The 72,089-nt window shown below is 39.9% G+C and overlaps 1 protein-coding gene and 1 long non-coding RNA gene across 10 annotated transcripts; one reads left to right on the forward strand and one right to left on the reverse strand.

The window, feature by feature from the left end:
- Positions 1 to 12,787: 12,787 nt before the first annotated feature.
- Positions 12,788 to 45,134, reverse strand: LOC149746970 (DPEP2 neighbor protein-like). 9 transcript variants are annotated; one of them, XM_089898564.1, is made up of 7 exons: positions 40,137 to 45,134; positions 39,015 to 39,202; positions 36,548 to 36,713; positions 31,840 to 32,026; positions 31,146 to 31,261; positions 17,195 to 17,439; positions 12,788 to 14,026 (listed from the first exon to the last, which is right to left on the reverse strand). In XM_089898564.1, exons 6-7 carry the CDS (start codon positions 17,265 to 17,267, stop codon positions 13,620 to 13,622), a joined length of 480 nt encoding a protein of 159 aa, XP_089754690.1. In that variant the 5' UTR covers positions 17,268 to 17,439; positions 31,146 to 31,261; positions 31,840 to 32,026; positions 36,548 to 36,713; positions 39,015 to 39,202; positions 40,137 to 45,134; the 3' UTR covers positions 12,788 to 13,619. The 9 variants fall into 9 exon arrangements, 1 of the variants encoding a protein (XP_089754690.1); XR_016388255.1 differs by lacking the exon at positions 17,195 to 17,439 and having other exon boundaries at positions 13,578 to 14,023; positions 40,137 to 40,183; positions 40,395 to 41,691; XR_016388254.1 differs by lacking the exon at positions 17,195 to 17,439 and having other exon boundaries at positions 13,582 to 14,023; positions 31,840 to 31,878; positions 31,961 to 32,026; positions 40,137 to 41,688.
- On the forward strand, positions 40,510 to 51,717 carry LOC149746971 (uncharacterized). The gene is made up of 3 exons (XR_016388259.1): positions 40,510 to 41,342; positions 43,107 to 43,188; positions 51,449 to 51,717. It is a non-coding gene; the product is annotated as an uncharacterized LOC149746971 (long non-coding RNA).
- Positions 51,718 to 72,089: the final 20,372 nt, after the last annotated feature.

Raw genomic sequence — 72,089 nt, forward strand, 5'->3', positions numbered from 1 at the left:
AGGACTTAAGAAAACCAAGAGGTTAAGGGGCCTACCCAGTGTTACACAGGTAGTGGAGAGGTGTTCTGCTCAATGGTTAGGTTCACGTCGGGGCTCCAGATTTACAGCTAATAGGAACGTGAGGACAAGCTCATGCCATTTCAAATATTTCCAAGTGATACTGAGAGAGATGTTAAAGGAGCAAAAGGAGGGTGCTGAATGACCTCACAAAGTGGAAATGGTGGGCCCATTTTAACATGAAATTGAAAACAAATTCATGACACAAGGACATAATAGAAAATGACAACATGATCATTACACTCCCCTCTCCCCTAGAAGTAAAACTCATTAGAATCCTCTTTCTCTCCACCATGAAAGGATGAGAGAAAGACTCAGCAGCAGCTCCCATGAAAAACATGGTCAACAGTGTGAAGAGGTGTTTCTAAGACGATTTGGTCCGACTCAGAGAAGGAAAGAGACAACTCTGCCCTTAGCCTGATCAAGCCTACGGGAAGGAACATTTGCGGCAGGCTTTGATAGTGTGGCAATGAGAGACAACCTTCTTTAGGAGGGGACTCCCTGTTGCCGACCTCGAAAAAGCAAAGATGGGACATTCGTTCACTGGGGCTGTTGCAGAGGCGATGTGCCCGGGAGGTAGAGACTGCTTCGACTACCATTTTAGAGGTTGGGCCACCCTGGTTGAAAACCACAGCACCTTCTATTCCTAAACTGCTTGAATCAGCGGGTGCACGTTAGGACACACGAAGTCAGGCCCCATTGGAGCAGACTGCCTTTGGGAGTGGTAGAATGTAAAATGTGAAGGGGAATGCTCTGGAGGAGCTTTGTCATGGCAGGTGGGCCAGCATGAGACCATTCAGATTCTCCAAGGCTCCAGAGATTACTTGGCTGGGAGCATCCCTCTGATGTGGTGGGGGAACTTCTACCTTAATAGGACCTGGCTGGGCATCTGGGGGAGGCAGAATAAATGGTTTATTAACTACGGGAGCGAGAGACTCACCTGGGGGGTTCCACAAAAGCACTTAAAAAGACTTGTACCTGGATTCTTGAGCCAACCCTAAGAAAACTTATCTAGATGTGGAGTAGGGCTCAGGAAGCTGCACTTTTAATAAGCTTCCTGGGCAGTCCCACCACAGTGGTCCATGGATAGAATGACCAAATTATTGTGTATTCTCGGTTGCTTTTGGGAGTCAAAGTGGGCAATATGAGAAACCGCAGCAGCCCTACGTATAAACAGGGAATATTCAAGGCAAACAGAGGTGTTTAGTTATTCTATGCATGAATCAGATTTGAGAAAAGCTAGCCTGCTGGTTAAAGAACACAACCCTTACGACAGACAGACCAGATTCTGTCCTACTTACTTGTGTGATTTTGACCCAGTTCTTTTATCCTTCTGACTGTTTCTTCATATGGAAAAGAGCTATGGCTGTACATTTAGCACAATATTCTCTTTTGGCAAAAGTTGCTCTGGGTCCATGTGTGCTCTCTGCAACGTAATCCTTTACAGTGCGCAAGCATTTTTAAGTCGTTTGGTGAAGTACTACACTTGACTTTTAACTGTTCATTACTTCGGGCAAAGCTTATGTAGTGCTGCAGAGACTAGAACCTATGCAGAGATAGTGAGAGGATGTTATAAGCTTATTCTGCCGGTTTATGAAAAACTTTAACCTTTTCTCCTCTTCCTCAACCTGCCACCAAGAGATGAGAAAGAAGGCAGAGCCTGGAAATGCACACCAAGCAATACTTCTGGGGAGTTAGTTGGAGCGGGAGGGCTGACGCCTGAGCCCAGCTCCGCTTAGCCGTGCGGGTCCGCGGCGTGTCCAGCGGCTGTGGCGGAACCCGAGGGTGGTGGGCGTGGGCCCGTGTCGCGGCTGCACTGGAGCGGTGAGTGAGGGCCATGGGCCGTTCTTGCGCGGCCGCCACATTCCCAGACCGCCCGCCAGCCCTCCTGGTTCCTTCGCCGCTCCCCGCCGCCGGGAGCCGGGAGCCCAGAGAAGCCCGCAAACGGGCACCTGCGCCCGCCGCCCGGAGATACACCAGAAATACATCTACACGAGGAACAACTCCTACATAACACCTACTGAACTCTGGCAGAAGACCTCAGACCTCCCAAAAGGGAAGAAAGTCCCCACGTACCTGGACGTGCGGATGAAAGGCTCTTGGTGCTGCAGCCAGGAGGCAGTGCTGTGCCTCTGAGGTGGGAGAGTCAACTGCAGGACACTGGTCCACAAGAGACCTCCCAGCTCCACATAATATCAAATGGCGAAAATCTCCCAGAGATCTCCATCTCAACCACAGCACGCAGAATCACTCAACGACCAGCAAGCTACAGTGCTGGACGCCCTATGGCAAACAACTAGCAAGACAGGAACACAACCCCACCCATTAGCAGAGAGGCTGCCGAAAATCATAATAAGTCCACAGACACCCCAAAACACACCAACAGACGTGGACCTGCCCACCAGAAAGACAAGATCCAGCCTCATCCGCCAGAACACAGGCACTACTGCCCTCCACCTGGAAGCCTACACAACCCACTGAAACAACTTTAGCCACTGGGGACAGACACCAAAAACAAAGGGAACTACGAACGTGCAGCCTGCAAAAAGGAGACCCAAAACACAGTAAGAGAAGCAAAATGAGAAGACAGAAAAACACACATCAGATGAAGGAGCAAGATAAAAACACACCAGACCTAACCAATGAAGAGGAAATAGGCAGTCTACCTGAAAGAGAATTCAGAATAATGATAGTAAAGAGGATCCAATATCTTGGAAATAGAATAGACAAAATGCAAGAAACATTTAACAAGGACCTAAAAGAACTAAAGATGAAACAAACAATGATGAACAATGCAAGAAATGAAAATAAAAATACTCTAGATGGGATTAATAGCAGAATAACAGGCAGAAGAACGGATAAGTGACCTGGAAGATAAAATAGTGGAAATAACTACTGCAGAGCAGAATAAAGAAAAAAGAATGAAAAGAACTGAGGACAGTCTCAGAGGCATCTGGGACAACATTAGACGCACCAACGTTCAAATTATAGGGGTTCCAGAAGAAGAAGAGAAAAACAAAGGGACTGAGAAAATATTTGAAGAGATGATAGTTGAAAACTTCCCTAATATGGGAAAGGAAATAGTTAATCAACTCCAGGAAGCACAGAGTCTCATACAGGATAAATCCAAGGAGAAATACGCCAAGACACATATTAATGAAACTGTCGAAAATTAAATTCAAAGAAAACGTATTAAAAGCAGCAAGGGAAAAACAACAAATAACACACAAGGGAATCCCCATAAGGTTAAAAGCTGATCTTTCAGCAGAAACTCTGCAAGCCAGAAGGGACTGGCAGGACATAATTCAAGTGATGAAGGAGAAGAACCTATAACCAAGATTACTCTACCCAGCAAGGATCTCATTCAGATTTGATGGAGCAATTAAAAGCTTTAGAGACAAGCCAAAGCTGAGAGAGCTCAGCACCACCAAACCAGCTTTACAACAAAGGCTAAAGGAACTTCTCTAGGCAAGAAACCCAACAGAAGGAAAAGACCTACAATAACGAACCCAAAACAATTAAGAAAATGGGAATAGGAACATACATATAGAAAATTACCTTAAATGTAAATACACTAAATGCTCCCACCAAAAGACACAGATTGGCTGAATGGATACAAAAACAAGACCCGTATAGATGCTGTCTACAAGAGACCCGCTTCAGACCTAGAGACACATACAGACTAAAAGTAAGGGGATGGAAAAAGATATTCCATGCAAATGGAAACCAAAAGAAAGCTGGAGTAGCAATTCTCATATCAGTCAAAATAGACTTTAAAATAAAGACTATTAGAAGAGACAAAGGACACTACATAATGATCAAGGGATCGATCCAAGAAGAAGATATAACAATTGTAAATATTTATGCACCCAACATAGGAGCACCTCAATACACGAGGCAAATACTAATAGCCATAAAAGGAGAAATCGACAGTAACACATTCATAGTAGGGGACTTTAACACCCCACTTTCACCAATGGACAGATCATCCAAAATGAAAATAAATAAGGAAACACAAGCTTTAAATGATACGTTAAACAAGATGGACTTAATTGATATTTATAGGACATTCAATCCGAAAACAACAGAATACACATTTTTCTCAAGTGCTCGTGGAACATTCTCCAGGATAGATCATATCTTGGGTCACAAATCAAGCCTTGGTAAATTTAAGGAAATTGAAATTGTATCAAGTACCTTTTCCGACCAAAACGCTATGAGACTAGACATCAATTACAGGAAAAGATCTGTAAAAACTACAATCACGTGGAGGCTAAACAATACACTACTGAATAACGAAGTGATCACTGAAGAAGTCAAAGAGGAAATCAAAAAATACCTAGAAGCAAATGACAATGGAGACACGACGACCCAAAACTTATGGGATGCAGCAAAAGCGCTTCTAAGAGGGAAGTTTATAGCAATACAATCCTACCTTAAGAAACAGGAAACATCTCGAATAAACGACCTAAACTTGCGTCTAAAGCAATTAGAGAAAGAAGAAGAAAAAAAGCCCAAAGTTAGCAGAAGGACAGAAATCATAAAGATCAGATCAGAAATAAATGAAAAAGAAATGAAGGAAACGATAGCAAAGATCAATAAAACTAAAAGCTGGTTCTCTGAGCAGATAAACAAAATTGATAAACCATTAGCCAGATTCATCAAGAAAAAAAGGGAGAAGAGTCAAATCAATAGAATCAGAAATGAAAAAGGAGAAGTAACAACTGACACTGCAGAAATACAAAAGATCATGAGAGATTACTACAAGCAACTCTATGCCAATAAAATGGACAACATGGAAGAAGTGGACAAATTCTTAGAAATGCACAAGGTGCCAAGACTGAATCAGGAAAAAACGGAAAATATGAACAGAACAATCACAAGCACTGAAATTGAAACTGTGATTAAAAATCTTCCAACAATCAAAAACCCAGGACCAGATGGCTTCACAGGCGAATTCTATCAAACGTTTAGAGAAGAGCTAACACCTATCCTTCTCAAACCCTTCCAAAATATAGCAGAGGGAGGAACACTCCCAAACTCATTCTACGAGGCCACCATCACCCTGATACCAAAACCAGACAAGGATGTCACAAAGAAAGGAAACTACAGGCCAATATAACTGATGAACATAGATGCAAAAATCCTGAACAAAATACTAGCAAACAGAATCCAAGAGCACATTCAAAGGATCATACACCATGATCAAGTGGGGTTTATTCCAGGAATGCAAGGATTCTTCAATATACGCAAATCAATCACTGTGATACACCATATTAACAGATTGAAGGAGAAAAACCATATGGTCATCTCAATAGATGCAGAGAAAGCTTTCGACAAAATTCAACACCCATTTATGATAAAAACCCTGCAGAAAATAGGCATAGAGGGAACTTTCCTCAACATAATAAAGGCCATATATGACAAACCCACAGCCAACACCATCCTCAATGGTGAAAAACTGAAAGAATTTCCACTAAGATCAGGAAAAAGACAAGGTTGCCCACTCCCACCACTCTTATTCAACAAAATTTTGGAAGTTTTAGCCACAGCAATCAGAGAAGAAAAGGAAATAAAGGGAATCCAAATCGGAAAAGAGGAAGTAAAGCTGTCACTGTTTGCAGATGACATGATACAATACATAGAGAATCCTAAAGATGCTACCAGAAAACTGCTAGAACTAATCAATGAATTCGGTAAAGTTGCAGGAAACAAAATTAATGCACAGAAATCTCTTGCATTCCTATACACTAACGATGAAAAATCTGAAAGTGAAATCAAGAAAACACTCCCATTTACCATTGCAACAAAAAGAACAAAATATCTACGAATAAACCTACCTAAGGAGGCAAAAGACCTATATGAAGAAAATTATAAGACACTGATGTAAGAAATTACAGATGATACAAATAGATGGAGAGATATACCATGTTCTTGGATTGGAAGAATCAACATTGTGAAAATGACTCTACTACCCAAAGCAATCTACAGATTCAATGCAATCCCTATCAAACTATCACTGGCATTTTTCACAGAGCTAGAAGTAAAAATTTCACAATTTGTATGGAAACACAAAAGACCCCAAATAGCCAAAGCTATCTTGAGAACGAAACACGGAGCTGGAGGAATCAGGCTACCTGAGTTCAGACTCTACTACAAAGCTACAGTAATCAAGACAGTATGGTACTGGCACAAAAACAGAGAGATAGATCAATGGAGCAGGATAGAAAGCCCAGAGATAAACCCACACACATATGGTCACCTTATCTTTGATAAAGGAGGCAGGAATGTACAGTGGAGAAAGGACAGCCTCTTCAATAAATTGTGCTGGGAAAACTGGACAGGTACATGTCAAAGTATGAGATTAGATCACTCCCTAACAGCATACACAAAAATAAGCTCAAAATGGATTAAAGACCTAAATGTAAGGCCAGACACTATCAAACTCTTAGAGGAAATCATAGGCAGGACACTCTATGACATAAATCACAGCAAGATCCTTTTTGACCCACCTCCTAGAGAAATGGAAATAAAAACAAAAATAAACAAATGGGACCTAATGAAACTTCAAAGCTTTCGCACAGCAAAGGAAACCATAAACAAGACCAAAAGACAACCCTCAGAATGGGAGAAAATATTTGCAACTGAAGCAACTGACAAAGGATTAATTTCCAAAATTTACAAGCAGCACATGCAGCTCAATAACAAAAAAAGAAAACAAGCCAATCCAAAAATGGGCAGAAGATCTAAATAGACATTTCTCCAAAGAAAATATACAGACTGCCAACAAACACATGAAAGAATGATCAACATCATTAATCATTAGAGAAATGCAAATCAAAACTACAATGAGATATCATCTCACACCAGTCAGAATGGCCATCATCAAAAATCTAGAAACAATAAATGCTGGAGAGGGTGTGGAGAAAAGGGAACACTCTTTCACTGCTGGTGGGAATGTGAATTGGTTCAGCCACTATGCAGAACACTATGGAGGTTCCTTAAAAATCTACAAATAGAACTACCATATGACCCAGCAATCCCACTCCTGGGCATACACCCTGAGAAAACCAAAATTCAAAAAGAGTCATGGACCAAAATGTTCATTGCAGCTCTATTTACAATAGCCCGGAGATGGAAACAACCTAAGTGCCCGTAATCTGATGAATGGATAAAGAAGATGTGGCACATGTATACAATGGAATATTACTCAGCCATAAAAAGAAATGAAATTCAGCTATTTGTAATGAGGTGGATAGACCTAGAGTCTGTCATACAGAGTGAAGTAAGTCAGAAAGAGAAAGACAAATACCGTATGCTAACACATATATATGGAATTTAAGAAAAAAAATGTCATGAAGAACCTGGGGGTAAGACAGGAATAAAGACAGAGACCTACTAGAGAACGAACTTGAGGATATGGGGAGGGGGAAGGGTAAGCTGTGACAAAGCGAGAGAGACGCATAGACATATATACACTAACAAACGTAAGGTAGATAACTAGTGGAAGCAGCCGCATAGCACAGAGATATCAGCTCGGTGCTTTGTGACCGCCTGGAGGGGTGGGATAGGGAGGGTGGGAGGGAGGGAGACGCAAGCGGGAAGAGATATGGGAACATATGTATGCGTGTAACTGATTCACTTTGTTATAAAGCGGAAACTAACACACCTTTGTAAAGCAATTATACCCCAATAAAGATGTTAAAAAAAAAAAAAAGAAAATATATAGGTGAAGTGTAAAAGGGTTGGAATAGATATACCATAACAGTAAAAACAAAACAAAACAACAACAACAAAACCGGAGTGGCTAAGAAAATATCAGAAAAAAATTACATTTTAAGACGAAAATTTTTACCAGAGACAAAGACATTTTAAAATGATAAAATGATTATTCCATCTAGAATGCATAATAATTATAAACTTATATGCACGTAACAACAGGACTTCAAAATACAATGAAGCAAAATTGACACAACAGAAAAGAGAAACAGACAGTTCTACAATAATAGTCGTATACTTTAAAACCCTTCTTTCAATAGCAGAACAGACAGAAAATCAACAAGAAAATAAAAACCTTGAACAGCATTATCAATCAAGTAGACCTAACAGCCATCTAAAAAACATTCCACCCAACAGCATCAGAATATACATTCTTTTCAAATGCACATGGATATACTATATGCTAGAGCATAAAACAAATTTCAGTACATTTTAAAGGATATAAACCATACGAAGAGTGCTCTCAGATGACAACAGAATGCAATAAGAAATCGTTAACAGAAAGAAATTTGTTGAAAATCACAAATGGAAATTAAAGAATATATTCCTAAATAATTCATGGGTCAAGTAAGAACTCGTAAGGGGAATTAGAAATAAGTTGAGATGAATTAAAATGAAAGTATAACATATTAATACTTGATTGGTCCCACATACTCTTCTGAAAAGCAGAGGGGTTAGACAAAGAGATCTAAATTAATTAAAAAATCATTTATTATTCTGGGAATAAAAAGAACTGGGCTTAGTCTCAGTTTTGCCTTTATCTTTGTGTCTGTTGATTATCTTGGCATAGTCATTACATAATCAACATACAGTTGCCAGCTCAGGAATCAAATACTGTCATCTCTAGGGCTACCATAACAAGATACCACAAACTTGTTAGCTTAAAAGAACAGAAATTTATTTTATCACAGCTCTAGAGGCCAGAAGTTCAAACTCAAAGTGTTGAGAGGACCATGTTCTTTCTGACGCCTCAAGGGGAGGGAGGATCCTTCTTTGTCTTAACCAGATTCTGGTGGTGGCCATCAATCACTGGTGTTGGCAGTTTTTTGATTTGCAGCTGCATCACTCTGGTCTCTTTCACTCTTGTCACATGGAATTGTCTCTGTGTGTTTCTGTCTCTGGAAACAATTTGAATAGAAATTTCTATTTTTAAAAAACACACTGTTGATTATTATGCTCTATTTAGATACTTCCTCTAACCCCCACCCACCTCCATTTCCCCATATGTATTTGAGAAGGAAAGAGGAACTCCTGTGAGCTATCATATTGGAAAGAATCAATAATACAATGTTTTACTAGAGATGCCTCTTATCTAAAATATTTGGATTAAACATAAAATCTGGGGAAATTATCGCCCAGTTTCCCTCTTGTAGAGGCATGTTCTAAATGATAGGCAGCAGAATATTTTATACCCATGAGGTTTGCTGACATTATTGATTTGGTCCAGGGTCTGTATTTTCTCTCTAAAGAAAACAGTATTCTCTCTTTACTTTCTTTAATATATAATGTTGGTGTCTTAAGTTTATTGTCAGAGAGGATGCTTATAGTTCAAATGATTTGGTTGTATTTCACCAGTATTATTACAAGATAGTCAAACAATGGCCGGGCTCCAGGATAGACCTCGGTCCCTTTGGTCCACTGGGATACTGATCTGAAAGCCACTGTTTTCTTATATTCCAAAGACCAAATAAATAAACAAACAAAAAAACAAGTAAATGAAACCATTTTAAAACCACCTCTCTTTTCTTCCTCATCCATGTTAATTCTCTTCTACCTAAAATTACTTCCTGGAAGTGATTTTTATGTTTCTTAGAGCTTCTTTACGTATATATCCACACTAATGCATATAAAACTGTGCCTTGTAGATCTTATACTTTTTCCATTTGAATAACTATTTTCTCATGTCATATAGAGTTTATCCACTGTCCTAGATATGCATTTTCCCTGTGTATTTGAGCATCATAGGAAGATAAATTCTACTCTTGAAAATGTTAACTGGTCACTGAGACACAGAAAGCCATTATTCTTACCAGTTTTCAATAGTGAGTAGATTCTGTAGGGGTGGAATTTTAAGATGTAAGTATACTGTTTTTCTACACTCAAATTCCGTTCCCCTTATCATAGAAATTGACCAGCGAAGTGTGCTGCTGACTTTTCAGAATCCATGTACATATAATCCATTAGGTTATTAGATATAACATTGGTCAGAAAAGCATACTGTGAAATGTTGCTTTTATTTAAACTCCCACTATTTTCACTACATGGTTTCAAGATTTTACTTCATTATTGTCCTCTGGTGGTGGGCTCTGTGAACTGCATATTTACGGGTCTGGAGCACATATCTTCCCGGAGGTATACAACTCCTCAGGTACCAGCTAAAGAGTAGATGATAAGAAGCATTCAGATTTATTAAAACTCATTAAGAATATCAGTAGCCTGACTGTTGTTTCTAAAAATATAAAATATTTATCCTTCTGTTGTCAAACAACCATACTTCATGAAAAGAAGTATAAATCCTTTTTTGCTTGCAATAGAAGAACAATAATTGAAGATATTCTTCATTTGGACCAAATACCTTCTCTGAAAATATAAGCTAAAATAGGAGTTGAAATTTCCAAAATATTCTTTAGGAAATAAAACTCCACATATAATTTCAAATTATAATTTAGTTTTACCTTAAATTTAAATATCTATATTGAATTTAATTTAAGGAAGGAAGGAAGGAAGAAAGAAAGAAGAAAAGAAGGAAAGAAGGAAAGAAAGAAAGGATGGAGGGAGGGAGGGACGGTGGGAGGAAGGAAGGAAGGGAGGAGGGAAGGAAGGAAAAAGGAAAGAAAGAAAGAAGATAAAGTAAAATAAAGTAAAATATAATAAAGCTATTAAATTAAAAATTACTTATTAAGAAAAAAAAACGAACGGATAGAACCTTTGGATAAATGGTGGAAGCAAAGCTATACAGACAAAATCTCATACAGAAGCATACACTTACAAACTCACAAAAAGAGGAATAGGGGGAAAAAATCATAAATCTTGCTCTCAAAGTCCACCTCCTCAATTTGGGATGATTCTTTGTCTAAATGAGGGAAGGAAAGAAGGAAGGAAGGAAGGAAGGAAGGAAGGAAGGAAGGAAGGAAGGAAGGAAGGAAGGAAGGAAAGAAAGAAAGAAAGAAAGAGAGAAAGAAAGTAAGAAAGAAAGAAAGAGAGAGAGAAAGAAAGAAAGAAAGAAGATAAAGTAATGTAAAATAAAGTTATTAAAATAAAAATAGTTATTAAGAAAAAAATTTTTTAAAAAACAGATAGAACCCTAGAACAAATGGTGGAAGCAGAGCTATACAGGCAAAATCTCACAGAGAAGCATACACATACACACTCACAAAAAGAGGTAAAGGGGAAAAAATGATAAATCTTGCTCTCAAAGTCCACCTGCTCAATTTGGGATGATTCGTTGTCTATTCATGTATTCCACAGATGCGGGGTACATCAAGTTGATTGTGGAGCTTTAATCCGCTGCTTCTGAGGCTGCTGGGAGAGATTTCCCTTTCTGTTCTTTGTTTGCACCGCTCCCAGGGGCTCAGCTTTGGATTTGGCCCCGCCTCTGCGTGTAGGTCGCTGGAGGGCGTCTGTTTTTCACTCAGACAAGACGGGGTTAAAGGAGCCGCTGATTCGGGGGCTCTGGCTCACTCAGGCCGGGGGGAGGGAGGGGCACGGAGTGCGGGGCGAGCCTGCGGCGCCACGGGCCGGCGTGACTTTGCACCAGCCTGAGGCTCACCATGCGTTCTCCCGGGGAAGTTGTCCCTGGATCCCGGGAACCTGGCAGTGGCGGGCTGCACAGGCTCCGCGGAAGCGGGGTGTGGATAGTGACCTGTGCTCGCACACAGCCTTCTTGGTGGCGGCAGCAGCAGCCTTAGCGTCTCACGCCCGTCTCTGGGGTCCGCGCTTTTAGCCACGACTCGCGCCCGTCTCTGGAGCTCCTTTAAGCAGCGCTCTTAATCCCCTCTCCTCGCGCAGTAGGAAACAAAGAGGGAAGAAAATGTCTCTTGCCTCTTCGGCAGCTCCAGATCTTTTCCCGGACTCCCTCCCGGCTAGCCGTGGTGCACTAACCCCTTCAGGCTATGTTCACGCCACCAACCCCAGTCCTCTCCCTGCGCTCCGACTAAAGCCCGATCCTCAGCTTGCAGCCCCGCCCACCCCCGCGGCTGAGCAGACAAACCTCTCGGGCTGGTGAGCGCCAGTTGGCACCTATCCTCTGTGCGGGAATCTCTCCGCTTTCCCTCCGCACCCCTGTGGCTGTGCTCTCCTCCGCGGCTCCTAAGCTTCCCCCCTCCGCCACGCGCACTCTCCTCCCGCGAAGGGGCTTCCTAGTGTGTGGAATCCTTTCCTCCTTCACAGCTCCCTCCCACTGGTGCAGGTCCCGTCCCTATTCTTTTGTCTCTGTTTTTTCGTTTTTTCTTTGGCCCTACCCAGGTATGTGGGGAGTTTCTTGCCTTTTGGGAGGTCTGAGGTCTTCTGCCAGCGTTCAGTAGCTGTTCTGTAGGAGTTGTTCCACGTGTAGATGTATTTCTGGTGTATCTGTGGGGAGGAAGGTGATCTCCGCGTCTTACTCTTCCGCCATCTTCCCCTCCCAGGTATCCGTTTTTTCTAGACTTTTCTTTCTTCAGCTCACAAAGGGGCCCCTGAGGATTAAGCAGAGGAACGTCAGGGTTTCTTCCAGGCCAGCTTCAGCCCTGGGATGTTCAGGGCAGACTCTCATTACAAACCTCAGTTTCTGAGGCTCCTGGCTTATGGCCATTTAGTATAGAAGGAGGCTCCTGGCTGGGGAAGGCTCAGACAAAACGATGCAGGTTCTAATCTGTGGCAGTGGGCAGTGGGGGGCGGGGGGTGTCAGTGCAGGAAGAGGCATTCGCTACCTTAGGCATTTAAACCATTGCCTTCTCTTCAGGATGACTCACCTGCAAGATTCTGTGGGGTCCGCCTCCTGCCACCATGCTACAATTGCCGGATTTTGGGTCTGGAGCAACCCAGGTCTTCGTCCGGCATTTCCAGAGAGTGCTTTCTCTTCGGAGCACGTCTGGGGACTGGCTTCTCTGCTTCCACCTTGGCTGGCGAGGCCAAAGGAGCATCTTCCATGGGGAAGAGAGGGAAGACATTCCAGTTTGGAAGAACAAAAGCAAAGACACACTCTTCTCTACCTTGTCCCGCCCCAAATATAAATTCATAGCACCTTCACATTTTTATAACTATGGACTTAAAAAGACCAAGAGGTTAAGGGGCCTACCCAGTGTTACACAGGTAGTGGAGAGGTGTTCTGCTCAATGGTTAGGTTCATGGTGGGGCTCCGGATTTACAGCTGATAGGAATGTGAGGACAAGCTCATGCCATTTCAAACATTTCCAAGTGATACTGAGAGAGATGTTGAAGGTGCAAAATGAGGGTGCTGAATGACCTCACTAAGTGGGGATGGTGGGCCCATTTTAACATGAAATTGAAAATAAATTCATGACAAAAGGACATAATAGAAAATGACAACATAATCATAACACTCCCCTCTCCCCTGGAAGTAAAATTCATTAGAATCCTCTCTCTCTCCACCATGAAAGGATGAGATAAAGTCTCAGCAGCAGCCCCCGTGAAAAACATGGTCAACAGGGTGAAGAGGTGTTACTAAGACCATATGGTGCGACTCAGAGAAGCAAAGAGACAGCTCTGCCCTTAGCCTGATGAGGCCCACAGGAAGGAACATGTGTGGCAACCTTGGATAGTGTGGCAATGAGAGAGAACCTTCTTTAGGAGGGGACTCCCTGCTGCCACCTTGAAAAAGCAAACATGGGACATTCGTTTACTGTGGCTCTTGCAGAGGCGATGTGCCCAGAGGTTGGGCCACCCTGCTTGACAATCAAAGCACCTTGTATTCCTGTGCTGCTTGAAAGCTCCAATCGCCGGATTTTGGGTCTGGGGCAACCCAGGTCTTCGTCCGACCATTCCAGAGAGTGCTTTCTCTTCGGAGCACGTCTGGGGACTGGCTTCTCTGCTTCTACCTTAGCTGGCGTGGCCAAAGGAACATCCCCGTAGAGCCGGTAGCCACCAACCAGGCAGTATGTCTCCCCATGCCAGCCCAACTGCGTTTCTCCACACCCGCGGTACAGGACATGGTAATGACCAGGTGTAGGATGAGAAGCGGGAGCCACTGCTGCTGCAAAGAAAATCAGAACTGATCAGTCACTTCTGCTGTGCACAGTCTCCTGCCAGAATTTCCCTCTCTCATGTCTCTCCCAGTTTCTGGCTGAAGACCTTTTAATCTACTTGACGTCCAAAACACAGCCTTGGCGCATCATCTCTATGAGTCCCTAGAGAAGGGACACTGGCTGCAAAAGCAATCCCTAGAGCCTAGGGCTGCAGCACATGAGGAAGTCTCTTCACCTTTCCCAGGGAAAACAGTAGAACCCGAAAGTAATTGCAATCATGATCCTCTCCATCTCTCCCTTCCACAGCAGAGAAAACATTTCTTGCAGTGTGTCACTTCTGGGGCTTTCATGGAAATGTCTTTCAAGTTTTGGAAAAAAATAATCTAATATAAATTGGTTAAGAACCCCGCCCACCTTGGCAACCCCTCTTGGGCCCCATTTATACTGCCTATTTCAACCACACTGAACTCTAGCTGTCTAATACTTTTATGTCGATTAGAACAAGGCCAAATACTGAGGCAGAGTGATCAGGAGACTCAGAACCGGGTTCTGGGTACCAAGTCTAGGCGCACATCAACCTAGCCTCCTGGGACACCATCTCCTCAGCCCTCCAGTCTCATTAGCACTTCATCACCGCCCCCCCCTTCGTTCTTACGGTCTTCCCATCAATATGGCAACACCCTCACCCCTAGTACTCAGCAACTCGGTAAGGGATGTGTCTGAGGGGACCGATATAGATGTCTACATGATAGCACAGTGGTGCCTGGGTTTGAAGGTGCGGTTCAAGAGTGGCCCTCTTCCTCAAACCGCTCCATTTGCAATTTGCCAACAAAAATGCGCTTGTCTTTTGTTAAGAGGCCAATCAGGAAAGGGTCTGAATGGAAGCATCCTGTAGCCCAAAGGGTAAGGCTATATTTATAAAGCTCAGAACCATCCCGCACACTTGTCCAGGGATGAGCTTTCACTTGTCCTCAGCAGTGAGAACTGTGCGTCCCTGAAGGCGTCCCAGGTCACTGGTATTACTTACATCTGGGGGGAAAGTGCTCAGCTGTACGTAGTTGGCAACCCCCACAGGAACATGTGCCAGCCGGGTGAGGTTGTGTGTATATCACACCGCCTGTAGAGTTGCCCTGTCTGGGTGTACCTGCTGCACTGCCCACCCAGGGAACAGAGCACAGGTTAGAGTACACAGACACTACCCGGTCACACATTCTCACACAGACAGCCAAAAAGATCGGTATCTGGTGGAGAACGGGTAGCGAAGTTTCTCTGAGTGCAGCCCGTTTGCACAGTTATGCTGCCATGGAAACCCTGAGAACGCCTGTGAGGGCATCACTACCCAGTGACGTCATATATGGAACCTTTGACTTGAGGGGCAGGCTTGAGGAGGAGGGGCAGTTTTGTGGAGGAGAACAGGGTAGAGGCAAAGGTACTCTGCCTCGCCCCTCACCCCTGGGCCTCCCCACCCATGCCCTAGTCTAGTAGACACCCCACGTGGGGCGTGCCGGTGGGCTGGCACAGCCGCAGGGGCCACGGGAGGGCAAGAGAGACCCATATTCTGAGTTTGGCTTGAGAGACAAGATTAACGTAAGAGACAGCTAGGTTGTATGGCACTGACCCTAAGAGGCAGAGATTTGTGTGGCCTGGGGAATCAGGGAAGGCTCCTTGGCAGTCGGCCTGAAGGACAAGTGAGATTTGGACCCATGCGGAAGAGAGGGAGGACATTCCAGTTTGGAAGAATAAAGGAAAAGACACACTCCTCTCGACCTTGTCGTGCCCCAAATATAAATCCATAGCACCCTCACATTTTTACAACTGAGGACTTAAGAAAACCAAGAGGTTAAGGGGCCTACCCAGTGTTACACAGGTAGTGGAGAGGTGTTCTGCTCAATGGTTAGGTTCACGTCGGGGCTCCAGATTTACAGCTAATAGGAACGTGAGGACAAGCTCATGCCATTTCAAATATTTCCAAGTGATACTGAGAGAGATGTTAAAGGAGCAAAAGGAGGGTGCTGAATGACCTCACAAAGTGGAAATGGTGGGCCCATTTTAACATGAAATTGAAAACAAATTCATGACACAAGGACATAATAGAAAATGACAACATGATCATTACACTCCCCTCTCCCCTAGAAGTAAAACTCATTAGAATCCTCTTTCTCTCCACCATGAAAGGATGAGAGAAAGACTCAGCAGCAGCTCCCATGAAAAACATGGTCAACAGTGTGAAGAGGTGTTTCTAAGACGATTTGGTCCGACTCAGAGAAGGAAAGAGACAACTCTGCCCTTAGCCTGATCAAGCCTACGGGAAGGAACATTTGCGGCAGGCTTTGATAGTGTGGCAATGAGAGACAACCTTCTTTAGGAGGGGACTCCCTGTTGCCGACCTCGAAAAAGCAAAGATGGGACATTCGTTCACTGGGGCTGTTGCAGAGGCGATGTGCCCGGGAGGTAGAGACTGCTTCGACTACCATTTTAGAGGTTGGGCCACCCTGGTTGAAAACCACAGCACCTTCTATTCCTAAACTGCTTGAATCAGCGGGTGCACGTTAGGACACACGAAGTCAGGCCCCATTGGAGCAGACTGCCTTTGGGAGTGGTAGAATGTAAAATGTGAAGGGGAATGCTCTGGAGGAGCTTTGTCATGGCAGGTGGGCCAGCATGAGACCATTCAGATTCTCCAAGGCTCCAGAGATTACTTGGCTGGGAGCATCCCTCTGATGTGGTGGGGGAACTTCTACCTTAATAGGACCTGGCTGGGCATCTGGGGGAGGCAGAATAAATGGTTTATTAACTACGGGAGCGAGAGACTCACCTGGGGGGTTCCACAAAAGCACTTAAAAAGACTTGTACCTGGATTCTTGAGCCAACCCTAAGAAAACTTATCTAGATGTGGAGTAGGGCTCAGGAAGCTGCACTTTTAATAAGCTTCCTGGGCAGTCCCACCACAGTGGTCCATGGATAGAATGACCAAATTATTGTGTATTCTCGGTTGCTTTTGGGAGTCAAAGTGGGCAATATGAGAAACCGCAGCAGCCCTACGTATAAACAGGGAATATTCAAGGCAAACAGAGGTGTTTAGTTATTCTATGCATGAATCAGATTTGAGAAAAGCTAGCCTGCTGGTTAAAGAACACAACCCTTACGACAGACAGACCAGATTCTGTCCTACTTACTTGTGTGATTTTGACCAAGTTCTTTTATCCTTCTGACTGTTTCTTCATATGGAAAAGAGCTATGGCTGTACATTTAGCACAATATTCTCTTTTGGCAAAAGTTGCTCTGGGTCCATGTGTGCTCTCTGCAACGTAATCCTTTACAGTGCGCAAGCATTTTTAAGTCGTTTGGTGAAGTACTACACTTGACTTTTAACTGTTCATTACTTCGGGCAAAGCTTATGTAGTGCTGCAGAGACTAGAACCTATGCAGAGATAGTGAGAGGATGTTATAAGCTTATTCTGCCGGTTTATGAAAAACTTTAACCTTTTCTCCTCTTCCTCAACCTGCCACCAAGAGATGAGAAAGAAGGCAGAGCCTGGAAATGCACACCAAGCAATACTTCTGGGGAGTTAGTTGGAGCGGGAGGGCTGACGCCTGAGCCCAGCTCCGCTTAGCCGTGCGGGTCCGCGGCGTGTCCAGCGGCTGTGGCGGAACCCGAGGGTGGTGGGCGTGGGCCCGTGTCGCGGCTGCACTGGAGCGGTGAGTGAGGGCCATGGGCCGTTCTTGCGCGGCCGCCACATTCCCAGACCGCCCGCCAGCCCTCCTGGTTCCTTCGCCGCTCCCCGCCGCCGGGAGCCGGGAGCCCAGAGAAGCCCGCAAACGGGCACCTGCGCCCGCCGCCCGGAGATACACCAGAAATACATCTACACGAGGAACAACTCCTACATAACACCTACTGAACTCTGGCAGAAGACCTCAGACCTCCCAAAAGGGAAGAAAGTCCCCACGTACCTGGACGTGCGGATGAAAGGCTCTTGGTGCTGCAGCCAGGAGGCAGTGCTGTGCCTCTGAGGTGGGAGAGTCAACTGCAGGACACTGGTCCACAAGAGACCTCCCAGCTCCACATAATATCAAATGGCGAAAATCTCCCAGAGATCTCCATCTCAACCACAGCACGCAGAATCACTCAACGACCAGCAAGCTACAGTGCTGGACGCCCTATGGCAAACAACTAGCAAGACAGGAACACAACCCCACCCATTAGCAGAGAGGCTGCCGAAAATCATAATAAGTCCACAGACACCCCAAAACACACCAACAGACGTGGACCTGCCCACCAGAAAGACAAGATCCAGCCTCATCCGCCAGAACACAGGCACTACTGCCCTCCACCTGGAAGCCTACACAACCCACTGAAACAACTTTAGCCACTGGGGACAGACACCAAAAACAAAGGGAACTACGAACGTGCAGCCTGCAAAAAGGAGACCCAAAACACAGTAAGAGAAGCAAAATGAGAAGACAGAAAAACACACATCAGATGAAGGAGCAAGATAAAAACACACCAGACCTAACCAATGAAGAGGAAATAGGCAGTCTACCTGAAAGAGAATTCAGAATAATGATAGTAAAGAGGATCCAATATCTTGGAAATAGAATAGACAAAATGCAAGAAACATTTAACAAGGACCTAAAAGAACTAAAGATGAAACAAACAATGATGAACAATGCAAGAAATGAAAATAAAAATACTCTAGATGGGATTAATAGCAGAATAACAGGCAGAAGAACGGATAAGTGACCTGGAAGATAAAATAGTGGAAATAACTACTGCAGAGCAGAATAAAGAAAAAAGAATGAAAAGAACTGAGGACAGTCTCAGAGGCATCTGGGACAACATTAGACGCACCAACGTTCAAATTATAGGGGTTCCAGAAGAAGAAGAGAAAAACAAAGGGACTGAGAAAATATTTGAAGAGATGATAGTTGAAAACTTCCCTAATATGGGAAAGGAAATAGTTAATCAACTCCAGGAAGCACAGAGTCTCATACAGGATAAATCCAAGGAGAAATACGCCAAGACACATATTAATGAAACTGTCGAAAATTAAATTCAAAGAAAACGTATTAAAAGCAGCAAGGGAAAAACAACAAATAACACACAAGGGAATCCCCATAAGGTTAAAAGCTGATCTTTCAGCAGAAACTCTGCAAGCCAGAAGGGACTGGCAGGACATAATTCAAGTGATGAAGGAGAAGAACCTATAACCAAGATTACTCTACCCAGCAAGGATCTCATTCAGATTTGATGGAGCAATTAAAAGCTTTAGAGACAAGCCAAAGCTGAGAGAGCTCAGCACCACCAAACCAGCTTTACAACAAAGGCTAAAGGAACTTCTCTAGGCAAGAAACCCAACAGAAGGAAAAGACCTACAATAACGAACCCAAAACAATTAAGAAAATGGGAATAGGAACATACATATAGAAAATTACCTTAAATGTAAATACACTAAATGCTCCCACCAAAAGACACAGATTGGCTGAATGGATACAAAAACAAGACCCGTATAGATGCTGTCTACAAGAGACCCGCTTCAGACCTAGAGACACATACAGACTAAAAGTAAGGGGATGGAAAAAGATATTCCATGCAAATGGAAACCAAAAGAAAGCTGGAGTAGCAATTCTCATATCAGTCAAAATAGACTTTAAAATAAAGACTATTAGAAGAGACAAAGGACACTACATAATGATCAAGGGATCGATCCAAGAAGAAGATATAACAATTGTAAATATTTATGCACCCAACATAGGAGCACCTCAATACACGAGGCAAATACTAATAGCCATAAAAGGAGAAATCGACAGTAACACATTCATAGTAGGGGACTTTAACACCCCACTTTCACCAATGGACAGATCATCCAAAATGAAAATAAATAAGGAAACACAAGCTTTAAATGATACGTTAAACAAGATGGACTTAATTGATATTTATAGGACATTCAATCCGAAAACAACAGAATACACATTTTTCTCAAGTGCTCGTGGAACATTCTCCAGGATAGATCATATCTTGGGTCACAAATCAAGCCTTGGTAAATTTAAGGAAATTGAAATTGTATCAAGTACCTTTTCCGACCAAAACGCTATGAGACTAGACATCAATTACAGGAAAAGATCTGTAAAAACTACAATCACGTGGAGGCTAAACAATACACTACTGAATAACGAAGTGATCACTGAAGAAGTCAAAGAGGAAATCAAAAAATACCTAGAAGCAAATGACAATGGAGACACGACGACCCAAAACTTATGGGATGCAGCAAAAGCGCTTCTAAGAGGGAAGTTTATAGCAATACAATCCTACCTTAAGAAACAGGAAACATCTCGAATAAACGACCTAAACTTGCGTCTAAAGCAATTAGAGAAAGAAGAAGAAAAAAAGCCCAAAGTTAGCAGAAGGACAGAAATCATAAAGATCAGATCAGAAATAAATGAAAAAGAAATGAAGGAAACGATAGCAAAGATCAATAAAACTAAAAGCTGGTTCTCTGAGCAGATAAACAAAATTGATAAACCATTAGCCAGATTCATCAAGAAAAAAAGGGAGAAGAGTCAAATCAATAGAATCAGAAATGAAAAAGGAGAAGTAACAACTGACACTGCAGAAATACAAAAGATCATGAGAGATTACTACAAGCAACTCTATGCCAATAAAATGGACAACATGGAAGAAGTGGACAAATTCTTAGAAATGCACAAGGTGCCAAGACTGAATCAGGAAAAAACGGAAAATATGAACAGAACAATCACAAGCACTGAAATTGAAACTGTGATTAAAAATCTTCCAACAATCAAAAACCCAGGACCAGATGGCTTCACAGGCGAATTCTATCAAACGTTTAGAGAAGAGCTAACACCTATCCTTCTCAAACCCTTCCAAAATATAGCAGAGGGAGGAACACTCCCAAACTCATTCTACGAGGCCACCATCACCCTGATACCAAAACCAGACAAGGATGTCACAAAGAAAGGAAACTACAGGCCAATATAACTGATGAACATAGAGGCAAAAATCCTGAACAAAATACTAGCAAACAGAATCCAAGAGCACATTCAAAGGATCATACACCATGATCAAGTGGGGTTTATTCCAGGAATGCAAGGATTCTTCAATATACGCAAATCAATCACTGTGATACACCATATTAACAGATTGAAGGAGAAAAACCATATGGTCATCTCAATAGATGCAGAGAAAGCTTTCGACAAAATTCAACACCCATTTATGATAAAAACCCTGCAGAAAATAGGCATAGAGGGAACTTTCCTCAACATAATAAAGGCCATATATGACAAACCCACAGCCAACACCATCCTCAATGGTGAAAAACTGAAAGAATTTCCACTAAGATCAGGAAAAAGACAAGGTTGCCCACTCCCACCACTCTTATTCAACATAATTTTGGAAGTTTTAGCCACAGCAATCAGAGAAGAAAAGGAAATAAAGGGAATCCAAATCGGAAAAGAAGAAGTAAAGCTGTCACTGTTTGCAGATGACATGATACAATACATAGAGAATCCTAAAGATGCTACCAGAAAACTGCTAGAACTAATCAATGAATTCGGTAAAGTTGCAGGAAACAAAATTAATGCACAGAAATCTCTTGCATTCCTATACACTAACGATGAAAAATCTGAAAGTGAAATCAAGAAAACACTCCCATTTACCATTGCAACAAAAAGAACAAAATATCTACGAATAAACCTACCTAAGGAGGCAAAAGACCTATATGAAGAAAATTATAAGACACTGATGTAAGAAATTACAGATGATACAAATAGATGGAGAGATATACCATGTTCTTGGATTGGAAGAATCAACATTGTGAAAATGACTCTACTACCCAAAGCAATCTACAGATTCAATGCAATCCCTATCAAACTATCACTGGCATTTTTCACAGAGCTAGAAGTAAAAATTTCACAATTTGTATGGAAACACAAAAGACCCCAAATAGCCAAAGCTATCTTGAGAACGAAACACGGAGCTGGAGGAATCAGGCTACCTGAGTTCAGACTCTACTACAAAGCTACAGTAATCAAGACAGTATGGTACTGGCACAAAAACAGAGAGATAGATCAATGGAGCAGGATAGAAAGCCCAGAGATAAACCCACACACATATGGTCACCTTATCTTTGATAAAGGAGGCAGGAATGTACAGTGGAGAAAGGACAGCCTCTTCAATAAATTGTGCTGGGAAAACTGGACAGGTACATGTCAAAGTATGAGATTAGATCACTCCCTAACAGCATACACAAAAATAAGCTCAAAATGGATTAAAGACCTAAATGTAAGGCCAGACACTATCAAACTCTTAGAGGAAATCATAGGCAGGACACTCTATGACATAAATCACAGCAAGATCCTTTTTGACCCACCTCCTAGAGAAATGGAAATAAAAACAAAAATAAACAAATGGGACCTAATGAAACTTCAAAGCTTTCGCACAGCAAAGGAAACCATAAACAAGACCAAAAGACAACCCTCAGAATGGGAGAAAATATTTGCAACTGAAGCAACTGACAAAGGATTAATTTCCAAAATTTACAAGCAGCACATGCAGCTCAATAACAAAAAAAGAAAACAAGCCAATCCAAAAATGGGCAGAAGATCTAAATAGACATTTCTCCAAAGAAAATATACAGACTGCCAACAAACACATGAAAGAATGATCAACATCATTAATCATTAGAGAAATGCAAATCAAAACTACAATGAGATATCATCTCACACCAGTCAGAAAGGCCATCATCAAAAAATCTAGAAACAATAAATGCTGGAGACGGTGTGGAGAAAAGGGAACACTCCTGCACTGCTGGTGGGAATGTGAATTGGTACAGCCACTATGGAGAACAGTACGGAGGTTCCTTAAAAAACGAGAAATAGAACTACCATATGACCCAGCAATCCCAGTAGTGGGCATGTACCCTGGAAAAAACATAATTCAAAAAGAGTCATGTACCAAAATGTTCACTGCAGCTCTATTTACAATAGCACGGAGATGGAAACAACCTAAGTGTCCATCATCGGATGAATGGATAAAGAATATGGGGCACATATATACAATGGAATATTACTCAGCTATAAAAAGAAATGAAATTCAGCTATTTATAATGAGGTGCATAGACGTAGAGTCTGTCATACAGAGTGAAGTAAGTCAGAAAGAGAAAGACAAATACCGTATGCTAACACATATATATGGAATTTAAGAAAAAATAATGTCATGAAGAACCTGGGAATAAGACAGGAATAAAGACACAGACCTACTAGAGAATGAACTTGAGGATATGGGGAGGGGGAAGGGTAAGCTGTGACAAAGCGAGAGAGAGGCATGGACATATTATACACTACCAAACGTAAAATAGATAGCTAGTGGGAAGCAGCCGCATAGCACAGGGAGATCAGCTCGGTGCTTTGTGACCACCTAGAGGGGTGGGATAGGGAGGGTGGGAGGGAGGGAGACGCAAGAGGGAAGAGATATGGGAACATATGTATATGTATAACTGATTCACTTGGTTATAAAGGAGAAACTAACACACCATTGTAAAGCAATTATACTGCAATATAGATGTAAAAGAAAAAAAAAAAAGCAATACCTCTCTGTCAGTTTGAATTTTATTCCTCTGCCAGTACTTCCCAGAGAAATTTCACCAAAAGTGCCTAAGCTTGCCATGGCCATTGTTGTGAAGAAAGTTCTCTCTCTTTCTAGTCACATCCACTTTTCCTTCTCCTGGGGGCTTAATGGATGTTTGGGGGCAGGAAATAAAATTTAAACTAAAATATCAAAAACCAAAACAAAAAAAACAATTGTTCAAGTGTTCTTTTTTTTTTTTACATCTTTATTGCAGTATAATTGCTTTACAATGGTGTGTTAGTTTCTACTTTATACCAAAGTGAATCAGTTATACATATACATATGTTCCCATATCTCTTCCCTCTTGCGTCTCCCTCCCTCCCACCCTCCCTATCCCACACCTCTAGGTGGTCACAAAGCGCCGAGCTGATCTCCCTGTGCTATGTGGTTGCTTCCCACTAGCTATCTATTTTACGTTTGGTAGTGTATATATGTCCATGCCACTCACTTTGTCATGGCTTACCATTCCCCCTCCCCACATCCTCAAGTTCATTCTCTAGTAGGTCTGTGTCTTTATTCCTGTCTTACCCCTAGGTTCTTCATGACATGATTTTTCGTAAATTCCATATATATGTGTTAGCATACAGTATATGTCTTTCTCTTTCTGACTTACTTCACTCTGTATGACAGACTCTAGGTCCATCCACCTCATTACAAATAGCTCAATTTCATTTCTTTTTATGGCTGAGTAATATTCCACTGTATATATTTGACACATCTTCTTTATCCATTCATCCGATGATGGACACTTAGGTTGTTTCCATCTCCTGGCTATTGCAAATAGAGGTGCAATGAACATTTTGGTACATGACTCTTTTTGAATTATGGTTTTCTCAGGGTGTATGCCCAGGAGTGGGATTGCTGGGTCATATGGTAGTTCTATTTGTAGTTTGTTAAGGAACCTCCATACTGTTCTCCACAGTGGCTGTACCAATTCACATTCCCACCAGCAGTGCAAGAGTGTTCCCTTTTCTCCACACCCTCTCCAGCATTTATTGTTTCTAGATTTTTTGATGATGGCCATTCTGACTGGTGTGAGATGTGTAATACCAAGAATGAACTGCAATGTAAACTATGTAATGTAAACAGATGTAAACTATGGACTCTGATTGATTATGATGTGGTAGTGTATGTTAAACAGGTGTAATAAATGAACCACTCTGGTCGGGGGGATGCTGAGAATAGGGGAGGCTATGCATGTGCAGGGGCAGTGAGTATAAGGGAAATTCCTGTACCTTCCCCACAATTTTGCTGTGAACCTCAAACTGCTCTTTTAAAAAGTATAAATAAATAATAAAAGAGAAAGCAAATCCTTCAAGAACAAAGAAGTGGGGGAAGAGGGGGTACGTCTCCGACAGAGAATTATTAGCACTACTGTCCCTTCTACTTAGGGCTCTAAGGCATTAGGGCCATATGCTACAAACAACGTTCAATCCAAAATAACAAATGAAAGATTACCACTACTAAGATGAGAAAGTGAATGTGTTGAGATGGGGCAGGGTGCTGAATATATCTACTTCCTTTCCCTGATGGTTCAAAACACTGCTAACTCCCTGCCACATCCTGGTAGAGAGGCTGGATTCACACACTTTCCAAACCGTAAAATCTAGAAATACATATTCCAACAGAACCTTAACTAGATATAAAATTACTCTACAATCAAGCAAATTGGAGGTAGTATGGAATTCATTTTTAAGTTGGCTTTTGGCTGAATATAAAAATCAGCAGTTTAAAGGCCCAGAATAATTTTCAGCAACTAAGGCTTACGCATAACTTAAGAAACTCATTAGCTTCTTAAATTCTTAAATTTTCAGAGCCTGTGAAAGCAGTATAGCCTGGCTATATATTTCAACCAACACTCAAAGCACGTAACACCAGGTAGCATCAGAAAATTTTTTAAGAAATTGATAAAATGCCTCAGCTGCCTGCTGGAGCAGAGGGAGGAAACAGAGCAGAAAAAAACAAAAGACAAATACAACCAATAACAAAAGCAGTCATCTCACAAACTTTTAGCTGAAGGCCTCCCTCCAGACTCTTGCATGATTTCCTCCTTTGCCTGATTCCTTTTAGATGTAAACATTTATATGGTGATCCTACGGTAAAGATTTATGTGAGTCACCACTTTGTTCTATATGTCAAACAACCTAGTGCCTTCCACATATTCTTCTCCTGTAACTCAGAGCAGAACAAGACAGGAAACCTGTACTCTCTCAGAGACAAGACTCTGCCAACGTAGGCCAACTTCCTGAGAAGATGAGGGTTCCCATCTTTTTAATTTGCTGGTAAATTATTGTAAAGGCAGACTTATTTTGTTCTTTGTTTGTTTTGACGGGACACCTAAGTCAGCTTGAAATTACCTTTGATTTCAAACTCAAGACTAAACTTTATCAGACAGAACAGGAATCTGCCCAGTTCTGCCACTTGCTAACCAGGTAACATTGGGAAAGTAACAGTAACTGAGTGTTTGCTACTAAAGCACCGTTCAAACTGCTTTACTTAGATTCATCCATTTAATCCTCAAAAAGACCCTTTGAGGGGAGACCCAAGGAGACAAAGTAACTGTGTGAGAGAACAAGTAACCCACTCAAGATCAGAGCTGGTAAGACAAAGAACTAGGATTAAACCAAGGTAACCTTTTTGCCAGAGCCTGTACTCTTAACCACTTTACTGGTGGGTTTAAAATTTTTTTAATGTAACCCACTATAAGAAATATGTTCTACAGGGCTTCCCTGGTGGCGCAGTGGTTGAGAGTCTGCCTGCCGATGCAGGGCACACGGGTTCGTGCCCTGGTCCGGGAAGATCCGACATGCCGCGGAGCCGGCTAGGCCCGTGAGCCATGGCCGCTAAGCCTGCGCGTCCGGAGCCTGTGCTCCGCAACGGGAGAGGCCACAACTGTGAGAGGCCCGTGTACCGCAAGGAAAAAAAAAAAAACAAAAAAAAGAAATATGTTCTACAACACAACCCAATACATATATATTTTATCAATTAAGACTCACCTGTAACTTGAGAGTCTTTGTTATATGTATAATTGAAACCAAATTTTATGAAAATATACTTATTCATTTTATGCAGTACACTGGTATTTTTCTACTGTATTTTATTGTTTAAAATTCCTTGTCAATCCTCACCAAACTGATTTCAACTTCCACTGAGACCCATGACCTGAACTTTGAAAAACAAGGTACTACATTTCTTTTTACCACCATGGGAATTTTGTGAGGATTAAATATGATAATGTGTACAAACCTTTAGCACAATGCCTGACACAGACTGTGCACCCAGTGCGTGATAGTGATTATTACTGATCTTGTAAATTAGCAGTAAGTAAGGGAGGCAAGGACACTTAGGGGGAAAACCTGACTGGAGTATAGGTGAATTTATGGCCTGTTGGCATCTTTCCCGGGCAGTGAGATAGGGAATTTCCCCAGTATTTTCAATTTATATTGTAATGGAAATCCACATTTAGAAAGAGACCTGGCTTGTAGCTAACTCTGATTTCCTCTTCTTCACTATAAAGGGCAATTTACAAGTTGCTATGCCTCTCTGCTGGAACCCTCAGTAGACCCAATTTTTGCATTTATGTTCCCATCCCGCACTACTCTGGACACTATGAGCTTTACGAAATTGGTCTTCAGCTGGGGAGGTGCACTCATTTCCTATTGATGCTTTAGTAATTACCACTACCTTAGTGGCTTAAAACAACACACACTTATTATCTTACAATTCTAGGGCTCACAAATCTGAACCAGATCTTACTGGGCTAAAAGCCTTTCTGCTGGCTCTGGGAGACAATCCCTTTATGTTTTCCAGCTTCTTTTCAGATGCCAGTATTCCTTGGCTCTTCTTCCATCTTCAAAGCCTGCAACAGCAGGTTGACTCCTTCTCACATCAAATCACTCTAACTCTGACACGGATTCTTCTTCCCTGAATCTTCTGCCTTTGTCTTCCATCTATAAAGGATCCTTGTGATTATACTGGGTCTACCTGATAATCCAGAATAAGTTCCCTATTTTAATATCTTTGATTTAGTCACATCGGCAGAGTCCCTTTTGCCATGTAAGGTAACATTCAGAGGCTCTGGTGATTAGGATGTGGACATTTGGAGGGGGAAGAGGGTCAACTATTCTGCCCAACACAGGAGACAAACCTTACAAAATAGCAAATAAGATTTAACAACAACAACAATAACACATAACATTTATTGAACATTTACCATACAATAGGCATTGTGCTGAGTGCTTTACCTGCTAACTCATTTCCTTGTTGAGAAACCAAGGCTCCAAAAGATCAGAGAGTGTCAAACCTAGGTGTGCCTGACTTCAAAGTTCATGCTCTCAACCACTTGACTACATAATTAGGTACTAGATGTGTGTACAGTTAGTGGTTTGCAACTTCTCCCCAGCAAGTACTCCTTTTTCTCTTTCCCCGCAAGAACCATATTTTGAAAAATTCTGTATGTTAACTTTTTTCATTAATCAAAGATAATTGTAACAGCTGATAGCTTTGAGCTAACCTCTTTGCCTCTTTGGATTTATATAGTTCCAGCCAAATAATGCAACTTAATATTTTATTTAACATATTTTGGCATCATTTTGGGATACTGAAGCATAACCCACTTTGTAGATGCCTAGGAGTTCAGAGAAGAAGGAAATCAATGGGGATGGGTGGAGCAGTCAGAAGAAATAGGGTCTGACTTCAGTCTCAAAGAAGCACAAATTTCACATAGACTAGAGAAGAGAGAAGATCATGAATGAGAAGTGAGAACAAGTACATGTAGGAATGAGACATAGGGAGCTTGTTAGGAGAACTGGACAAAAGAAATTAAAGAAGAATAAATAAAACATTGAGGCTTTGAAAGATAGGTAAATAAGGTTAAATTTAACCAGACAGGAAAATGCAGAAGCTGGAAAATTTCTGAGCAGGAGCCCTTGGGCTTGGGGAGATTAATCGGCTAGAACAAAGAGCATTGAAAGGAGGAAGTGAGAGACTGGCAATTGTAATTCACCTTCCAGGAGGGAAATTGGTGGCTGGGAGGCATAGAAAGGGGTAGAGACTAACTTTTCACTATACCCCTTTTGATTCTTCTAAATTTTATACAATGTACATGTATGAACTAATGTCATATATAGATACACATATGTAATATATATAATGTATAAGTAACATATAGAAGCAGACATGTATGTACGACTATCATTACTGACCCAAAATACCATATAATAAAACTACACCTCTACTTTTAGCACACATAAGAACTAAGGATAAACCACTCCTCAGTTGTACTCTGCACCCCGCAACGCCTGCCCTGAGTAGAGCAACTTCAGCAATTTTCTCATTGGTTTAAAAAATTGATCCTTTAGTCTCTGTCTACCTACCTCATCCTAAGCATCAACTCCAGGTTGGGCTGGTGCCCAAGCAATTATATACTGCTCTTACATGTTTGCCCAACTCGAACGAGAACCTACTTCAGAACTGACTCAGAAATCTCACAGGATGTTGCCATTCACCCCCAGGATCAATGATCAATAAGAGAGTTATAAGGTCTATACCTCCTGACCCAGCTCAAGGTCCTGACTCAGACAATGCCTGCTAGCTGGCCTCATCCCCACATGAGGAGCCCCTCATCCCCTAGGCTCCACTTCATCACCAGTGTATTGGCATCAATATTTATCTTTTCAAAGGAAATTGTTTACCTCATAAATCAATAGGTATCCTGTTGTTATCAGTTGTTTTGTTTTTAAGAGCTAATTAATGAAATAACTTCATCAACGATTTTGTGGGAAGATGTTGAACCTTTGTACTTTCTGAATAATCTATGTTTTATTTGTAGTGTTAGAAAGCTCAGCAGTGAAAGCAAGTACCCCATACTGCCCAGGCACACAACCTGCTGCATTAGCGCTCTGAGCAGTAACTGAGACAAATGGAGGACTACAGAATTATTCTAATGTTTTGAGGTTTAGGGAGAGTTGCATTAGAAAACAATTCCTTCATCATACTGTGACTTCATTACATTCAAAGCCATAGTGGCTAGCTCTTATAGTTTAGAAGTTATACATGAAGATGACATAAATAAATACAAGATACAGCAGGCAGAGGAGAGAGATAATAAACCAAAACTGACTGACACAGCTAGATCCTAAAAGCCAGCTTGGTTACTCTTTGAACATGTTGCCAATTTTCATCTGTAAGATAACACGCTATATTGTATGAATGAAAGTGTTACATCTAATTATTTGATCTGCCTGTCTTATGTTAGTTACTGGAGAAATATTTATTGAGCTCCACACAGATGAGTAATTTTAGAAACCGTGTTAGTAGGGAAACATGCAAGAGTGGAATAAGTGCTAAGCCTCTAAAAACTGTTCTCTCTTTTCTTGAAACTCCTGGAAGGCAGGAAATACCCTGTGTTTTTCTATATGTGCCTTGTGCAGTGCTCACCCTCAAATGACACTAAACTAGAACAAAGAAAACCTTAAAGAAGAACCATGATTCAAAACTAAAATTAATTAGTATGTCACAGTTCATAAAGTACTTCCCTTACGGATGAGGAAAGCAAGTTTCAGTAAGGATAAGCAATGCAGGTACGAAAATAGAGACTGGGGTTAAAACCAAACATGATCTTGTTAACGTGTTTTTATATGTGTGATTAAGGCCAAGCCTTTGCCCATCTACCCACAAATTATAGGTAAGATGTTACAAACTCATATTATGGAACCTGACTCTTAAAACATTTTATTGCCCAGAGTGTAGTGAGGTACAGACTTCATTCACCATGCTATTGCTTCTTTGCAACATGCAGACCCACCAGTTGTCCTGGTGGGACGTGGTTCTCATTCTTGGATTTTGTAGCCCTCTCTAAAATGTACCAAAAACTCTCTGGAAACAACGAAAAATGATTCTCTCCTTTGAACTGACCTTCAGATCACCTCTTTCTGTAAGTTTTTCTCAATCATTTACACTCTACAAAATAATAGTGATTAAATTCCTCGTTCACTAACTCTCTGGTAACTTCCATACTTCAGCATGAATATAATTGAACCTTTTTACTGTGTTTCTGTTAAATGTTTGCGTGCATAAACATATGTACACTCTGCTACGTTTCCAATGATAGCTTCTTAATAACTGAGATATTTCAGGCATTTAATTCAGATGTATGCACCATTTGAGTACTCACTAAATAAAAATATATACAATGCTTTTATTCTAATAAGTTCATTACCTCATCACAAAGCAAATATAAAGAAAGCTGCAAATTTATGATATGCGGCTCTAACTTTTACATGTATAGGTCCTGGTTTTACTGTGATTCTAGGATACTATATCGTGTACCTCATTAATAAGGGCCCTCTGATAAACCTGAAATAAACCATCTGGTTTACTCCCAGTTCTATCACCTTTTACTTGTAATACTTGAAGCTAGTCAATCTACTCTTAGACTTAGTTTCCCCATCTTTAAAATGGGAATTGTTGGGGAGAACACTTACCACCATCCCCTCATTCCACGTATTTTCTTCCAGGAGGAGTTCTTTCACTGGAATAACGTACCCAGGCTCTCGCTGTACCATCCACTCCCCTTCCTTCATCAGGCCAGTACTCCTTCCTAGGGGAAGAGAAGTATCTTACCTGACTTGTAGGTTTGGTAACATAGTAGCTTATCTTTTTTCTTCCCTTTCTTTTTGGAATCTTCCTGTCTTTATAATATCATTTATTAGCCCCATCATATCTCAATAGAGATAATAATTACAACACAAGCTTGTCTTAATGATACTGTATTTGGTAGAATGTAAAACATTTTTATGTGTGAGAAGTTAGTATTTCAATTTTAATACTTCTTTCATCTATTTCATAATAAGTTTTTAAAGAAGATTGATATATTCATTCAATCAGATGACTAAGTTTTCACTAAATCTACTAAAAGGAATAAACTTAAGTTAATACCTAATTATGCTTGAAATCAAATATCTTCCATCCAACATATTCAGTTGTACGTGGTTTCTTTAATAATACTTTAATTTTCTAAATAGGTGAAAGAATATATTACTTCTACTTAGACTACAGTCTAAGAGTTTAGAGATACAGTTTAGACTCAGAGAGTTATCAGAATATTGGCTGCAAAGATTTTTTAAAATCCTGTACTTTTGTCATAATAGATGTCATAATATTATTATTACTATTTACCTTTGTGAACTATAATGATTTTTAAACATGAACGTGTAACTGTGAAAACACAAAAACTTGAAATGAGCACACTAGAGAATTCTGCATGCTTTTCACCCAAGAATTGCAGTCTTCTACTGACCATAACATCCTTCCACAGTCTAAGGTGATAGTAGGTGTATTATTGTCACTTTCATTGTCCTAGGCACTGTTGAACAAAACAGATACGGTCCATGTCTGCATAGAGATCACATTTGAAACAACAGCATGGCTACACAGTTTTTAAGTCATTTTTCACTATTCATAACCCAGCCTTGACAATCATAAAGTTGATAATTCTCACTTAGACTAAAATTAGCAAGGCCCAAATATTTTACTTTGAGAAAGAAAACTAATACTTATTGGGTATAATCTTATGCACATTATCCTATTTAATTCTCCTAACACCCTTAAGAAAAGTATTATTTTCACTATTTAATAGTTGAAGGAAATGAGACTCACTGAGATTACAAAATACCAAAGAGGTCATGCACATAGATTAATGAAGAAGGAGACTTTTAACTCTATTGGGTGCCGAAGCCCCATATTTTTCTGCTAGCATCAGATCAGTTAATGCCAATTATATTCCAATTCCAAGTTGTTATTATAATAAGGAAGATTTCTAAACGATAAAAATGATGTATATAAAGACTTAAATCATCATGATGTATATAAAGACTTTAGTCATCACTTTTGTAGACAGCAGTGTAGAGCTTATTTATTCTGTAGATAGCAATGTAGAGCTTTTGTCCCATACTACATACCAAAGAGCCATTCTCATCATAGACAGTCAATAAATGCCGAATTAAAATGTTCATATGTAAAAGAAAAAGCAAATTATAGCCAATGGAGTTACTTCCATAAAGTTTAAATGATTCCTAACAGACACTATTATTAAAGAGACACATCAACACTTTAAGATTGCTAGACTGAACTCCTTTAAAAGATATCCTTGCTCACGTATAAAATAACTCTTCATATAAAAGTGTGTTGAGTGGTGCCAAATCATTCACACTCCATCTCTCAGTACTCTATTACTTCATGAGAACAGCTGAACTGATTCAGAATACAGCAACATAATTTCCTTTGTTCAATTGCTGGCTATGCCTCTGAATAGCTGTGGGACCTTACACAAGTAATTAACATCTCTGTGCCTCAGTTTCTACATCTGCGAAGTTAGAGTCATAAGAGCATCTATTGCACAGTGTTGGTGTCCTAAGTGAGTGACTCTATGGAAATTGCTTAGAAGAGTCCCTGACATGTAGCAAGCATTATATAAGTGTTAGGTTGTTTTTTTAAAAAATTAATAAATTTATTTATTTATTGGCTGCATTGTGTCTTCGTTGCTGTGCGCGGTCTTTCTCTAGTTGCGGCGAGCAGGCACTACTCTTTGTTGTGGTGTGTGGGCTTCTCATTGCAGTGGTTTCTCTTTGCTGTGGAGCACAGGCTCTAGGCACGTGGGCTGCAGTAGTTGTGGCACGTGGGCTCAGTAGTTGTGGCTTGCAGGCTCTAGAGAGCTGGCTCAGTAGTTGTAGTGCACGAGCTTAGTTGCTCCACAGCATATGGGATCTTCCCGCACCAGGGCTTGAACCCGTGCCCCCTGCATTTGCAGGCGGATTCTTAACCTATAAGTCTTAGTTATTATTGCTGTTGTCGATATTGTTGTTGTTGTTGCTGTTTTAGAAATTCAGTACCTCATGTCCATATCCCCATAATCCACAAAGGACTTGAAGGGGGATATTATGGCCAACCAGAATCTCTTCCTCAGGAGTTCTGGGCTATGAAAAAGAACCTACACCATAGCTAAGTCCCTAGAGAAGTTAGAGGAGCCAGTTCTTTAACTGAAATGCAGACAGTGAGGGCTCCATAGAGCATTCATAATAACTGCTCTATGAATCTGCCAATGTCCTCTATCCAAAGACCACCAGGAACACATCTGCAGTTCTATAAATCTGGGTTTACTGACTCATTGCAAGCAGGAGTTATGTGTACCATGAAGAATCAGGACATCTCAGTAAGAGGATGTTAGAAATAATTTATCATAGGATTTGGACTTCTTGTAGGTGATTCTGTGGAGCATTCAAGGAAACGGGTATCTTCCCTGCATTGGATGCTGTCTGGAAGCAGGAGTGATTCTCTGATCAGGTATCTCAATAATTTATATCTAGACAGTGAGAATAATGAAATTGAGATAAAGCTATAATTGGTAAAGAAGAAGCAGGCACTTATTATTAGCCAGGAAAGGGCAATGTTTGCTCATTTTTGTGGTTTGAACAATGTTTTTACCTCTGTCTGTTCAAACATGATAATGAAGTGGTCTTATTTTTTCTTGCTCCACTACAGTGACAAAATAGTCCTGTCTGACGTTGATGTTCTATGAAAGTGTTTATATTGAACAGGAGAATGCCACAGATTCATTGGGAGTGCCAGGCCAGCTCCCAGCTAATAAGGGCTGCTTTTCTCTTTCTTAAACTAGATAAGAATGTTTTGCTTGAAGGGCAGAGCTGGCCAGGAAAATAACTATTATTATTATTATTTACATAGATTGACAGGTTTATAACTTATAAAGTTCTTTTATATTCATTGTAAAACTTGAGTCTCTCAGAACAATCCTGGGAGACAGGTAGGCTATAGGGCCTCCACATCGCACAACTCTAGGGGGCCCATTCATAACGTATTCCACGTGAATGGCACCTCCCCAGTGTGAACAGTGTCCTTGGCAGGAGTTGTGCAACAAGGTTTCCCTGGCAGGGCAGACATTTCTATTCCTTTTTACAATTATAAAAATTAAGTCAAAGAAGCTTCCTGAGTGTTCCTTAGTTCCCAATAAACCTTAGAGTTCTCTCTGGCAACCTGTTCAGCTGCTGACATTGGACCCCTGCTTCAGTCATGTTTCCGATTCCAAATTGCACCAGCCGGCGCTGTTATGACCTAGACCAGTGGTCCCCAACCTTTTTGGCACCAGGGACCGGTTTTGTGAAACACAATTTTTCCCCGGACTGGGTGGGGCGGATGGCGAGCGATGGGGAGCGATGGGGAGCTGCAGATGAAGTTCCTCTCGCTTGCCAGCCGCTCACCGCCTGATGTGCGGCCTAGTTCCTAACAGGCTGCACACCGGTACCAGTCTGCGGCCCGGGGGTTGGGGACTCCTGACCTACACTATATTGGCTACTACAATAAGAAAAGCTCTGCCTTCTTCTACAACTTGGTCTATACTTGCCCAAAAAAGGATACTAAAAAGGGTGCTGAACTTATAATCTCTTTCATATAGCCACTGCCTAAAGCAGAAAAAAAAAAAAAAAAAGTGTGGCTTTGTCTGTGTGTGTGTGTGTGTGTGTGTGTGTGTGTGTGTATTGCCTAAAAAATATATCTTAGTATATTTTGCTTACAAGCTAGGAGTGACAGCTGGAGAAAATGATTTTGAGTTCTGAAGACATTTGAAAAAGCAAAATATCCTGCTTAATTCAGGAGCTAAAATTTTTAAATGCAGACTGAGCTACTGGTAACATACCTTTCCACACTCTTGGAAACCTGCCAATTAAAATGTCAAAAGAAAATGGAATTTCCCATGAAATGTCCATTAATAATAAATTTTTGTCCATCACTGTCTTTTTGTAGCTGGGAAATTCCCTCTTGCTACTAAATTCCTCTCCTGAGACATCATATAAAGTGAAACTGAAAATGTAATACCCTAGTGACACAGCAAGCAGTTCCCAGAAAGAATATGAGCTTTAATTCAAATAGATTTGTGCAGGAATCATGTCTCTGTAGTTTAAAAACTCTATGACTTTGGGCAGTTTGCCTTACCTCTCTTCATTAAATTACCATGCAGGCTTCTTTCTCCTAATTTCTGAGTGTGCCCTGGACTTCCCTACCAGAACATTTATCACACTCTACTGTAATTGTATGCTTAGGTTCTATCTCCCTTAGAACACTAAAAGCATTTTAAGGACAGAGACCATGTGTCTTTTGTTATCCCTGTATTTCCAGCACCTAGCATTATGGCACATAATATTTGTTAAGTTTATTTGCTGTCTTAGGGGAGGTGAACTGGAGATCTGAAGAATCAGGAAGCCTTACTTCTCCTTTACATACCTTTTTATAATTCTTGTGGCTCTTTGTTGTAATACACCCAGGTACAACTTTTTAAAACTTTTTATTTGGAGATAATAATAGACTCACAGGAAGTTGTAAAAATAATACAGAGTGGTCCCACATATCCTTCACCCATTTTCCCCCAATGGTTACCAGATGCTTTTAGACCAAAAAATAGAAAAAATTAGAATATGAGATGTTTTTAATTCTTGCATTTGTACTTTTTTAAGGGGTTTATTTTTCAACTTTTCTGTCTTGTTTCTAATTTTAAAGACTATGAGATATATCCCCTCTTTTTTTGGATTTCCTTCCCATTTAGGTCACCACAGAGCATTGAGTAGAGTTCCTTGAGCTATATACAGTAGGTTCTCATTAGTTACCTAGTTTATACATAGTAGCAATAGTGTATATCTGTCAATCCCAATCTCCCAATTCATCCCACCCACCCCCCCACTTCCTGCCTTGGTGTTCATACGTTTGTTCTCTACGTCTGTGTCTCTATTTCTGCTTTGCAAATAAGATCATCTATACAATTTTTCTAGATTCCACATATAAACGTTAGTATATGATATTTGTTTTTCTCTTTCCGACTTACTTCACTCTTTATGATAGTCTCTGGCTCCATCCACGTCTCTACAAATGACCCAATTTCATTCCTTTTTATGGCTGAATAATATTCCATTGCATATATATACCACACCTTCTTTATCCATTCCTCTGTCCATGGACATTATATGTATACATATAGCTGATTCACTTTGCTGTACAGCAGAAATTAACACAACATTGTAAAGCAACTATAGTCCAATAAAAATTAATTTTTAAAAAAATTAGAAAAATAAATAAATATAAAGAACTTACAGGAATAAAAGGCATTGAAGTTAAAAAAACAAGCAAAACAAAAAAACAGACTATGAGAGATTTCAAGCATGCCATTTCAAGCTACCATGTCCCTAAAATAGCACATGCAGATATAAATAACCTTTATTCTCAGTAAATGGAAAATATGACTTAATATGATTCTACAGAATTTTGAATAGATGAATTCAACATATAGGTGTGAGGCTTGTTTTTAAGCCTAATTTGCATAATTATTCTCATGTTTTTTGTTTCTCATTTAGTTGATGTAGTTTAGCATTAGTATTATTTAGGTTTTCTGTCATTAGCCATTCATTATGGGCATTAATTAAACAATGTACATATCACTAAGAATACATAGTTTTAGCTCTATAATGGTGAAACTATCATGAAAGCTAAAGGTTTGATGTTGTGATAAGCAAATTGAAGCCAGATATTTAGAAGGTCTGCAATAAAAAGAATCTTAGCATTTAAATGACTTTAAAAGCACTGAAATACAGGAATCAGCAGATCAACATTATACTATCTATCTCGAAAAGAAATGCAAGAAGGTGTGTGGAGAAACAGCACTCTCATTTGTCTGCAGAAAAAGAAAACTGGAACAACCTCAGTGAAGGTCAATTCAACAATACAAACCAAAATTACAAACGAACATAACTCTTTTGTCCAGCAGTTCAGCTTCTAGGGCATATATATGGATACACTTGCACATGTATGAAATGACATATATGATTACTTATTGCAGCATAATTTGTAATAGTAAATATGTGGAAACAAGCTAAGTGTCCACCAATGAGGGGTAAATTATGGCATATCCATCATTTACAAAAAAAAGATGAGAAAGCTTTATATGCATTTGTATGGAAAGATATCCGAAATAGATTACTAAGTGAAAGACAAGCAAGGTGAACAGGTATATACTGTAATACTAATTAAATAAAAGTAAGAGACATAATATACACCCACATATATTATTTTTGTATTTAAACCTATTAACCTTTTATTGAAGTATAACATATATATACACAGAAAAGTGCACATTGTGTAGCCTCAAAGAATTTTCATAACTGAACATACCCATGTAACTGGCACCAAGAGTCTAGGTCCTAGATCAAGAAACAGAATATTTCTATCACCCCAGAGGCCTCATCCTGTCCCTTCTACTCACTATGACCACTCTACAAGAGCAGACATTATCCTGATTTCTAAAAGCATAGGCTAGTTTTGCTTACTTTTGTACTTAATAGGAATTGACTCATAAAATGTATACTCTTCTGTGTCTGGCTTTTTCATCCAGTATTGTATTTGTGCAATTCATCATATTGTACACTGCTCAATATCATTGCTGTTTAGTATTCCACTGTGTAAATGGGCCACAAATCATTTACTCATTCTACTATGTATGGATATTTGGGTAATTTCCAGTTTGAAGCTATTATAAATAGCACTACTATGAACTTTCTAATACATGCATATGCATGTCCATATACCTAGGCAAGGAATTGCTGAGGATCCTCATAACTGCAATTTTAATACTACTGCCATACAGTTTGCAAAATTGATTGTACCAATTGACACTCCCACCAGCAATGTACAAGAGCTCCAATTGTTACAAAACCTCACCCACACTTGCTATATTCTGTCCTTTTAATTTTAGTTATTCTTGTATTTGTGTAGTGATATTGCACTGTGGTTTTAACTTGTAGTTCTCTAATGACTGATGATGTCGAGCACCTTTTCACATTCATGTACTATTTGCTATTTAGATATACCCTTGTGTGAAGTATCTAGGTCTTTTGCCTAATTTTCTATTGAATTATCTGTCTGTTACACTTTTAAATTCTGAACCATGTGAATACTAATTTTTAAAAATTTTAAAGTAATGTAATTAAAAATATACATAAATTTCAGAGTGCTCTATGCTGCATGTTCTCTCCTTCGAGGTTTATAATACACGAGTATTTCAGAAGCTCTAAAAAGTCTTAGAATTTTCACCACACAACAGTTGGAGAAACGCTGTTTCCATTCTTGCCTAATTTTTAGTTTTCATGGAATTAATAATTGCTTCCGTTTTTTACTTGCTTATATTTTTTAAGTTCTCTCTCGAATTTTATCACGTATTTCATTAGATCTATCAAACATCTATCAATATAACTACCCAAATACTCAAAATTAGTAATCTATATAAATTCAATTACACTAACCAGTCTTTCTTCTTGGAGTCTGCCATCTTCCTTCTCCGGTGAAAACGATTGCTCTCTAATTCTGCCACATATCTTTCACCCTGGCATTTCCCTTCACATTCTCCTGGTCCTTTTTTCTGGATCCCATGTCTTTCTCTTTCTTATCTTGCTCTCATGTTTTGTTGGAGCACATCCTCTAGTAACTTGCCCTAAAAAAAAAGAAAAAAAAAAAGGTGGATGGATGGATGGAAAATAAATGTTTTCATCCTTGTATATGTGAAAATGTTTTTATTCTACTCTTACACTTGATGGATAGTTTGACTACAGGATTCTAGGTTGGAAGTTATTGTCTTACAAAACTTGAAATTTCACTGTAGTGTTTTAGCATAAAAGTTATTGTTGAGAAACCCAATGCCATTCTAATTCCCATCCGTTTATTCCTGCTTCTTCCCTCTAAAAACTTTTAAAATCCTCTCTACTCTTCGTGTTCTGATCTTTTTAATGGCGTGCTTTAACATAGGTCCTTCTTCATTCACTGTGGGTAGCTGGTGGGTCCTTTAACTATGAACATCTTTGTCTTTTGGTCCTGGAAGAAATTCTTGAATTATTATTTTGATCATTTCCTCCCTTCTTAATTTTTGTTCTCTTTCTCTAGAATTCTTAGTTTGTAAACTGACTGCATGAATGAATGAATGGGAAAAGTTTTCTGAGCACTTTTTGTAGCAAAAAGCTTATTAAGGAATGAACCACAGATTATCAGACCATATCTTTAGAGCTAAGTATTTTATTTTAAATTATCAAATTTTAAAACACACTCTTTCATTACAGCTTCCATTTATTGTAAAATGTAACACTGCTACTCTCATTTCAGGCAATACAAAAATACAGGAAGCACTGATTTTCTGTAGGCAGAAATCCCTGATTGAAGTCAGGCATTCCCTATTACTTTTGCTTTAGAATTCATTAAATGCCTAGCATGGACTTGGTATTGTGTATAATATTTGCACCACACTTTGCAAAATAATCATTTCTGGTGTAGAAAAGTGTTTGTTTAAGGTAAAAAGATCTTTGCAGTCTTTTTTGATTGGCATTAAACACCGCATTCTTCCCAGATCTATAAGAAAGTAATGTTTGCAGGCTTACCTGGAATCAAGGGAAGGACTCTCTCAAGGTTACTTTTCAATCTCTGTCTGTAATTATGGACGTCAGGAGAGAAAAAAAAAGTCAGAAAAATAGGTCCCTAGTAGAGAAGCACCCAACAGGAACTAAACATCTGAACGTTTAGACAGGATTAAACTCTGACAGGGCTTATCAGCCACCCCCACACGACTAAAGTAGTTGGAAGTGAGGTTAGATTGGAGTCCAGATAAGCAAGTGAATCTACACCCCTACCTGACTCACCGGGCTGAGAAGTGCGGAGCCCTAGTAAGTCACCACTGCACGTCCTCAAAGGGCTTTCCGCGCAGGCTTGGAGTCAGGAAACGGCAGCTGCCACACCCACCCCACTACCTCTATCTGGTGTTTGGTGACTCCCGAAGACGCGCCGATGGGACCAGAGGCGATTCCTCCTGGGTGGGAGGGTCCGCTGACTGGGTGTGGAGCTGCGAAGAGGAAATTTCCCCAAAAGAAAACCTTTCCAACCTAGTGGGTTGGGTGGAGAGAAGACAAATTGAGCGCCCCTGCCTCACTTCCCCACTCCCAAGCCCCCGCCCGAGCCCCGCCGGTGTGGCACACGTCATCTGGGCGCCACAAGGCAGAGATCTCGGGCCTCAGGCCGAGGCCGGAGCCTTGCTGGGAGGATCGCGGGCCAGTGGCCCTCATCCCCGCCTCGGCATCCGCCGCTGACGTCGCCTGAGAAGTCTGGGGATGGTGGAGCTCCGACAGGCGGGCTCCGGTGGCAGGCAGCAACTGGGAGGGCCAGGTCGGAGAGAGGAAGCTTCTCCGCTGTGCGCCCCGCCGCCGCAGAGTTGACCAGTCTCTAGAAGAGAAGAGTCCGCTCCGGCTCCGGATAAGCAGCGGCTTGGCGTGGGCTGCGCGGAGAATGGACGGCCTCGTGACCTCATGTCCGGCAGGCTGTAGGGCCTGCCGACGCGGCTCGCGCAGGGGGTGGAGCCGGGGGAGCGGCGGGCACTTCCGGAATCGACCGGCTGCCTGAGTGCCCGCGCCACCCGCTACCATGAACGAGGAGGCCATCTGCAGCGTCCTGCTCACCCTCCCGTACCACAAGCTCGCCGACTTGCGCTACCTGAGCCGCGGCGCGTCCGGCATCGTGTCTTCTGCCCGCCACGCAGACTGGCGCGTTCAGGTGGCCGTGAAACACCTGCACATTCACACCCCGCTGCTCGACAGGTAGGGCGCCCTGGCGGCTCCACCGCGGAGCCCCGAAATCTGCGTTCCCCACCCCACTGGCTCTAATCCCGGGCAAGCGGGCTTTGAAGCCCAAGCGACGGTGACCCTTTAGGATCGGCCGCACACCTCGTCACCTCTAGGCAGCCGTTCAACGCTTGGGCTAACATGGTGGGGAGAGCAGGCTTCTCTGGAGATGCAGCAATCACGCTTCTTTTCACTGCCCTCTCCTTTGTTTCTTACTCCTGGGCCTCCTTTCTCCAGACACCAAAAATCAGCGATCACAGCCCAACTCTAAACGTCCTCTTTATTGAAATTGGGTTCTGTTTGCTTTGTTTTTCCCTTTTTTTTTTTGAAGTCGAATTCTAGTGCTGCACTGCCCAATAGGTAGGCTCTTAGCCACAGGTGGCTATTACTTTTTTTTTTTAAGTGGCTATTAGAAAATTTCAAATTGTATATGTGGTTCACATTATATTTTTATTGAACAGCACTGCTGTAGAGTCTGGGACGTTTTGGTTTGGGCTTTTTGTTGTTTTTGGTTTACACATGTAGGCATGAAAGTTTAGATATCAAACTCAATTTAGTTTCTCCTCTTACCGTCACAGGGAGGGAAACCTGTCTCTAGAGGAAACTTGTATTATCTTTGCTAACAATAAACGGAAATCAGAAAGCTGTTAAACGACCAAAACTTTTGAATGTCTCTCCCATCCTGGAACAAGTTTAGTGCAATGTCCAGATTTCAAGGGAAGGCTAGATTAGTTCCTGTTTCCAGAAAAACCTTTCAACCATATATATTAATCAGTGAGTCTAGTCACTAGCCTTGTGTATTTTCCTTCCAATAGGAATTTAACTAGGCCCTGCATTCAATTCTTAGTGAGTTAACATCCATGATTACAACATTCTCCTCTCCTCCCCCTCTACCTAAAGTGAAAATACATCATGCTAGATGCCTGATTAGCCAGAGGCCGTCAGTATCCAACAGCAGATAAATTCCTCAGCTTCAGCCCTGCTAATGGTATTGACTTTCATCTGCCTGTGGCTTTTACTTGCTCTCTTGCGATCAGGCTTGGATGGGCTAGATCTCACAGTAAGTTTGAGACACCTCTAGAAATTGTTCCCGCTTTTTGTGTACCATAATCCTGATTTAGTGATATACAGGGTCTATTTACCCTGGGTCTTGAATTCTGTGGAGCAATTACTGGGAAATTATGTGTATCTAGTCAACTTTGAAGGGTGGTGGTTGATTAGAGAGGGTAGATGTATTTTAGAATCAACTATTAAAATATATGGAAATCTAGCACTGATGGATTCCTTAGGTATTTTAAAGGAGATTGATCCTCCCATTTTGGATGCTGCTTCTCAAGATTTTAATTTATCTAAGTTTTGTGCCATTTGGGACCAAGAAATGAAGGGAGCTCCCTTTCGTGCTCATTAACAATTTCATAATCTAAAATTCTTCACTAAATCGGGTAGGAAATTAATTCTGCCGTCAAAGAAGCCATAAGGAACAGTGCAACACTCTGGCATTACTGCATCACATTTTTCTCCCACTTGTTTCCTAGAATGTTAACATTAGCGGTATTTATGTAGTCTGAGCATAGGACTGGGCTATGCAGTTGACTCACAGGGTGTCTTATGTCCTCACTTATGAAGTGGGAATAACAGATACAGGTACTTCTTGGGCTCTGGTGTGGATAATGTTTGCATTGGTCTTTGAGATCACAAAAGAAAAATAAGTTTATGTGCTGTAACATGTTCTTATTTTAGTGATTGGTGAATTATTCTCTGTAACCTGACTTCTGCCCATGAGAGGACCTTCCCCAACAATCTCCCAACGCCTTATGAGTAGGTGAGTCTGATAGGTTGTTCAAATACCTTGTGTAAACAGTGTAACTGTTTTGTAACTGAAATTTGCTATGGGTAATTTAGGTAATATGTCTATAAAAGCTGTTTTACATTTTAATTTTTTTAATAAAAAAACCTATTTTTAAACTGTTTTGGCTTTCTCTGTTTTCCCATTCATTCTTCCTGAAATCTGACTTCAAGAATTTTCCTTCTCTGATTAAGCAGTGAGTGGAAAAAACAAAGGCTTTAGAGTCCCACAATTGCAATTCAAATCTGACTCCAAATCTGCCACTTATTGTTGGCATGACCATTAGAAACTATTAATTTATGTGAGGCTTAGTGTTCTCATATATAAAGTAGGGATAATGAAACCAACTGTAGTAAAGTGGCCAACACAGAATAGGATCACAAGAGAAGGAAGAATGCATCATACTCTTAATGGGAGGAGGAATTAGTATATTAAGTATCACTAAGATATCCCCTAGCATGCCCTCTCTATAATTCTTTCTCAGAGTATCCAGGAGCCTTCCCGGCAAAGGTGCTACTCAATAACTGTCTTGTTGACCTACATTTCATGAGGCAAATACAGACCTGTTTCAGCTTAGGAAATATAAATTTAATTAAAACAGGTCTCACAAACTGGTATAATTGGTTGCCTCACAGTTGGGATATTAAGTGGCTGAAGAGCAGGGAGAAGAAGAGAAACTCTTTATGCATTCTTGTAATTCTTGAATTTTGAAACATATAAGTATATTACCTATTCAAAACATAGATGACTAAGATTTTTTTGGTTTATTTTGCTTATTGTTTGCTTATTGTTCAGAGCAAACTCTAAATTTTCAGCTTTCTTCCAGTAAAACCAACTGGAACACTTCACACATAATGGAGAATAACCACCACTTTCAGGTCTGGGATTCAGTGAATTGCTAGGGGTACTAAGGACAACTTTGTTTTAATACTTTTTACACCCAAATCCCTTCTATTGTGATGAGGCATAAGTGGCCTTTTACCTTTCAATTTAGTGCTTACCCTTATTAAATTTACCAGTCAATTGGCTAATATTTAGAGAAAGAGCCTCTGCTCTATGTATTACCAGAGTTGCCACCAGACCCTTGCTCAAAACTCACCAATCCCTCCTTTGAACAGGAACTAACATATATCTTTAAGTCACAGGGTCTGGACACAAAGGAAGTTATAGGTAGAGAAAAACAAAAACTGGTTAGAATCAGCTGAAACCAAAATGGCTACGAATCTGACCTCCAGCAGACCCTGAGTCTCATTTTATGCTGATTTTACTATATAGTATACTATATGACACACCTACAGGTGACTATGACCGGATGTCACAAAGCAAAAAAGGACAGAAAAGGGATGGTACCCCATTTCCAGGGAAGCCCTGCTTCTTTCCCAGAAAACCAATGCACGTGCCTCACCGTCATTAGTCTCACTCCTACCCTCATCGTCCTTATTCCTTAAAAGCATATCCCTCTCACCATTAAGGTGAGAAGTTGATTCGTGAACTAAGTTTCTACTTCTCCATTCTCTGACCATTGAATAAAGCTGCTTCAATCTCAGCCTCGGTTTTATTTTGGCTGCATGAACTCAAAGGGAGAAAGAACCTTCCCCACTGAGGCAGAGGGCCTCAGCAGGGCTAGGGAGCAAGCAGGGGTCCATAAGACTTAATTTCGTAAAGTATACATAACAGTGCTTTGGGAAAATTCCTTTAAAATAGTCAAGTAATGACATGAATGTTCACAGAATGCATAAAGCTTGAAGGTATTCCTTTCATAGAATCTTTTCAAGAAGTAATACTTATTCTGATAATACTACTGTTACTAAAAAATATTTTTGAACCATTTGTTTGGAGATGTCTTTAGACTCAATTTACAATCTCATGTTTGCACAGTTATAGCTAATATAAACGAGTAAATAAGAGATGATAAGTCCACCATAGTTTAGAGTAGGAAAAACTCATTTCAAGAGATTGACTAAGGAATGACAGGGCATCTGCTCCACACAGAGCAATCAGCTCACTGCTTTAAGGGAATATTTTAAAAATAATTTGTTCATTATAAAACTATATAACAGAATATGTGCATCCATGAATGATTTTCTTTTCAGAATTATCTAGGTAAGCAATATAATAATACTATGATTGCTAAAATATTCTTAAATTAGCCATTTAGTGTGCCTTTAGACTCAGTTTACAAGTAATGTGAAAGACTTAATCTCATTTTTGTTTGGTTATCGTTAATGCAGGACACTAAATGAAAAGATAAATCCTAATATAATTCAGAGCTAAGAGATAGCATTTCAATAGACATTGGCCAAGAAATTATCTATGAAAGAAGTAAGATTTAAATTAGACCTTGAATACAAGTACCATTTGGAGATGTGTAGAGAGATAAAGATAGCACTCTATGCGGAAACAACTGTGTAAACAAAGGCATCAATACTGGACAACTCAGATTCTGCTCATGAGAGAGTAAATAGATGTAAGTGAAAACAAATATGTAAGGGAAGACTGAGAAACAAAATTAGGGTAAGAGTTTGTACGAAATTGTGGAGAGCTGTGGGCATATATGAGCTTTGATTAGCATGATGCCACTGGTAGCCATACACCACATTCAAAAACCATTTTTATTATTTTGCTATAAGGCTTTCCATTAGCAGTTTGATGGGATTCATTGTTTGGTAATACTTCAGTCTGTATGCTGCTTTCATTAGCTAGTATAAGCAAGATTCCTATTAAAGATTTTTTATTTCCTATAACATTTCTATTTTAATTTGTTAGATATTTATAGTTTAAAATATTTGATGAAGACTCTATGACCTTTGGAAGATCAGAATAGGAGAGGTATGAAAAACAAATGACTCCATTCATTAAAATGTGAAAAAGTAGCTTATTTTCCCAAGAGTGGTGCATGAAAGGCCACTGTGTAGATTACATAATCTTGCAAAGAAAACAACAAGCCTGTTTTTCACCAAAGCGGATCTGTTGGAGTTTTCTTCTAGCTCCTACTTCATTCTTTAATTCACAGTTGTATGACTTCTTTATTCTCCTTGTTTTACATTGTTTACTGTTTCTTCCTGTCTTGACTCTTATTCCACTAACTTGTCCTAAAGCCTCAAAATCTCCCACCTACACTGTTATGTTAGTCACCACGGCAATGCTTAGGGCAGGTTATAATATATAGGCAGATACTGCCTTTATCTGGCATGTTCCCTTTGTGAGTACTTTTCAAACATCTTTCAGTGTTTGGTACTTTCTTCATTCCTGATCATTCAGTATGTCCATGACCTCAAGTGAAATCACTGTAACACTTTTACTAAGTATTATGAGAGATTGGACATGATAATATTATGGAACTCTCTAAAGGAAATAACAAATCTGAACTAGAAATCATTATGCAAGGCTTCCTAGTGGAGAAGAAACCTAAGGTTAGCCAAAGTGATAATCAGGAGCTACCCAGGCAAAATGTTGAGGTAAATAACTGCTGTCAGAAAGCATGGAATAAGCAAGTGTTCAGAGGAGAAAGAGCTGACGGTTTTGAGGGAACTGCAGATGACTTGGCAGAGATGGCACATGGGCAGTGAATCTGAGATGGGCGTGAGGAATGAGGCTGACAGGGTAATCAAAGCCTGGGTTGTGAAAGGACATGGATGCCATAGGATAGATGATGTTTTTCATCCTGAAGGTAAAAAGATGCTACCGACAAATTTTAAGGAGGAATATTACATGAAAACATACAAAGTTTTAGGAAGATTTCTCTAGCTTCAATGTAGAGAATGTGTTAGGAGTGCTCAAGACAGGAGATAAGGAGTTCCACTCAGAAGATATTTTAATATTCTGAATGAGAGATGATAGAACCCTGAAGTGGAAATATGGTAGAAGGAATGGAGTGAAAGGGAATACTCTAGTGATGTTATGCGGGTAAAATCAACAGGATTTTGTGCTTAATTGAATGTGAGGAGTGAGTGAAAATAAAATTTAATCTCTGAGAATTAAAAAGTATAATATATGTAATGTTTTCTTCAAGCTAGTATTCAGAAATATTAGTTTTGATTTAAATTCTGTTTATACCATAGTGTTCTATCCATTATAGGGATAGAATTTTGTGTAATTATAAAATTGACTTCCACCTAGTCTGTATTTGTTTCTAGTACATTTTTAAAGATTTTTCATTATGTGTCTAGTTTGATGAATTCCTATGATAATGTCTATTAACTGTCTTTATCCAGGTATTACTAGACTGGCAATGGCTTCTATTTTTGTAGCTTGAGAGTCTCTCTCTCTCTCTTTCTCCCCTCACCTTCTTCTTTCCCTCTCTCTGTCTCTGTCCCTCTCTCTCTGTCTCTGTCTCTCTCTAATTACTTTCATTACTTTCATTTCATCTCTTCTCATTGCTTTCTTATTTCCAGGTGGTAGTGAGTGGGATTTAATCCTAATTGGATCCAAGCTGAGGCCAGATCCTTTCTTTCACAAATTATGGGCCCCGTTTCATACCAATTCACTTTGGTGGGTGTGTATGTGTGTGTGGAGTGGTGGTATTTTTGAGCCCCTTGTATGGTGGGCTACATAAATACAGTAATAAAAATTTTTTTAAATAGAATTTTTATGAAGAAATAAGAGCAATTCATATCCTATAAGAAGCCTATAAATAACATTTTCCTTCTCCTTCAGTCTTTGCCAGACTGGCTAAGCTGCCATGACTTAAACGAAGGGTCTGCAAAATGATCTGAGACAGCAGAAATAAGCCTGTTTCTTATATGAGACACAGGATTTATTAGATCCACTTTAGAGATTCTGTGAAAAGTTTTAATTTTAAATGGATTTTTAAATGTCCTCCCCCTTTTCTTCTTTTAAAATCAATATTTTCTGCCTCGTGTCTGTATTTTTTAAGTGTTAACCCTCAAATTGAATATACCCTGTGCTTGGCAAATGAATATTAAATGATTTTTCCTGGAAAATGTGTTTGCTCTTTAAATTTGACAGTCATTGCTTATATGGTAAATGTTGTCAGTGCCAAGAACTACCTGGCATGGCTGCCAGCTACAGGTCCATTATTTTCATTGCCTTTAACCTATAATAAATATTTACTGCTTTCCATAGAAAGAGACTGCGTAGCTAAGCAGGATGAAAAGTAAGTTTATTCTTCTGAACCTTAGTTTCTGCTTTCACATGTAAAAGATAACATTAAACGCTTCCTCTGTGTACTACTGTCTTTACAAAACTGTTTCTTACCACTTATTTTGTGAAATGCTCACATCAGCCAAATCATGTCTATTTGAAATGACAGTTTGAATTTATGACTAAGTGAGACCCAAATTCTGCTTCATCGTGGAGTTATCTACATTTTTTGTTTTGTCATTGGGAGAAGGTTCTGAATTTTAATAGAATTTTTTGAGGAATGTATGCCTTTAAGTATAAAATCACCAGGATTTGCTCCGGGAATTTGGAGAAGAACTAAGCCTACAGGTAAAAATCAAGAGATCCTAATTGGGAAGAGGCAGAATTCAAAGGCTAGGAGGATGCTTTGATCTTTTAGATATGCAGGCTGGCAATGGGGACCCACTGAAGACGATTAAACTGAGGCATGGCATATAAATGTCATTGTGAAATGATTACTCTGATGATATGTGGAGACTGAAATGGTAGAGTCAGGAAAAGTGGGGTTTAATATAAACAAATACAGTAATTGAAAGAAATACAGCAATATTGTACATCAGGAATATCATAATAGTGTATGTGTGTAAGTACCTAGGCACATGAATTTTTATTGTGAGAATTTTTATAATAATAAATATTTGGAAAGAGCTTAAATTGTCAAAAATCAGGGATTGGTAAAATAAATACGCTACTCTCCACTCTAATGAAGCCACTGAATTTGATTTCTAAAAAGCATATTTAGTACACAATGTTCACGGTACATGGTTGACATAAAATAATGTTCATGACACATTCAATGAAAAATTGAATATCTATATGACAGACTCATATTATATGCAAATAAACACATCTAGATGGAAACACTAAAATGTCATCTCTAAATGATCAAGTTATAGTTGATTTTATTTTCTCCTTTTATTGGTATTTAGATTTATTTTCTGAATTTTTATAACAAGTGAGCACTGTATGCATGATTTCTGCACTTGTCCACATGCTGAAATATTATAATGCAGCACTATGGATGTGGTCATGAAATTTGAGAGAAGGGCACAGTTTTGGAAGTCAGTGTTAGATTGAACTGGAATTTGATGACATTGAGTTCATCTAGAATTCTAATAAATTTCATGTGATTGACCAATGTCACCACCAATGAAGCTCTACAATGTAGTCATTTCTCAAATATTAACTTTATGTGTATCACAACCTTACTTCATGGGAGAGAAAATGTGTGAAGAAAGAAAACAGCCTTACGGTCAAGGAACTTTTGTATGGTAATGTCTTATAGTATAGTCTCTAACTACATAGGATAATTATATCGGGCAAGGATAATCTACCACTAGCAAACCTTTGAAGTTTTCAGCTACAAAGAAATTACGTCTCTTTCCAAATAAAAGTTTAAACTCCCTTATATTCTAACAAAATATTTTCAGTTAAAATAGACAATGAATTAAGTGAAAATGTATGGCATCAGCCAAACATCATGTATGCTTACTATAAAAAAATTTTTTTTCAGTCACACACAAAATACACCAACCAGTGCATTATGATTTACTTCATTCAAAACATATTTTCATTATCTGTCTTGTGCAAGGCACTGTGCTAAGCCCTGCAGAGCATACAAAACTTATGAAATATAGTATGATCTCAAGGAGGTAATAGTCAGATGAAATGACATAAGTATTGATAGCCAGAAAGCAAGGTAAATATAACAAGGTAACTATAACAACAATAAGAATCATACAGACAACTAGTTTAACTGAATAAGAAACAGAACTCTTTAAGTTTTAGATTTTCATAAGAAGCTGAGAACAATGCAATAGGTATTGCGTACCCTGCCACTTCAGAGGGTGGCAGTAGATGCAAGACTTTCCAAGAAACTATGAGAGCTGTTATGCCATCATTAACCCACCATGTTCCTATAGACAAAAGTAACCCACTTTACTGAATGGAAAGTTTTCAGCTCAAAGGGAGGTTGTATAGAGGAGGATTTTGAGAAACTGAAAGAAGTGAATTATGTTCTCAATTATTAAGTATGTAACTGGCAACAGATAGCTAGCAAGAAAACCTGATAGATCAGCTCCTCCGCAGTCCTAGGTCTTGAGTGAGTAGCAGTAAGAATCTACACACGTAATTTTAATTGTCATAAGAAAATATTAATTTCTAATTTTGACTATGGAGTATATACTCACAGTCCCAAAATCAAGTGATTGCTGATGGTTTCAAAATACTGCTTCATATAGTAGATACAAAGTTTACACCTACATGGATCATATAACTAAGTCCTTAAGAGTTTAAGTCATGATACATGATGGCATAAACTATATATATATACACACACACACACACACACACACATATATATATATATTAAGAGTTAGAACAATGATTCTGTGATATGAAGAGTTAGATGATTTTTTTCAGAACAAGGTTTGTTCTCACAGGTTATACCTATTTTATAATCACAAGATTATAAAAGAAAATTTTATAAGAAATCACAAGGATTTGAGGAGCAATCTATTTATTTTGAGTAGAATGGGGTAAAATTCTGCCATTGTGCATTTCAAATCCGGGAAAGGGAAGCTGAATTATTATATGTAAAAATACATATTTTTGAGACAAATAGCTCACTATTTGGATAAAATAAAGCAAAATCCATACCTCATTCTTTGTAACTTCCAAATTGCTCAAATGGCTAAAATACTTAAATACAAAAATAATCCATAAAAATAGCATAAGAAATCTTCCTAGGGTTTAATTTTTTGAAAGTACTCTAAGAATGGGGAAGACCTGAGTACAGTAATAACTTCAGACAACATAAAAGATAAATTTGAAAATATAAACATTTTCAAGAGTTTTTAGGGGACACACACTCCAAGTCAAATACATAGAAAAAGTTGTTCTATATCCCTCATAGATACACAGTTCCTGAGGTGGCTCCTAATGATCCTTATCCTCGTGTATTATCCTTCTCTTAAATGTGGTCTGGATCTGGTGACAGTTTCCAACAAATAGAAAAAGCAAAAATGATGGATGTTACGTTCATGATTAAATAATAAAGGACTGTATCTTCCTTTCTCTGGCTTCGACACCTTAGACTGCTGCCATGTCATGAGGACATTCAGGGAGCCAGTGGAGAGCCCTATGTGACAAAGAAACAAGACCTGACAGCAACAACATGAGCAATCTTGGAAGGGGACTCTCCCCCAGTTGAGCTTTGAGATGACTGTAGGCCCTGCCAATATTTTGATGGCACCCTGCCTGAGAGCCGGAGCCTGAGGCTTTGACACTCCCAGCTAACTTGCACCTGTTTTCCTATATCTGTTTCCATAGAAACTGTGAGATAATAAATGTCTGTTGTTCTAAGCTGCTAAAGTTTTTGGACTATTTGTTACACAGGAATACATAATTAATAAACCTCTTAATTCTTTTTTTTTTAACGTCTTTATTGGAGTATAATTGCTTTACAATGGTGTGTTAGTTTCTGTTTTTTAACAAAGTGAATCAGTTATACATATACATATGTTCCCATATCTCTTCCTTCTGGCATCGCCCTCCCTCCCACCCTCCCTATACCCCGCCTCTAGGTGGTCACAGAGCACCAAGCTGATCTCCCTGTGCTATGCGGCTGCTTCCCACCACCTATCTATTTTACGTTTGGTAGTGTATATATGTCCATGCCACTCTCTCACTTTGTCACAGCTTACCCTTCCCCTCCCCATATCCTCAAGTCCATTCTCTAGTAGGTCTGTGTCTTTATTCCCGTCTGGCCCCTAGGTTCTTCATGACCTTTTTTTATTTTTCTTAGACTCCATATATATGTGCTACCATATGGTATTTGTTTTTCTCTTTCTGACTTACTTCACTCTGTGTGACAGACTCTAGGTCCATCCATCTCACTACAAATAACTCAGTTTCGTTTCTTTTTATGGCTGAGTAATATTCCATTGTATATATGTGCCACATCTCCTTTATGCATTCATCTGCTGATGGACACTTAGGTTGCTTCCATGTCCTGGCTATTGTAAATAGAGCTGCAATGAACATTTTGGTACATGACTCTTTGAATTATGGTTTTCTCAAGGTATATGCCCAGTAGTGGGATTGCTGTGTCATATGGTAGTTCTATTTGTAGTTTTTTAAGGAACCTCCATACTGTCCTCCATAGTGGCTGTATCAATTTACATTCCCACCAACAGTGCAAGTGGGTTCCCTTTTCTCCACACCGACTCCAGCATTGTTTGTAGATTCTGACCAGTGTGAGATGATATCTCATTGTAGTTTTGACTTGCATTTCTCTAATGATTAATGATATTGAGCATTCTTTCATGTGTTTGTTGGCAGTCTGTATATACTCTTTGGAGAAATGTCTATTTAGGTTTTCTGCCCATTTTTGGATTGGGTTGTTTGTTTTTTTGTTATTGAGCTGCATGAGCTGCTTGTAAATTTTGGAAATTAATCCTTTGTCAGTTGCTTCATTTGCAAATATTTTCTCCCATTCTGAGGGTTGTCTTTTGGTCTTGTTTATGGTTTCCTTTGCTGTGGAAAAGCTTTGAAGTTTCATTAGGTCCCATTTGTTTATTTTTGTTTTTATTTCCATTTCTCTAGGAGGTGGCTCAAAAGGGATCTTGCTGTGATTTATGTCATAGAGTGTTGTGCCTATGTTTTCCTCTAAGAGTTTGATAGTTTCTGGCCTTAGGTTTACGACTTTAATCCATTTTGCGCTTATTTCTGTGTATGGTGTTAGGGAGTGATCTAATCTCATACTTTGACATGTACCTGTCCAGTTTTCCCAGCACCACTTATTGAAGAGGCTGTCCTTTCCCCACTGTACATTCCTGCCTCCTTTATCAAAGATAAGGTGACCATGTGTGCGTGGGTTTATCTCTGGGCTTTCTATCTTGTTCCATTGATCTATCTTTCTGTTTTTGTGCCAGTACCATACTGTCTTGATTACTGTAGCTTTGTAGTAGAGTCTGAACTCAGGTAGCCTGATTCCTCCAGCTCCGTTTTTCATTCTCAAGATTGCTTTGGCTATTCGGGGTCTTTTGTGTTTCCATACAAATTGTGAAATGTTTTGTTCTAGTTCTGTGAAAAATGCCAGTGGTAGTTTGATAGGGATTGCATTCAATCTGTAGATTGCTTTGGGTAGTAGAGTCATTTTCACAATGTTGATTCTTCCAATCCAAGAACATGGTATATCTCTCCATCTCTTTGTATCGTGTTTAATTTCTTTCATCAGTGTCTTATAATTTTCTGCATACAGGTCTTTTGTCTCCTTAGGTAGGTTTATACCTAGATATTTTATTCTTTTTGTTGCAATGGTAAATGGGAGTGTTTTCTTGATTTCACTTTCAGATTTTTCATCATTAGTGTATAGGAATGCCAGAGATTTCTGTGCATTAATTTTGTATCCTGCTACTGTACCATAGCTCTAGTAGTTTTCTGGTAGCATCCTTAGCATTCTCTATGTATAGTCATCTGCAAACAGTGACAGCTTTACTTCTTCTTTTCCGATTTGGATTCCTTTTCTTTCTTTTTCTTCTCTGATTGCTGTGGCTAAAACTTCCAAAACTATGTTGAATAAGAGTGGTGAAAGTGGGCACCTTTGTCTTGTTCCTGATCTTAGTGGAAATGGTTTCAGTTTTTCACCATTGAGCACACTGTTGGCTGTGGGTTTGTCATAAACGGCCTTCATTATGTTGAGGAATGTTCCCTCTATGCCTACTTCCTGCAGGGCTTTTGTCATAAATGGGTGTTGAATTTTGTCGAAAGCTTTCTCTGCATCGATTTAATTCTTAAGATATAAGACATTAGAAATAATTATTCACACATCCTATTGACAAAGAATGAAGGTTAATGATGCCCATTCTTGATAAAGAGTGGGAAAAGAGACTTTGCTTACTGTTTATAATGTATAAATTCTGTCATTTTTAAAGGTAAGATTTTTAATGTGTCTATGGTTTTAAATGTTTATACCCATTCACCCAGCAATTTATTTGATAGAGTATTTATGAAAGTACCCAAACTATGTGTCCATCAATAGATGACTGATTATATTAGTCATGAGTCACACATGCGATGGAATATTTTGTGAAGAATAAGATACATCTAAATGCTAATGTCTAAATTTGCCAAGGAAATGATGCTGTTACCTTTGCTTTATTTTCTATTTCATTTTGCTCCGTTTTCTAAAGATTCTTCCCCCTTACCCTAACATTGTTTTCAGCAATGTTTATTCTAACTTGTAACAGGTTAGTTTCGAGACTAAGTTGTTTACTTTGGAAGCAAATTATCTGAGTTCAAATCTCTTCTCTGCCCCTTCTTTTGTGACCTTGGACAGGTTACTCTGTGGCTTCTTCATCTGTTAGTAGTAACTGTTTCATAGGTATATTGTGACAATTAAATGAGTCAATATAAGTCAAGACTTACAATAGTATTTGGAACATAGTACAAACTGCATAAGTGTTGATTCTTTTCTAAGTTGTAGTTTTGTCTAGGTTAGATATTTCCTAAAAATTAATTTCAGAATGTTTTAGGGGATAGATGAGCAGCAGGCACATTCAAGGATGTGGTCTTAGAATAGTCTCATCAGGTCTGCTCTTGGTACATCTCTTATTGGTGTCCTCTGGGTTCAATGTTTTTCTCCTTCTTGGTTACCAGGAAACCTGTGGATTGAGTTAAACCCCCTACTTTAGAAGATTTACATGAGATGCTTTGGATATTAAAAATTATTATTTTCACTGGTACTGGCAAAATATGCTACTACATTCACTTTTTAAAAAAAGAAACAGAGTGTCCTTTGACCCACAGATGACCTCATTCCATTTCCAGATGAAACCACCATTACCAAAATGCTGGTATCCAGGCACCACCCTTAGTCTGGAGACCAACTCGGAAATGCCCATGGAATTTTACAGCATTAAGGATGGAATGGACTAAGACTAAAGTACAAGGGGAACATTGCTGATGGGGCAACTGCTTCTGTGCACAGGAGTGGTAAATTTTTCACAGAATGTATCACATGTAAGATAAGATATTAAGAAAGTGTCTGGTAGCCATAGAGAAACTGGAAAGAAAGACTGGACCTCAGTCAAACTTAAATATTAGAAACGACTCATATGTAAAAAAGAAAAGTGCTATGAATACTACAATTTTTAGATGATAATTATGAAAATGGTATAGAAGATTGTTCAAATTGCATAGAGGTTGATGGTGGAAAGCCAGCCAAAGGAAGAGGAAGGCCTAAATCAAGGCAGTGGCAAGGAATGGAGCTGGATTTCAGAAACTCATCTGATGTGAATAAGAGGCTATATAAATGAGATGAGGGTGTGGTTATAGATATATATGAATGTGGAGAGTTGTACTATAAATGTAAAGAAAGGAATTTATTTAATTTGTATTAGATACCTGTGAAAACACCTGTCAATCATGGTTCCATCTACTTATAATACAACTTTGACTGTGCACGATAAGTGTATGGATGACAAAATGCAGGTTGATCTTCATTATCTAGTCTGGAATCATTTTAGAATAAGTTTTCTAGCCTAATCTTTAAAAAAATAATACATAATGTATATCTATTTCAATATTAAGATGGATCTATATTGCTAGCACATTTATATCAGCCCAGATGAAACACTATTAAATTTCCTTTATGTAATGTTAAAAGTAAGTTAAGCATTTCTAATTTTATGGCATGTTTGTGTAATTTCCCCTTGCCCCCAAGTTCCACAGGGGTGGTGTGAATGAGGTCAGATGAATGCCTGCCCATGCAGTAGCTTTAGTGCAGGAGAGGAACTCTGAGCTGACCGAACCTGACTATATTTGAATGGGCAGAAAGAATGCTGCCCTTTGCTCTGGAGGAAGACGTTCTCTTTAACCAATTGCAGAATAACCTAAGCATGCCTGGTTTTGCTCCAGCAGGAGACACTATTTCTCTCTATCAAGGTATACCAAAATCCTTGAAAATACAGTTTGTTAACAAAGGACAGTTAATTACAACACAGGTTTGGACTGCTAGGGTCCACTTATACACTGAGTTTTTTCAATAATAAATAACATAATACTACATGATCCACACTTGGGAGAATCCACAGTTGTAGAATTACAGATACAGAGGGCAGACTGTAAGTTGGCTGGCTATAACTTATATGCAGAGTTTCAACTGCTAGGGGGTTAGGGCCCCAACCCTTGTGTTATTCAAGGGTTGACAGTATTTGTTTGCAAAACATGCAGAAATGTGAGCCACCCATGGAGAGTTGTCTCCAACAGACAGTGTAAAGCAAAAGCACAATATCACAGTTGGTAACCATAAGTTTGTCTTCTATGTCTGTGAGTCTATTTCTGTTTTGTAAATACTTTAATTTGTATCATTTTTTTAGATTCCACATATATAAATGATATATGATATTTGTCTTTCTACATCTGGCTTACTTCACTTAGTATGATAATCTCTAGGAACTATATATCAGAATAACCTATAATGGAAAAGAATCTGAAAAAGAATATATATACATATACATACATACATATATATATATATACACACAATATATCACTTTGCTGTACACCTGTAACTAACACAACATTGTAAATCAACTATACTTCAATTTTAAAACAGCACAGTATCACACTGCCAATTTCACAAGTGTTGTTCTAGTCATGTAACATTAAATCCCCAGTGATGACAGCAATCACCTAGTGATGACAGTTTGATTCAGATCAATATTGTGAATAACAAAACAGTATTCTAAGTTGGCGATCTCTAGTGGACATTATTTATTTAGATCATATTGCCCCAAAAGTTTTATTTAGTTACTATATTTAATATAAGAGAATTCAATAAAAGTCAATTTATAAAAATAATTCAGAAAATTATTTTCAACTGATATCTATGCAAATATGGCTTAGCATGAGATGCATGATTCCTGCAAATTAAAAATAAACTATCAAATAAAATATGGCACTGATATATAGGAAAATTTATACTTCCCAAATCATTTGAAGGAGCAAGGGAAAATATACTATTCAAATTATATGGATTTACCTGGATATATCTAGAAATGCTTGGCTTATTTTACCATTCTATCTTGGTATGATTACATACAATTTCTGAGCACCTTTCTGTGATAAGTTCTTAAAACATATATCTACCATCTTCCTTTCACAAAACACAAATAATACTTGCAAAATATTTCATTTAAAAAACTAATTTACTTAAGACACCAGGTTTATGCCATTCTGTGGCCTGGTTAAAATATGTCCAAATCAAGAAAGTTACATTTAGACAGTTCTTACTTTTCATTTCTTCCAACATTCTATAATAAATTCAAATAGAAAATTGAAAGAAATGTACAATGAAAACCTGTGTACCTTTCAGTGGAACTAGTATCCTCTTTTTTTCAGAACAATTTGAAAGGCCACAGCCATCAGAGAAGAAAAAGAAATAAAAGGAATCCAAATTGGAAAAGAACAAGTAAAACTGTCAGTGTTTGTAGATGACATGATACTATACATAAAGAATCCTAAAGATGCTACCAGAAAACTAGTAGAGCTAATCATTGTATTTGGTAACGTAGCAAGATACAAAATTAATGCCCAGAAAGCTCTTCCATTTCTATCAAGTAATGATGACAAATCTGAAAGAGAAATTAAGGAAACACTCCCAATTACCATTGCAACAAAAAGAATAAAATACCTAGGAATAAACTTACATAAGGAGACAAAAGACCTGTATGCAGAAAACTATAAGACAATGATGAAAGAAATCACAGGCGATACAAACAGATGGCGAGATATACCATGTTCTTGGATTGGAAGAATCAACATTGTGAAAATCAACATTGTGGGTAGTAGTATACTACCCAAATTAATCTACAGCTTCAGTGCAATCCCTATCACACTACCAATGGCATTTTTCAGAGAACTAGAACAAATAATTGCAAAATTTGTATGGAAACACAAAAGACCCCAAATAGCCAAAACAATCTCGAGGAAAACAAAACAGAGCAGGACGAATCAGGCTCACAGACACTAGACTGTACTACAAAGCTACAGTAATCAAGAGAGTATGGTACTGTCACAAAAACAGACATATAAATCAATGGAACAGGATAGAAAGCCCAAAAATAAACCCATGCGCATATGGTCACCTTATTTTTGTTAAAGGAGGCAAGAATAAACAATGGAGGAAAAACAGTCTCTTCAATAAGTGGTGCTGGGAAAACTGGACAGCTACGTGTAAAAGAATGAAATTAGAAATCGCCCTAACGGCATAGACAAAGAGAAACTCAAAATGGATTAAAGACCTAAATGTAAGGCCAGACACTATAAAACTCTTAGAGGAAAACAAAGGCAGAACATTCTATGACATAAATCACAGCAAAATCCTTTTTGACCCACCTCCTAGAGAAATGGAAATAAAAACAAAAATAAATAGCACGTAATGAAACTAAAAAGCTTTTCCACAGCAAATGAAACCCTAAACAAGATGACAAGACAACCCACAGAATGGGAGAAAATATTTGCAAACGAAGCAACTGACAAAGTATTAATATCCAAAACATACAAGTATCTCATGCAGCTGAATATCAAAAAAAAAAAAACCAACCACTCCCAAAATGGGCAGAAGACCTAAACGGATATTTCTCCAAAGAAGATATACAGATTGTCAACAAACACATGAAAATATGCTCAACATCAGTAATCATTAGAAATCAAATCAAAACTACAATGAGGTATTACCTCATACTGGTCATCATCAAAAAATCTACAAACAGGGCTTCCCTGATGGCGCAGTGGTTAAGAGTCCACCTGCCGATGCAGGGGACACGGGTTCGTGCCTCGGTCCGGGAAGATCCCACATGCGGTGGAGCGGCTGGGCCCATGAGCCATGGCCGCTGAGCCTGCGCGTCCGGAGCCTGTGCTCCGCAACAGGAGAGGCCACAACAGTGAGAGGAGAGCTAATCAATGAATTTGGTAAAGTAGCAGTATACAAAATTAATGCACAGAAATCTCTGGCATTCCTATACACTAAAGATGAATAATCTGAAAGTGAAATCAAGAAAACACTCCCACTTACCATTGCAACAAAAAGGATAAAATATCTAGGAATAAACCTACCTAAGGAGCCAAAAGACCTGTAGGCAGAAAATTATAAGACACTGATGAAAGAAATTAAAGATGATAACAAATAGATGGAGAGATATACCATGTTCTTGGATTGGAAGAATCAACATTGTGAAAATGACTCTACTACCCAAAGCAATCTACTGATTCAATGCAGTCCCTATCAAACTACCACTGGCATTTTTCACAGAACTAGTACAAAAAATTTCACAATCTGTATGGAAACACAAAAGATGCTGAAGAGCCGAAGCAATCTTGAGAACGAAAAACGAAGCTGGAGGAATCAGGCTCCCTGACTTCAGACTATACTACAAAGCTACAGTAATCAAGACAGTATGGTACTGGCACAAAAACAGAAAGATAGATCAATGGAACAGGACAGAAAGCCCATAGATAAACCCACGCACACATGGTCACCTTATCTTTGATAAAGGAGGCAGGAATGTACAGTGGAGAAAGGACAGCCTCTTCAATAAGTGGTGCTGGGAAAACTGGACAGGTACATGTCAAAGTATGAGACTAGATCACTCCCTAACAGCATACACAAAAATAAGCTCAAAATGGATTAAAATCGTAAACCTAAGGCCAGAAACTATCAAAATCTTAGAGGAAAACATAAGCAGAACACTCTGACATAAATCACAGCAAGATCCTTTCTGACCCACCTCCTAGAGAAATGGAAATAAAAACAAAAATAAACAAATGGGACCTAATGAAATTTCAAACCTTTCTCACAGCAAAGAAAACCATAAACAAGACCAAAAGACAACCCTCAGAATGGGAGGAAATATTTGCAAATGAAGCAACTGACAAAGGATTAATCTCCAAAATTTACAAGCAGCTCATGCAGCTCAATAACAAAAAAAACAAACAAGCCAATCCAAAAATGGGCAGAAGACCTAAATAGACATTTCTCCAAAGCAGATATACAGACTGCCAACAAACACATGAAAGAATACTCAACATCAATAATCATTAGAGAAATCCAGATCAAAACTACAATGAGATATCATCTCACACCAGTCTGAATGGCCATCATCAAAAATTCTAGAAACAATAAATGCTGGAGAGGGTGTGAAGAAAAGGGAACACTCTTGCACTGCTGGTGGGAATGTGAATTGGTACAGCCACTATGGAGAACAGTATGGAGGTTCCTTAAAAAACTACAAATAGAACTACCGTATGACCCAGCAATCCCACTACTGGGCATATACCCTGAGAACACCATAATTCAAAAAGAGTCATGGACCAAAATGTTCCTTGCAGCTCTATATACAATAGCCTGGAGATGGAAACAACCTACGTGTCTATCATTGGATGAATGGATAAAGAAGATGTGGCACATATATACAATGGAATGTCACTCAGCCATAAAAAGAAACGAAATTGAGCTATTTGTAATGAGGTGGATAGACCTAGATTCTGTCATACAGAGTGTAAGTCAGAAAGAGAAAGACAAATACCGTATGCTAACACACACACACACACACACACACACACACATATATATGGAAATTAAGGGGGAAAAATGTCATGAAGAGCCTAGGGGTAAGACAGGAATAAAGACACAGACCTACTAGAGAATGGACTTGAGGATATGGGGATCAGGAAGGGTAAGCTGTGACAAAGCGAGAGAGAGGCATGGACATATATACACTACCAAATGTAAAGTAGATAGCTAGTGGCAAGCAGCCGCGTAGCACAGGGAGATCAGCTAGGTGCTTTGTTACCGCCTGGAGGGGTGGGATAGGGAGGGTGGTAGGGAGGGAGACGCAAGAGGGAAGAGATATGGGAACATATGTATATGTATAACTGATTCACTTTGTTATAAAGCGGAAACTAACACACCACTGTAAAGCAATTACACCCCAATAAAGATGTTTTAAACAAAAAGAAGTTTTAAAAATTAAAATAATCTTTCTTCAGTCTGTGTACAGAAAGGAAACTCTGGCGATCAGTGTGCAGTCAGTCTATACAGGGAAGATTCTATTCTTCTTTTGTATTAAGTAATCAAACAGTTTAATAACATTTATTAGTCTTTAGTCAGGACTAAACTCCACAACTGACCTCCTTCCCCTGGTGCAACCACAGGCGGCGGCTGAGCTGTTAATGCAGTCCTGGTCTCACGTGCACCTCATAGACCTGCCATGCCTGGAATTTTCTCAATATAGCTAGAAATTGTGTTTTGCAGAATTTTAAAAACAGAAAGACCCCAGCTTTTAATTATATAGGCAACTATACTTATACCAGCATCTGTATTTTATATGAAATTTCTTAAATTATTATTACAATAACAGTTTAAATAATGAAGACTATAAAGCTAGATCTATGGAAATGCTATATGAACCAATCCAGGCTCGAACCAAAGTGGAACTCAAGTGTCAAAATAAATCCCACTAATTTGATTCATTCATTTATTCATCAAACACAGACTGAGCAACATCTTTTTGCAACTATTCTGGGCATTGTGGGGGACCTATAAAGCGTACATCATCACATCCCATGGCAAAATGTAAAAAGTGCTTCTGGGAGGCATAAAGACACTTCCTTCCCTGCTGCCCCTGAGAAGCCCCTTACAAAGATTCTGATGACCTGGGAAACAGAGGTGAGGTCGTAGCTTCCTCCAGACTCTAACAAGCCTGTGCCAGAGCAGGCATTATGACACCTTTGACCCAAAGATGGACGTCAACATGGATATACGGCTGGAGGGGAAAGCTGAGCTTACCTCAGGACAGACAGGACCTCTGCATGTAGAGCCAGTCCCTCAGCTCTTCGGCCCTGACCTCCCCTGGAATCCCAGAAGTTGAGAGAAATGAGACACCTCAGAGAAGCCATTATGAGAAGAGAGGAGAATAGAAAGGCAAGAAAGAAGCCCTACCAATAAAATTAATCTTTCCTCAGCCTAAATCAAGACAGGATGATCTGCCTCTCAAGAGCTCATTCCATCCAAGAAGCAGAGAGAAGATAAAACACAAACTAACTCTGAGCTAAAAGAAAGAGGAGTAATGCTCTCTGAGGGGTGGGAGAAGAGGAAGGAGTAACAAAAGGAGCCCACATTCCAGAAAATCCTGGTTTGAACTGTGGGAAGAAATAACACATCAGAGGGAAAAACAGAACAGCCCAAGCTGCCAATGAGTGACCAAGAGATTAAACAGCCTGACGAACTGATGACAAGTAGATTTCCAATTACAGCAGTGATATAATTGAGCACACAGGATCACTCATCCCCAAAGACTAGAAAAGACTCAACTCAGTCTGAAGGCAAGATTTTACTTTAGAACTCACAAGTTGCTCTTGTAAAAAATACTGCCCCAGCGTTTCTTCTCCAGCCAGATCAGATATGTGCCCCACAGACAGCCAGGAGGTGAAACGAGTGTCAGCAAGTACTGATGAGTGGCTTGAAAATCCAGCTTTTAGAACCTCTAAGTACAGAAGTCTCACTCTCAAGAGAGGGAGATTAAAAGAAGTTGGGAGTGAAAGGACTCACCAGTTGTCTGTTTGGGTTGGGAATAGAAAGACACTGAAGAGCTGGAAGAGCAGAGAGAAGCCAGGAGCAGAAGTCCCAATGTTGGGCAGAATTATCATTGGCAATGGAAGGCAAGGCTGTGAAACACCGTGAGTCATAGTCTTAAAGTTAGAAGAGCCAAATACACCCCACAACCCAAAATCTGCATTGCTCAGCTAGACCCAGCAAACAGACCCATGATCATCTTGTCTAGAAAAGCATATGATAGCACTCCCTGTGGGACATAATCCCTTTACTGATACTAGCTTTGACCCAATTCCATCCTCCCTTGGGTTTCCAGTAAAATCTTCTGAAACTGTAATTTTCAAAAAGTGAAAAACATGACTCTCATCCAAATATCAAATGAACATGTGTCAAAGATGTTATCCAACTTGTTAATTAATGAGGGAAACGTTAAGATGGTAAAGCTCCTTCAAAGAGCATTTTCAGGATCTAGATTTTCATAAGCATGTGGAACAACATTAGAACAAGATCACGATGTTAAATACAAAACTGGCTAATGACCTAGAGAGCAATAAGCCATAACCTTTGGGGTTATCTATTATACTGAACAGAAATTATTTGCCAAATCTACATGTTAACATGTGACTTCACTGAGTCTGGAAATTTTAATGAAAAATAATGGTTGGGATGAACAAAGCATATTCTCCTGCCTAAATACCCCTCGGGTGGAGCTGCTAAACTATGCCCCTAGATGATGTTAAAAGGACATATAGTACCTATCGTTCTGTCTTACTTCCAAGTTTTAAATAAGTTTTCTTAACTCCTTGGTGCTTTATTTTATAATAGAGGGTGGGCAAATCTCATTAACCACAGAAGCTAGAGAACCTCCCCTCCTCAAATTTTTAAAAACTGGACTGTCCATAGAAAATGTTGACCTTGGCCTTGACTGACTGGCAAGAGGAATGGTGTATGAGGAAAGAGAAGAAATTCCTGATTTGAAAGGTCACTCAGATGGCAATGGGAAACAACTAACCCCGGCTAATCTTAGCCACCTGCCAGCCTACCAGACCTTACTGACTATGACACTCTTAAGTCTGGAATTCAGAAGGGGAAGTTGTTCACCTTCCTCTGTGCTGATCAACCACCTGAGTATAGTTCCCTCAGGATGGAACCACTGCAGTTAGAAATCCAAGGGCATCCTCTGCAGAAGCAGCACTTCTCAGGTGGGTGAGGTACAGACTACCCTTTGAGTGTGGTACAAAAAGCAACTTCAAGCATCCCTCAAAGAGACCAAGTGTTTAAATCAGTTGGTGTGGATCTCCAGACGTCTGTCCAAGAAGATGCTCTTGGTGCACCCAACTCCACATAGGACCAGGAGTAATTAACTATCTCACCTAGAACCTCTCCCAGAGAAAAGAACCCAGTATCTTTCGGTGAATATTGACCAAAACAAAACACTTCCCTCCTCGAATCTTGGCTTTCATACCCTTTTTTGCATATGATTTTTTTTTAAGTATTTTCTGTTAGGACAAACAAAGGGTCAGTAAAAGACATTTCACACAAAGACACAGAGTTGTACCCTAGGAACAAGATTGAGACAGGCGTGAAAGTAAGTGGCCAGGTATACAGAAGAGATTGGTGGTTCAAATGAATTTTGCCAAAGGATTTGCCTGGCATCTATTAGCTCTTATACTGGCTTGGAGTGGTGGTAATATGAAAGGTACCTTGTTACTTCCTAAAAGTAAGAATCAAAACCACAATGAGGGACTTCCCTGGTGGTCCAGTGGTTAAGACTCCACGAGGGTTCAATCCCTTGTCAGAGAACGAAGATCCCACATGCCGCATGGCAAGACCAAAAAAAAAAAAAGAAAAGAGAAGGAACCAAAACCACAATGAGATACCACTTCATATCCACTAGGATGGCTGTAATCCAAAAAAAACAGAAAGTAACAAGCATGATGAGGATGTGGAGAAAATGGAACCCTCATACATTGCTGGCGGGCATATAAAATGGTGCAGTGGCTGAGGAAAAAAAGGCAGTTTCTCAAAAAGTTAAACGTAGAATTACCATAGCAGTTCTACTCCTAGGTATATGCCCCCAAAAGTTGAAAACAGGTACTCAAACAAATACTTGTACACATATGTTCACAGCAGCACCATTCACAATAGCTAAACAACAGAAACAAACCAAATATCTATCAACCAATAAATGGATAGACAAATTGTGACATATACATACAATGGAATGCAACGGTATTCAGCCATAAAAAGGAATGAAGTATTGATACATGCTACAATGTTGATGGACTTCAAAAATATTATGCCAAGTGAAAGAAGTCAGTCACAAAAGGTCATCTGTATGATTCCATTTATAAGAAATATCCAGAAAAGGTAAATCCATAGGGATGGAGAGCAGAACCATAGTTGCCAGGGACTAAGGGGAGAAAGGAATGGGGAGTAACTACTTCATGGATATGGGATATTTCATTTGGAGGCAAGGAAACTGTTTTGGAACTAGATAAAAGTGTTGTTTGTACAACACTGTGAATGTCCTTAATGACACATAATTGTACACTTGAAAACGATTGATTTTATGTTATTTGAATTTCACCGCAGTTTAAAAAGAGAGAGGAAATATCAACAATTATAAAAATAGCGTAGATTTCAAACAGAAAAGAGCAAGTTTATACAATGGCCTTCAAAACGTAAAAATACCCAGAGTAGGGTTTCCCTGGTGGTGCAGTGGTTAAGAATCTGTCTGCCAATGCAGGAGACACCGGTTTGATCCCCGGTCCGGAAGATCCCACATGCCGCAAAGCAACTAAGCCTGTGTGCCACAGCTACTGAGCCTGCGCTCTAGATCCCGCGAGCCACAACTACTGAGCCCACGTGCCACAACTACTGAAGCCTGTGTGCCTAGAGCCTGTGCTCCGCAACAAGAGAATCCACCACAATGAGAAGCCTGTGCACTGCAACGAAGACCCAGCAAAGCCAAAAATAAATAAATTAAAATAAATTTTTTTAAAAAAAGAAAATACCCAGAGTAAACTAGAGTTTGGACAGAAGAGGGAGCAAGAAACACACATTTACATGAAAGAAAAGTTCTGAAAATACAATGATTTTTTTTTTCCCAGGATCATGTCACTACTCTCCTCCTTGGATGAATTGTTGTATCTTCTAAAAATCGAATTTAAAAATAAATAAACTCTTCAATACTGAGAAAGAAATAGTGAACACTCATAGAATTTACAGCTTGAAGGGTTGGCCTGAGAGGTCATTCAGTCCAGCTGCCCTTATTATACAAACGGGAAAGCAAGAGAGACTCAGAGAGACTGCCTAAATGCCTTTCCCAAGGTCGCACAGCAGAGCTGGCGCTAGCAGCAGCCCACGGTTGGTTGGAGACCATGCTTTCCAAGATAGAGGCTCCAATTATGTTCTCTGTGGTTTTATTTTTTTCTCTTGAATCACATATCAAAAATGCTTCCAGGCCTATAGCAAGTCAGTGTCAGCCACCCACTCCTCAGCTTGCCAGTATTCACATCCAAGGACAATCAGGTTAAAATTAACATCGCTAGAGCAGCCTTACGTGGAAAAGGCCCAAACACGCAGCCTAGCGTGTGTAAGATGTCAGCAGAGTACGCCAGCGCACTCTGGCCTTATTCCCAGGGAGGGGATGGGGGATTAAGAGACTGTATGTATGTGCAGCCTACCTGTCAACTAGGGTCAACACATCCTTTGAGAGTCCGTCCAAAGGGCTTGAACTCCTCTCTCAGATCCTGTCATCCAGATCATTCCTTCCAGCCCTTGCCTTCTGCACTAGAGGGCTGATTAAGCAATTTTCCCAAACAATGACCATTCTCTCCCAAGCCCAGCTGTCTAAATAACGTGGCTGGGGTTTTTTTCCCAACTGCATATATGTCCTGGGACTTCTTTTGAACTTGCTGGTGCATTCCCTTCCTCCCCTCCCTACACCAGTTACCAGAATGGGTCACTTCTTTATGGGGCCTCCACAAAAAGCAGAGTCTGCAGTAAACAGATATTTTGACTCAAGGTTATAATGCAGATAAGGAACAGTCACAGCCAAAGCATAACTTGAAAGTTTCCTACCCCAAGAGGGCTACCACAAACTGGATACCAGCGCCTCAAACACTGCTATTTAATTTTGCTAAAAGGGGCCATTTGTCTTCATTAAATTTTCAAACTTTTAGCTCCTGAAAAGAGCTAAATTTTCTTATTAAATGTGGATTTATGTCAGTGCCACGAGGAGCACCTAATCCAGCATAATGTCGTGCCAGAAAGGCCTCTCTCCCCTAATTATTTAATTTCGAATAAAAGTGGGATTTTATTTTGGGATTAAGAGTGGGCTCTGGAATTAGAATATTCATGTTCAGATTTTGGCATCACTTATATCTATGTGGTCTTAGGCACCATACATAACCTCCTATGACCTCAGTTTGCTCATCTATAAAATGACATAACAATGAGCACCTACCTCTTAAAGCCACTTTGAGAAAATAAAAAGTTTATAATGCCCTGCCACCCTCCTAGGCTTATTGTGAGTCCTAAACAAGATCACAGATTTAAGGTCCCTTGTAAACTGCACAGCACTGTACAAATGTCCCAGATTCTTCTTCAGGTCACCCCCACCTTCAGATGTGCCACACTCGGGACATTGGTAATGCAGTGTTCCAGTCAGGGGCACACAACATTCTACAATTACTTCCAAGGCTGAGTAATGACATATTGGAAAGCAGCTGTCAAGAGCAGTGGCAATCTCCACATTGCCAAATAGAAAAAAAAAAAAAAAAGAAAGAAAGAAATTAACAGAATCGGCTTTATTTTAAAGAGACACACTGGAATCGGCAACTAAGAAATAAAATAATGAGAAAAATTCCACCGAATTAAAAATTATGTCTGAAACAATGTCAGGGCAGAGAAGATGAGAAACAGGCAAACTGAAGAAAAGTGGTCCATGCTCTGGGGTGCTGTGATTCAAGCTGCAACAGTCACAGCTGGGTAGCAACAGAGTCAAAATCAAAAACCAGGGAACAGACAAGACGGAGTGCTTCCCTGAGGACAGAGAACTGTTGAAAGGAAAAGCCCATACGTTACAACTATAAAATACTGGGAAAGAAATAAAGCCAAAGGCCAGCAAGTGCGGCAGTAAACCCAAGCTCAGAAAAACAGAAAGATATCAAAGGTCTCACTGCTGAAGCCAACCTGATGGTGAGCAGGGAAGCTGAGAGCACTTCACCAAGTGGCTAAACCCCATGTGGAAATTTCAAAACTGAAATGGGAAAAGTCCAAAACACAGCTAGGAAAATGTGTTACCACAGAGGCAAAAGAGAAAAACATATGTGCAAAACGCTTCAATGTGCTTCTCAGTAGCTCACCTCACAAATACAAATACCAGGCTTGGATAAAGCACTTGGCTTTTTGCTGGTCCAGCAACTCGATTCTACTGTAGACTAAAAGCAAACAGCAGAGGAAAATTTAACTTGAATTTATAATCCATATGCCATGTGCACCATAGTTTACCAATGGACTAGAAACTGAAAGAAGGGTTAAGTCCAAAGGAAAGTGAAATCTTTCTTGTCCAACTGAAGAAACATAAAGTGCTCAAAAGAAATGTATATTTCAAAAATGATTTTCAGCATCTGAGCAAAGGACTGTGCTAAGTGCTACACAGGACTGGAGATGAAAGCAACATAGTCCTTCCCCCTGCCCCGCCTCACCCCCAAACAGCTAGTAATCCAGTTGAGAAGGAAAATCCCACTAGACAAGACAGAATGTAGAATGGAACACAGCGAGTGAGACAAACCAGACTTAGGTAGCTATAGAGCAGGTTTCTGCTCAGTGAAAATCATGAAAAAAGAGACTCACATGACAATTTTCTTCCCTTGTTTAAGTGGGCGGAGGAAGTGAATAAATCAGCTTGAAAGCATTGGTTGATACTTTCCTCTGCCTCCCAACTACCCCTCCCCCAAACACAGCATCATCAAGTCCTGCCCCTTCCACATCCAGACTGTACCTCGAGTCCTTCTTCCCTCAATCCCTGTTGCTCCTACCCTTGTTCAGGCCACTGTACTCTCTTGCCCGGACCACCCAGATTAACAGCTTATTCCCATTCTCTTTCCCTTATTATCAGTCTTCTACCCAGCATCCAGAGTAAGGCTTTTAAATGTAAACTAGAGCAAAACCCTTCCATGGCTGCCAAGACTACAATGAAATATCAACTCCTTCAAGACCCTGTATCTTCCAGCCTCTGACCACTCCTTCAGGTTCATTTCCTCACTCACTCCAGCTTCACTGACTGCTCAGTTCTCTGAATGCCCCACACTCTTTGCCACCAAAATACTTTAGCATATGCTGTTCGCTGTCTGTGATGCTGTTCCCTTCCACTCTTCCCATAAGTCTTATTTGCCTGGAAGTCTCAATTTAAAAGTCACTCCCTCAGACAAGTCTTTCTGAGCCCCCACCATAAACTAGGTCTCAGAGCACCATGTACTTTTCTTTATCATAGTTGGTAATTATGTATTTATTCTGTGTCTGACTCCTCACAATACTAAAAAGCGAGGAAATTTTCTTCTTGTTCCCCATTATACACCCAGGTCCTAGAATAGTTTGTGGCACCCAGCAGGGGATCAGAAAATATTTGCTGAATGAATATACACGCTCAGCACTAACATGATGTACAAAAGTAGAAATTATGTCCTCTTTATTCAAAGTGATTCCAATCTAATATACGCAAAACAAATGGAAGCAGAAAAAAATAGAAGAAAATCACATGTAGATCAGATTATATGGAAAGTGCCATAGAGGTGCATAGGCAGTCCATGTATCTTTTTTTTTTTTTACGGTGCGCGGGCCTCTCACTATTGTGGCCTCTCCCGTTGCGGAGCACAGGCTCTGGACACGCAGGCTCAGCAGCCATGGCTCATGGGCCCAGCCGCCCCACAGCATGTGGGATCTTCCCGGACCGGGGCACAAACCCGTGTCCCCTGCATCGGCAGGCGGACTCTCAACCACTGCACCACCAGGGAAGCCCCCATGTATCTTATAAAACAGAAAACACTAAATAAAGAAAAGGTATTCTTTTAGGTCATTTCTATCTTCAGGGAAATCCCCATGGAGTCATTGGTAACCACAATTTTCTACAAAGGTAGAACCAAAAATAAAGAAAAACAAAAAGCAAAATAAAACCCACCTACCTGTCCATAAGCAGAGACCAAAGGATCTCGGCTTACTAACCCAGGATTGCAACAAACGGATAGCCAACTGTGCCAGCAGCACTGAAGCTGTGCTGGCCACCAGTGCCGGTCCCAAATTTGCACCACCTGAGCAGTACAGAAATTAGAAGAAGAAAGGAACGCCAAAATTGGTTCCACTTGGAGACATAGCATTGGAAAGCATCACACCCACACTTACAACAAGGAACAAGCTAGACAAACGGCAAATTAACAATTTTTCATGAACTCATCAGAAAGCGGAGGTCACGGAGCCAATAACCAACCCAGAATCTGAGGAAAAACAGGCATCCACAGGAAGAAACAGGACCCAGGCCTTTGCCTGGCTGGGACAAACACCTCTGGACACCATATAAGCCATTAGGAAGAATTGAGCTAGAAATGGTTAACAAATTGCTGAAGGCCAATCGTAGGCTTGCTAAGGGCTGCAGTAATAGGAAAAGCTGGGTGAACAGTATGTGGGAACTTCCTGTACTATCTTTGCAACTCTTCTGTTAAGTTTAAAATTATTTAAAAACAAAAACTGATGGGGGACTCATGAACACTACTGAGCGTGGACAGAGGCAAACAGAAAAAAACATCTCATGGGAGGTCTCCCATCCCAGGCATGCATGGTACTCTCAAAAGAATATCCATGTAGATGACCTCACTCACCAAACTATGAAAAAAAAAAACAGGAATTCTAATGACTCAGCCCACAGAAACAACAACTAGAAGTTCTTCACCCCTGAAAAACTACAGATAGATTTATTTTGCATTCCTAGAAATTATAATAAAGGTTCACATCACATTAATGGAAATAAATTCAGAAGGGAGGTATGGGATGCATGGAGCAATGGGACGCAAAAAATCAGAACACCCGTTGGTAAATTTAAGTAAGAACTGACTATAAAAATAATGAGGATGGGGGCAAGGGGTATATGAGAACTCTCAATACTTTCCACTCAATGTGCCATGAATCTAAAACGGCTCTAAAAAATAGTGTACTTTTAAAAAAAATACATAAATGATAACTTTTTTGTACTGAAAAACAAAACGGAATTAAAATACTAGATAAAAATGGCACAGAAGATGGAAAAGCCTCTCACAGCAGACCATGGGAGGAATATTTAAACGAAGTTAAAGCATTCTAAAAATACTAATCTTCTTCAGGAGGAAGACAGAAATATTAATTTACTATAGACTTTGTTAAAAAATATATGATTAAGTACTTCCGTTTAAAACTCAGGTTCAAGATGGCAACACACACACTGAATCTACAGATACAAAAAGAACAACTTCCTCTGAAAAAATCTAAAAACTGACCAACTTCTATAAATGGGGCCAAGGAGAAGGCCCACAGGCAGCACGTGGGAAGGGCTGGGACTCAGTTTCGGCATAAACGCCACCCCTACTCTTCCCCCCCGCCCCAGTCAGGAGGGAACTCAACAGCCAGAGTGTCTCCGAGGAGCAAAGGATCTGAACCCCACACCAGGCACCCCAACTTCCAAGACCTGCACCTGAGAGGTGAGCCCCCAAAACATGTAGCTTTGAAAACCAAGGGGCTCTTATGCCCGAGACCCACAAGGCTGTAGCGACATGAGAAACAGCTTTTCCGGGCCTGGCGCTGGGACTCACCTGCTCCAGGGCCCCGTGCGGAGCAGCCGCTGGACGCCCAGACTGTGGTCGGGAGGCTCGTCTGCTTATCCTGCAGCTTCGGCCCGAGTTCAGGCCTCTGATTTGACACACATCTGGGGCCTTATGGGAGTGCTCTCTGCCTGGGAGACTGGCAGCGCTGTCTCCAGACCCTTTCTCCTCCCAGGAGCTTGAGGGGCAGGGCTGAAAGTTTCCATCCTCTGTTCACACAGCTGCCTCCACTGGCAGCCAGCCCCCATCCTTAGGAGTTTTTCAAA

This window comes from Delphinapterus leucas, chromosome 17, assembly GCF_059928025.1.
Source record: "Delphinapterus leucas isolate spDelLeu-1000000601 "Yukka" chromosome 17, BTC_Dleu_Yukka2, whole genome shotgun sequence".
NCBI classification, from domain to species: Eukaryota; Metazoa; Chordata; class Mammalia; order Artiodactyla; family Monodontidae; genus Delphinapterus; species Delphinapterus leucas.

Excerpts from the sequence above, each read along its gene's own strand:
- LOC149746970 (XM_089898564.1), bottom strand. The coding sequence starts at position 17,267 with ATGTACAGCCATAGCTCTTTTCCATATGAAGAAACAGTCAGAAGGATA. Across the intron at positions 14,027-17,194 it reads ACTTGGTCAAAATCACACAA|CAGCAGTGGCTCCCGCTTCT; the intron begins GTAAGTAGGACA and ends TTTTCTTTGCAG.